This window comes from Neospora caninum, chromosome VIII (assembly GCF_000208865.1).
Source record: "Neospora caninum Liverpool complete genome, chromosome VIII".
Classification (NCBI taxonomy): Eukaryota; Apicomplexa; class Conoidasida; order Eucoccidiorida; family Sarcocystidae; genus Neospora; species Neospora caninum.
The window spans coordinates 4,288,066-4,356,248 of record NC_018395.1 but is presented as its reverse complement, the minus strand read 5'-3'; the positions used below and the strand labels follow the sequence as shown (position 1 = coordinate 4,356,248).

General features: G+C 56.0%; 7 protein-coding genes across 7 annotated transcripts; 4 read left to right on the top strand and 3 right to left on the bottom strand.

Annotated features, from left to right (window-relative positions):
• Positions 1 to 1,392: 1,392 nt before the first annotated feature.
• On the top strand, positions 1,393 to 12,054 carry NCLIV_035520 (conserved hypothetical protein; the record flags this gene model as incomplete). Its single annotated transcript, XM_003883754.1, has 1 exon — positions 1,393 to 12,054. One exon carries the CDS (start codon positions 1,393 to 1,395, stop codon positions 12,052 to 12,054), a length of 10,662 nt encoding a protein of 3,553 aa, XP_003883803.1.
• Positions 12,055 to 16,099: 4,045 nt separating this feature from the next.
• On the top strand, positions 16,100 to 24,318 carry NCLIV_035510 (conserved hypothetical protein; the record flags this gene model as incomplete). Its single annotated transcript, XM_003883753.1, has 12 exons — positions 16,100 to 16,592; positions 16,994 to 17,319; positions 17,540 to 17,621; positions 17,817 to 18,061; positions 18,712 to 18,814; positions 19,014 to 19,189; positions 19,485 to 19,880; positions 20,695 to 21,012; positions 21,536 to 21,601; positions 22,267 to 22,308; positions 23,407 to 23,470; positions 24,002 to 24,318. The coding sequence occupies 12 exons, from the start codon at positions 16,100 to 16,102 to the stop codon at positions 24,316 to 24,318; spliced, it is 2,628 nt and encodes an 875-aa protein (XP_003883802.1).
• A 1,941-nt stretch (positions 24,319 to 26,259) lies between these two features.
• Positions 26,260 to 29,755, bottom strand: NCLIV_035500 (conserved hypothetical protein; the record flags this gene model as incomplete). Its single annotated transcript, XM_003883752.1, has 3 exons — positions 26,260 to 27,343; positions 27,716 to 28,600; positions 29,721 to 29,755. 3 exons carry the CDS (start codon positions 29,753 to 29,755, stop codon positions 26,260 to 26,262), a joined length of 2,004 nt encoding a protein of 667 aa, XP_003883801.1.
• Positions 29,756 to 31,264: 1,509 nt separating this feature from the next.
• Positions 31,265 to 33,316, top strand: NCLIV_035490 (putative porphobilinogen deaminase; the record flags this gene model as incomplete). The annotated part of the gene is made up of 1 exon (XM_003883751.1): positions 31,265 to 33,316. One exon carries the CDS (start codon positions 31,265 to 31,267, stop codon positions 33,314 to 33,316), a length of 2,052 nt encoding a protein of 683 aa, XP_003883800.1.
• Positions 33,317 to 34,508: 1,192 nt separating this feature from the next.
• On the bottom strand, positions 34,509 to 42,770 carry NCLIV_035480 (conserved hypothetical protein; the record flags this gene model as incomplete). Its single annotated transcript, XM_003883750.1, has 11 exons — positions 34,509 to 34,625; positions 35,005 to 35,688; positions 36,043 to 36,129; positions 36,547 to 37,173; positions 38,068 to 38,131; positions 38,822 to 38,915; positions 39,312 to 40,847; positions 41,312 to 41,425; positions 41,809 to 41,845; positions 42,276 to 42,334; positions 42,734 to 42,770. 11 exons carry the CDS (start codon positions 42,768 to 42,770, stop codon positions 34,509 to 34,511), a joined length of 3,456 nt encoding a protein of 1,151 aa, XP_003883799.1.
• A 5,499-nt stretch (positions 42,771 to 48,269) lies between these two features.
• NCLIV_035470 (conserved hypothetical protein) lies at positions 48,270 to 54,042 on the top strand (the record flags this gene model as incomplete). Its single annotated transcript, XM_003883749.1, has 10 exons — positions 48,270 to 48,431; positions 49,064 to 49,223; positions 49,635 to 49,852; positions 50,614 to 50,832; positions 51,249 to 51,409; positions 51,848 to 51,983; positions 52,249 to 52,329; positions 52,440 to 52,538; positions 53,173 to 53,247; positions 53,839 to 54,042. The coding sequence occupies 10 exons, from the start codon at positions 48,270 to 48,272 to the stop codon at positions 54,040 to 54,042; spliced, it is 1,515 nt and encodes a 504-aa protein (XP_003883798.1).
• Positions 54,043 to 56,048: 2,006 nt separating this feature from the next.
• On the bottom strand, positions 56,049 to 64,243 carry NCLIV_035460 (Alpha/beta hydrolase, related; the record flags this gene model as incomplete). Its single annotated transcript, XM_003883748.1, has 12 exons — positions 56,049 to 56,795; positions 57,102 to 57,808; positions 58,120 to 58,271; positions 58,741 to 58,951; positions 59,264 to 59,348; positions 59,911 to 60,018; positions 60,136 to 60,281; positions 60,726 to 60,821; positions 61,566 to 61,636; positions 62,641 to 62,704; positions 63,431 to 63,554; positions 64,226 to 64,243. The coding sequence occupies 12 exons, from the start codon at positions 64,241 to 64,243 to the stop codon at positions 56,049 to 56,051; spliced, it is 2,529 nt and encodes an 842-aa protein (XP_003883797.1).
• Between the last annotated feature and the right edge of the window lie 3,940 nt (positions 64,244 to 68,183).

Below are 68,183 nucleotides of genomic sequence, written 5' to 3'. Positions count from 1 at the left end.
CTCTAGATGTATTGATCTATATATACTGATACCTATATCTATATCTATACAGTTATAGATATAGATACAGAGAGATACATATAGAGATACAGATTGATAGATATATACAGAGATAAACATGCAGGTACAAAAGTAGGAGAGGGACAGTCAGCCGGTTGCTGGGGTGGGAAGGAACGCTTTCCAATGTTGATCGTCGTGAAACCAATCGGGTTTCAGATGGCAGATACTTGCCAGGGAAAAGGGGACGATAGGAAAAAAATCCTTCAGCGTAAACCTTTTGGGAGGACTGCTGAGGGGGACGGCATTCGTGGCAGATACGCGAGAGGCGCGAGAGCGTCTGGATTTTTGAAAAGATCTAGCACACAGCCAAGGTGGAAGCAAAAGGAAGTCAGAGGCACTCATGAAGCAAACCGTTTTCGGAGAAAACGAGAAACGGAGCTCTCCCACGTCTCCACACGCCGGCTGTTTCTTACATCTGTTTCCCCCCGTCCGTCGCTGCTTCTTTGGCTGATGCTGCTGACGGTGCATGCGAGCGTTGCTCGCTTCGCCGCTGCAAGTCTCCGTCGTTTTCCGTCAAATGGGGCAGGCTTGGCGAAAGTGGCAGGCGAACGCAAGGCTTCTGTTTGCTCGAAGCCTTTCTTCGAGCAAGCGCCCGATTTCTTCGTCGAAGAGCGTTTCGGGTGTATGTACACCGGTGCCGCCGCAGAGGTCGCCACGGTCTGTGGTCTTCTCACCCTCCACAGTGGCGAGACAACAAAGCGCCACATTTCCCTTTGGGCGAAATCAACGCCGCTTTCCGCTCGCCAGGAAGAACGCAAGGCAAGGGGAACAGGACGCTTTGTCCCTTCGGGTGTGCCTTTTTTCTGAATTTGTGAACGAACGCCGAGAGCGGGTTTCCCCGTCTCTGTCTCTTCCGGCGCTGTCTTCTCGCTGTGTGCTCGACCTGAAGGAATCTAAAAGTGCACGTCCGGGAAGGAGTTACCCCTTTGTTTCTTCTTCCCTCCTTTTCTTCGTCTGTTCTCCGCTCGCGGCCTTTTTCTCCACGGTTCAGTTCGCATAGAAGGTGTTCCTAGTGCTCATCCCTTGCTCCACCCCCCTGCTTGACTTCCCGAAGAAATCGCGCAGACGATGCCACCGACTGCCGCGCAGGCTTTCCACGCCTCGCCCGTCTGCTTCTTTCTCTTTTGAAGTTTCCCTGGTTTCCCTCGTGTCCATTAAACAGATGCCTGCGCAAAGTTCCTCTCTTCCCAAGGCGCGTGTTCTCGCGTTTGCAGCGTGAGGAGCGCCTTTCCCCCTGCGCACGGGAGGCGGGGAATCCGCTGGGAAGGCGATTTGGCGCGACCAAATCCTCTGTGAAGGCCGAACTTCTCTTTCACCCTTTCTTTACAACCCATGGAGGCAGACAGAGAGGAGGACATAGGGGCGTCGCGCCCTCACTCTTCTGCTCCCGCGGGCTGGCCAAACGCAAATGCTCGGCCTGCTTCTGCGCCTGCTTTTCTCTCTCCCGCGTTCCCTCCTTCGTCTCCCGTCTCGGGATGCCGAGAGGATGATGTCCATGTCGAGGGGACCGGAGAGGAAGAAATTCTTTTTTCCTTTCTCCAGCTGTGTGCCGAGTTGCCGGCGCTTCTCTCTCAGCTCGTCTCTCCCGCGAGAGGAGACTCCACGGAGACGGAGAGGATGGGAGCGACGTCGCCTGTCCATTCAGGTGTATGTCCGCCTGTGGCAACGCGGGATCCCTCGAAGGCGCAACGATCCTCGTTGCCCTTCCTCGACCACGCGAGTCACCTTCCACCTTCGTTCGCCTCTCCAAACTCGGTTCCCCCTCCGTCGCTGTCCTCATTCGTCACCCCTTCTCCGGCAATGTCTTGTTATTCTTCTGAAGAGCCTTTCTCCTCTTGTTCTCCCCGCCCGTTTTCGGGTTCGCCTCGGCTGTCTTCGCTGTTTCCTCCCTCTGCTTCGCGGCTTCCTCCTCGACTTCTCCAGTGGGCCGAAGCGGCCGTGGCTCTGGCGTGGCCGTGTCTCGACACCCCCGCGTTGCACGAAGCACTTTTGGAACTTTTCCTCGAGAGAGTAACGGAGGCGTTCCACTTGCATGCGCAGCGGTTTCTTTGGGCGTTTGCCGACCCCGACTCTCTCCACATGCACACATCTCGCCAGCTGTCTCTTCGCGCCTCGGCTGGGCTCACCGCTTCCGAAGTCACAGGGAGAAGCTGCGGCCATTCGTCGTCATTGGTGAGCGCCTCTGCTCCGACCTGCTGTCTTTGCTCTTGCTGTTCGCTTTCCTCTTCGGGTTCTCCTTTCACGTCTTGCTGTCCTCTCTCGGCCGCCTTCGCCTCTCCCGCGGGGCGTGGCCGCCGTTCGTCTTCCTTTTCTCCCTGTGGGCGCATGCAGGAAAAGGCCTGTGCCTCGGCGCAGAAAAGCGAGGATTTCTCTGGCGTGTCACGGCGCCAGCTTGCCCCGCAGGAGAAAGACGAGCCGGCCTCAGGTGAAAGAAGGCACGCGTTTTCCGAGAGCGAGAACCTCGCAGGGGGAACGGAGAACGGCTGCCGAGCGAGAACGAGCACAGCGGACGGAGAAGCTGTCGATGTCCTTGCTGTCCCCGGATGCGTTGCGATTGTGCCGCTGTCTTCCCTGTCCTCTCTCCTTCTTCACGGCTTCGCTACCTACGCGCTCATGCTCGACTACGCGCTGGAACTCGCCAGTCTGCTCTGGTGTTGCTGGCCCTCGCTGGCGTGTGCGGCCGCCGGAAGGAGGCAAGGCGGGCACGCGATGGATGAAAATGAGAATTTCCAGAAGCAGAGGCGGAAAGGAGACCCCTCCGAGACGAAACACAGCGAGAGGACTGGAAGGGGGCGGATAAATCAGCGGCGAAGAGGGAGACGTTTGCAAGAAGATCGCGCAGACGCGTGTAGAGCTGTAGCCGCCGGAGGGGAAAGCGAAGTGAAGCGCGCGCACGCGGCAGAAGACGAGGAGGAACGTGACCAGGCGCGATATGAGGTGTACATACACCGCATCAGAGAGGCGGCAAGTCTCGCAGCCGAGGCGCATCGTCCGCCGCTCGCCGCGACCTTCGTCGAAGCTTTCCAGTCTCTTTCCTTCACTCTTTTTTCGCGTCTGCGTCTCTATGGCGCTCTCGCGCCTCGCAACAAAACCTCTGAGGAAAAGGGCCAGGAACAGGATCATCGAAGACGCCCCGCGGATGGCGATGGCGCCGGCTCCTGTCAGGTTCTACCTCCGTTCCGACACGCGTGTACGGGTTGTGCTTTCGTTTCGCCGGGGGTTTCGGAGAGAAAGAACGGCGGGCTTTCTTCCGTCTCTTCCGCCGCTTTCTTGCAGGAGGAAGCAGTTTCGCAGTGTCTCGATTGCGAGACCACAAGCAGAGGAATCCACGAGTATTGTCGCCTCTTTGACCAGCTCCAGGCGCGGCGGGCGCTCGCCGCCCTGAGCTCCACCGCCTGGGGGGCGCGCACATCCCGAAGCCCCTTGGAGGCGCGACCGCGGTCGGAGGGCGCCCCATGCGGAGACACCGAGGAAGAGCCCTTCCTCGGAGCGGCGTCTCTTCATCTCCTGAGGCTCTACGATCCCCTTCAGGGCGCGATTCACTTCCCCTGCCAAGACGTCGACACAGGCGCAGCTTCGGAAGACAGCGACGAGGCCGAAACGGAAGAAGGACGAGCAGTGGAGACAGCCTTGCCTTTGCTCTACGCGGCGGTTACCGGCGCCGGGACATCCGCGCCTCTTGGCGCAGCCGCTCCGCGCGATTTCTCCGTTGATGGGACGCGAGGAGAGGGCCTGCCTGCAGACGAAACGAATGCATGCGGCGTGGTTTCTTCCCCTGACAAACACCCCACTGTGGGCGCGTCTGGCGGCTCTCTGGACGATCTCCTCCTTCCTCTGCTATCCTTCTCGAGTCGCACGTCCGAGCCGCTTCGTCTTCTCCTCCCGTTCCTCAACTTGCTACGAGGATCTTCTTCTTCCCAGTCTCCCCATTCGTCTTCCGTCGCTTCCACTTCGGTTTCTTGGTTTTCCTCAGCTTATTCGTCTTCGGCCCAGCGAGGGAGTCCCCAGAGTCGGGCTGCAGTGTACCTACGCCTGTTGGATGCCCTGAGCGAGGTGCGAGTCCAGCAGCTCTGCAAGAGTGCCCCGGGGCAGCCTTCAGTTCTGCTGATGCCTCAGTCGGCCGTCGCATCCGGATTTAGAGCTGTCCAGGGGGAGCAAGAAGACTGGGACAGAAGGTCAGTGAAGGAGGTGCACGAAGAAGCAGCAGGAACCGCAGCGCGCGAGAGACGGACAGGAAGGCGGGATGGCTTCGAGGGAGGACCGTGCGTCGCTGGGGCGAGCTTTCCAGAGGAAGTCGAGAGCCGGAAAGACAAATTTGGGGAGAAGGCGGACGCCCGCCGGTCTGATCGAGCGACTGGAGATGAATCGGAGAAGACGCGTGATACACTTCACACGTTGCCGGGGTGTTGTGTCGAAGGAAAAGCCTTCGGCACCTTTGTGGACGCAGCCGTCGAGGCTGTGGCGGGGACGGGGTGTATGTACACCACAGAGCAGGACGCGGCCACAGGCGGCCGAGCCGGCGAGCCGCCAGGAAAGCGGCAAACGTGTGTTTCGTGTTCGCGGTGTCTCTCTGACTCTGCGGGAGACGGAAAGGTAGAAGGCACTGCGAGAAACCATCGAGACTTGGTGGATATCTGTCACCCAGGAGGCCGCTCCGCAGGCTCTGCTCGGCGTCGAAGGAGCTCTGAGACACAGGCCCGAACAATCAAGAATTCGTTTCTCCCGTGTCTCGTGCACAACGCAGCCGAGCCTCAAGGTGCGCCACCCGTCTCTGTAGCTTCTTCGCCATCCGCGTCAGCATCTTCTCATTCGTTTTCCTCCTCGACCTCCCCCTCCACCCTTTCGAGTCCCGGCAGCATTTCTCTCCTGTGCGTGTACCTAGACGACAGCAGTGGATCTCCCGGTTCGTGTCCGAACAGCCTGTCTGCCGCCTCGCCCCCGCTCGCTTCTCCGCTTTTTCCCGATCGTCCACCTGCCCTGGCCGCTGCCCTGAGGTGTCTGCACACCTCGCCGTTTTTTCTCCCGTCGTTTGCGCATGCGCCGGACGCCGCAGCTCCGCCGTCGGAGCTTGGCGCCGGCCGCTTTGGGGCCTTCTTCAGTCTGTCCTTGTCGGCCGATTTCTTCTCTTTCCTTGGCCAGGAGTCTCTGTGGCGGGATGGGCTTTTTGCTGTGCTTCTTCGGCGGCTCCGCGAAGACTGCCTGTCTCTGGACGAGACGTCAGCTCCTGCGTTTGGCCAGCGCGCGAGCGAAGACGCTGACCTCTCTGGTCCTTCGCGAAGAAACCGGAAAAACCGGCTGGGCTTCCCTCTTGCCCAGTCACAGCCCGAAAGCCAGTTTCAGCCGCTTCTGCGTCTTCTCACCGAGCACTGCCACCCTTTCCTGCATCTCTGCTGGGGAGGCCTCGCCCCTTTTCTGCGTTCGTCTCCGCTCTCGTCAGACTCAAAAACAACCGCGCCCCAATTGGGACTCCTCTCGGCACGCGCCGACGCGTTTCCCGTTCTCTCTGGGCTTTCCGGAGCAGGCGTCGCGTCGCCCTTTCGCACTCAGTGTGTCTGCGGTGTATGTACACCTGCCGAGATCGCGGGGCGGCCGGCTCTCGACGTGGACGCGAGGCAGAAGCATCTGCGCGACTTGGACGTCGGTCTCTGCAGCCTGGGGGTGACGGCGCTTCTTCTTTTGCGCGAAAAGAGGCTCGCGGACTTGGCCACGTTCACACACCATTTCCCTGCCTCGCTTCCGCTCCTCGCCGACCTCCGCGCTGCTGACCTTCTCCTGCGCTGTCACAGCTACGTCGGCGCTGGTCCTGCGCTCGCCCTTGCCTCGTTTCTTGTTCCTCGGCGGAGAGCCACTACCTCAGGCCGCAGGCGGCAAGGACGTTCCGAGAGGACATGGGGCGGGAAAACCTGGATCGAAGGAGAAAAACGGCGGAGCCGCGAGGGTGGTCCTGGTTCTGGGGAGGCGGTGTCGGAGAACGAAGCTCAGACAGTCTTTGAGGTGCCTTTGACAGCCGACGCCGTGGGCTATGAGTTCCGGGATGTGGTGCGGAAGGACCTCGTTCCGCATTTTCTCGGTCTGCTGCATGCGCGGCAGAACCGCGTCCTCGAGCGGTCTCGCTGGGGGGCGTCTCTCGCCGCGCAGCTCAGCGCCGTGTTGGGCCGCTGTTCCCGAGTCGAGGAGCGACGCAAGGTCGAGCGTCTGTTTCGTTTCGATTTGGGCGCGAAGGAGCAGACACGCCGCAGAGAAGAAGGATTCCTTCTTCTGTCGCTCGGCACGCTCCTCGCCCAGCTCCTCCTCACTCTTCACTTTCTCCGCGTCTCCCCCCGCACCGCCCGGCGCGTTCTCACCCCCTTTCGTCGGTTCCTCCTCACAGGCCTCTCGCGCCGCGACCTGGAGACCCTCGCCTTCGCCCTCTTACCGGCTCTCCACGGCTTGGACCTTCTCCTCGCCGGGAAGAAAGAGCGAGAGAGAGACGGTGGGAAGAAAGGCGATCCGGCGGCGGCCGGCAACTCGCCGAGCGGGGAAGAGGAGACGGAAGAAACGAAGCCTGAAGGCGCGCTCGCGTCGCGGGACCACGGCGCCGAGGCCGTGGGAGAGGACGATGACCAGATTGCCGCGCAGGAAAGGAGGTGCGCCGTGGTCTGCCCGAGTCGCAAGCGCCACAACGGGCGGGGCATCCGACGCGGCCTGCCCCGCGGCTCTGCCGCGTCTGAGGCGTTTGTGCAAGCGCTCGCCAGCGACGCTCCCGGACCCGCGTGTCTCTGCGATCTGGTTGCATGCGCGAAAGAAAAGGCCGGCTTGGAGGACGAGGCAGCGGGCAGAGACGCAGGCCGCACAGACGGAGATCTCCACAATCAAGGCGCAGCCATGGACAGCGGCGGAGACAGCCTGCCAGTGGTCGTGCAGACGCGTTCGCGGCGCCGACGTCGAAGCGAAGCGAGAAAGTCGGGGGGAGTGTCCTCGGCGTGTGTGCGAAGGAGACAGGGTGAGAGCCTTCGCCGGACGTCGAGGCGAAACTGGCGAGGAGGATCGGGCCGCGAGTCTAGAGAATCAGACTCTGTCGGAGACGCGGCTGGAGGAGGCCACCGGGAATGGCTTGGGGAGATTGAGAGTGGACCGGAGAGGCTCGAAGCGCCCACACCTGCCTGTCCACAAATATCACTTGTCTCAGCTTCCACCCTCGGTGGGGCCCGCCGTCGCTGCTCGCCTTACGGGCGGGATCAAGACGCGGCTAGCTGTTGGAGTTACATGGTTTCTTTGAATTGGCTAGCTCGAAGTGGGCCGGAGGACTGCGAGGCGTCGATGGACTCGAGCGAGTCGGACGAAGACGAGCACGGTTCCTTCCTCGCAGAGCGAGGGCTTCTCGATGGTCCTGGAGCCTGTGCCTCGCCGCGCGCGTGTCAGGAGAATGAACGACGCGGAGAGAGGCTCCGGCCCGACCTCGGCGAGCGAGACGGAGACGAACTCGCGGCTATAGGGGCGCCGCCCGGGCGCCGCAGCTGGCCGTGGGGCGGCGGTGCGCGAGGCCGAAGACGGACGTTGATCGACTTTTACATTGAACTCGTTGGAGGACCTCTGCGCTTCGCCACGGTGTATAGACAGCGCCTGGCGCAGCGGCTCGCCGACGTGAATTTCTTCGCCCTAGTCAAGCAAGCAGAGCTCGTCAATGTCGAGGCTGCTCGTGCCAAGGCTCTCCCCCCTTTATCCGCCGACGCGCCTCTTCTCTCCGGTCTCCGCAGCAGGACGGCCAGGGAAGGGCGCGACGCGTGCACTGGAGAGGCGGCGGGCGAAGGGAGCGAATACGGATCGGGCGGGGTCACCGATTTCGGCGTCTCGACCGCGGCTGGATCTTCGCCGCCGATGGCATCTCTGTTGCGCCTGTACGCAGAGGCTCGGCAGCGGGAAGCCACGACTGCCACGGCGTCTTCGCTCGCGCCGGCGCTTCTGGATTCTCACTCTGTGCCGAGATTGCTCGAGTCTCTCGCCTCGCTCACGGACTATGTGGATCAGGCGGTTTCAGCCCACCGAGGGGACGGTACGTTCCTCTCGCTCTTTCCTTCGTTCGCCGCGACAGCGTCGGCCGAGGCGCGTGGAGACAGCGAGGACGCGCCCCCGAGCAGCCTTGAGGGCCGCGAGGAAGACGAAGCTTCTCGGAGTGCCGGCAGTCTCTCAAGCTGCCGCATCATGCTCAGTGACGCGCGAACGAATGTGCAGGCGTGCGTGCTTCTGGAAAGCAACAGACGACAGCTCCTGGAGCTTTTCGAAACAAAGAGAGAAGAGAGCCGGAAGAGCCTCTGGGGCGAGACCTCCACTCTCGCGCACCCGAGCGGCTCCAACGGAAAGAGCACGCGGCCGTCCGACGACGCAGGCGATATGGAGGCGGAATGGGACGAGGAGAAAGCGGAGGGAGGCGAGGGGACTCCGAGTCGCCGGCGAGCGCCTGGCCCGAGGTCTATGTACACCGGAGACCGCGAAGGCGGCGAGGAGCCCCGCCGCGGAAGCCAAGGCCCTCGGGGAGTTCGCCGCCTCCTGCGGCCCGCGCTGGTTTCGCCTGCATGCGACGACCTCGCTCAGACGCCTGTTCGGCTAGCGCCCGCGAAGGCCAGCCGTGGCAGACGCGCATGCAGTCGGCAGAGAAAGACGCGCGGAGACGAGCTGGCTCTCGGCGAAGCGTCGGGCGAGCGGCGACACGCGGAAGAGAGCGAGCGGAGTTTCGACGCTGGCGAGCCGCCGGCCGCGGGCGACGCGCCCGAGGGCCCTCGGCGCACGAGCAGCAGGAGCAGTTTCTGTTGGCCCGGAAGCCAGAGCGTTCGCCTGCAGATCCGAGACGAAGACGGCTTCGTGCCTTCTCCCAGTGATGCCGAGCTGCACGCACTCGCGCGCGAAGACGTGGCCGACCCAGAGAGTGTGTTTGACGGCCTCGCGTGCACACCGTCGCAGATGTCTGTGCGGCTGCCGTCGCAGCCGCAGCGGCGGCGCTCTGCCCGCGCGCAGACCTTCTTCGAAGACACAGACGAGGACGAGGGCGACGCCGCTCCCCTGTCGGCTGCGGGCCGCGCAGGCTCTGAGCGCCTGTCGCGCTCGCGGCTCTCGCCGCTGCGCTCTCCCTTGTCGGCGTCGTCCGCCTCGCCTACGCCGTCCAGGCCGCGACGCAGTTTGCGCGTGGCGCTGCGTCGCCGCACCACGGCGGGCTCCGCGGGATTCGGCGTCGGCCCCTTTTTTCCTCAGGCGCGGGACCGAGCAGGCGCAGAGACCGCCGGGGACTCCCCTGTGCAGAGGACGATTCTCGGCGACGGCGCGCGCCAGCACGGAGCGCCGGCGACTCTCGCGAGTGCGTTCGGAGCCTTCTCGCGATCGACGAGTTCTGTCGCCTCTCTCGCCGTGGGGACTGCTGCACGCGAGGTCGCGCCCGCGTCAGCGGGTGTCTCCTGCCCCGCGTCCGGACCCGGGTGGGCGTTTCTTAGAGAGGCCTCCCTCTCGCTTTGCCTCCCCTCCCTCACAGTGTGCCTCGCCGCACTCTTCTTCTGGCCCTCGCCAATGTCTCCCTGCGCGCCCGCGCCCGCCGCCGCGAACGGATTCCCGGGGGATGCGGGCGCATCCGCGACGGGTTGCTGGGGGGTCGCGACACGGCAGCAGCCAGTGCCTCAGAAGGGCGAAATGCAATGTCTGCCGCTCCTGCTTCGCGCGGCTGAGCGGGAGTGCACGCGGGCGTATCAAGCGAACTGCCACGGCCGCTGGGTCCCAGAGTTCTTCCACAGAGACTCGCTCGTGGAAATCGAACTTTCCCTATGTGGAAGCTGCTCGTACGCGGCTGCATGCACGTGCGAGAGCGAGTCCCGGGCGCGGCGCGCGTGGGTGTCTGTACACCAGGCTGCGATTCTGCTGCTCCTCGACGGCCAGGAGATGGAGAAGGACGGCGAGGACGCCGCAGCGACAGGTGCCGGAAACGGGACGTCCTCGGGTTCAGTGCGTTTCGGCGAGAACCAAGGTCGAGAGCTCCCCGCGCCAGGTTCCGCGGGCACATCCAGGCGCGACGCCGAGACCGACAAGGAAAACGGAGATGTTGCGAGTGGGAGCGAGAGGACGCGGTCTGTGCTTCGCCTGTCCGCGCAAGAGATCGCCGACAGTCTCAAGATCGAAGTCCGGCACCTGCGGAGACACCTGAAGATTCTTCTCGTCGGCGGCTGGGTCGCGCGTGCCCGACGGAGCGCGTTGCGGGGCGAGGTGCGCGACGAGAAGAGCTCCAGAGAGGCAGAAGAGAAGGCGGAAGGGGGCGAGGGTGGCAGGAGCGGTTGGACTGGCAGAGCGCGCGTCGGGCGCTGGGAATCGTGCGGAGAGTCGAGAGCCGAAGCGAGACAGAGGACGAAGATGGAGGCCGAGCGCGGAACTGGGGGGATGCGAGGAAGCGCCGGCGAGGAGCGACAAAAGCGAGGGAGGCGAGAGCGAGAAGAGAAAGACGACTGGGTGTATTTTCTCGCGCCCGAAGAGAGCCGGCCGCCTCAGCCGGGGAGTCCTGTCGGCGGGAAACGCGTGCCGGGGGCCTTCGGAGCGGAGGCAAGTGCGGGCGATGGGCACAGAGGCGACACAGGCGACGCAGCTGGAGACGCGAGAGAGAGAGGAAAGAGAGACGGCCGGATGCCAACAGGGCACACTTTTGGTTTGGTTTCCTCTTCGGAGCCGCGCGCGATTCCTCATCCCCTCTGGCGGACGGAGGTGACGAGCGGCCGCGAGGGAAGCCGCAGACACCCGAGCCGTGTCCCAGCGGGCGTGGGGGGAGCTGGCCCGTCTCGGGAGAGAGGCGCGCGATTCGAGGACGCGATGGGAGAAGCCGAGAAGAGGACGGGGCAAGGCGGGGCCGATTGCGCGGAAGCCGGGGAGATGGACGCAGACACGGAATGCGAAGGAGAGACGTTTTCTCGGCTGCACAGAGGCGCCCGTCTTCCGCTTTCAGGTTCTCGGTCTGAGACCCGCGCGAGGGCTCGCCGCTCCCCGTGTGCGTCTGAGGCTCGGCCTCGGTTGGCTTGGAGACATGCGGATGCGTTTTCACGCGAGACCGAGAGCGACCGGCCGTTCGCGTCTCTGCCGCCGTCGTCACCCCGCTCGGAGAGGGAGATCTTGGATGCGCGCCGGAGACCTCGGCGCGGCCGCGAGCGTCCGCTCCACGCTTCCGCGGCAGACTGGCCCAGGCAGGAGAGACGACGGCACTCCGACGGGGAAACGGAAGAGTATGCTACCGAGACCGAAGACAGTTTTCGATCGGGGGGGAACTGTTTGGAGGCGACGCCGTTCGCATGTGGCGAGGATCTGGACCTTTCCCATCCTCAGCCCCTGCCATTCTCGTCGCTCCCTTCTCAGAGGAGAAAGCGAGACAGGGGACACGCGGTCGAGTCCGAGGCCGTCGCGCTCTGGCCAGCCCGCGAAAAGGCGATGGGCCACCTCGCTGGCTTTCTGCACGACGCGGGCTCTGACGCGGGCGAAGGTGAGCGAAACCTCCATCTGCTGTCGGCCGACATGATTGAACCGAGGACGTCGACGATCGCAGATTTTACGGAGGGCGAAGAAGACGAGGAGCGTCTCCGGCGGCACGAGGACTCGCCCGACAAGCGTCAGTCGGTCTCGCAAGCTGCCGCGTTCGCCCTGGGGCGCGGACCGAACCAGGAGCTGCGCATGGGCATGGCAGCCTTGGCCTCAGGCGTACGTACACAGCGCGACGAGGCGGCCGAGCGCTTCATTCTGGAGATAATGCGGGAGCGGGCTTCGAACGTGTCCAACGTTCTCCACAAGGCCACGCCGTCCTTCGTTCTTCTGGCTCGCATGCAGCAGCGGGCGAAGCAGATGAATGAGAAGAAGGCCGAGGACGGACTCGAGGCGGCAGAGGGAGAAGGGACAACGCAGCTCAAGTCGTGGAAGCACGAAGAAATCCTCGAAATGTTGCAAGCCCTGGAGAGAGAAGGCCGAGTAAGGAAAGTCTGTGGGAACTGGGAACTCGTTGAATAGCAAAAAGAGGAGACCGTGAAAAGATGAAAAGAAACGGCGGGGGCCGCAGGGAGGGGACCAACGCCTCGCGAAGGCGAGAGGCGCAGCAAAGGAGTTGCAGAGACAGCAAAATGCAGCAAACGGCAAGGAGAGTTTTCGAGACGAACCCAGCCCCTGGGAGAATGGAGACCGGGCCAGGAAGAATGTGAACAGGCCAGCCTCTGTGTGTTGAAGGGGAGTGAAGGCGCTGTGCCCGTGCATGGGGAAACGCAGGAAACAGAGTGGATCTGCGGGAGTGCGGGGCTGTCCGTACGCTGGCTACAAGCTGCTGAGGCGTATTTTGGGCCGTAGCACTCAGGCGACCTGTGAGGGGTTTTGCAGCCTAATGGAGCAAGTGGACACCTTCCAGCGGTAGCTGGGGTCCGCTTTTGACTTCCTCTCCGCGGATGTATCCGAACGTGTTTCCGCTTGGCTTGGGCCTCCTCGAAGCAGCGATTTGAATCCCAGATCGATGTCGGTTGCACTTGGTCTCTACGTAAGTGTAAACGTCTTGTCCTTGTCACTATGAACTTGCCACTGCGCTTCCGGCAGCGCGGAAAAGGTCGAGGCGTCTTGTGCGCTGGGGTGTGTGCGAGTTAAATGCGTCAGCGCGTCAAACAGAAAAAGAACACATTTACCACGCTCCGCATGAGCTTCGCTCCTCTTCTCGGAGACTCTCTTGAAAATGCCTGAGGAGTTGCTGGTCAGTTCCTTCGACACCGGACGCAGCTGCACATTAGAACAGCCCGCCTCGCGGTGTACTGGCATGTCTACCAGGCCCTATAGGAGTACTGCCGCGTGGCCCCGTTTTGACTTCGAAAATGCAAGTTCCGCGCACGTAGTTGGGCACTGCTCTTAAGCAAGCGGTTGTTGTTTGAGTCTCCGAACCATGTGCTATCTGAAGACCGTTGAGTGCCGTCACGAACCGAACGCGAACCATTCCACTCGTAGCCAGCGCAAGCAGGAAGAAGCCGTCCGTAGACGCCAGCGCTCTAGCGGATTGATGCGTGCAGTGTGTGACCGCTATCCTAGCAGCTGCGTGTCTCCTTTCTCATCTGCTCTGGTCGACCTCGCGTGCATTAAACTGAATCCGAGAAAGCTGGCGTGAAGTTCCTGCCACAGGCGACAAAGCTGTCGCTCTGCGCAACAAACCGCATTGTCTGTTCGCTTGGTTTGGTGTTCTTTTGTCTCGACCGCTCCCTGCTTCGAAGGGGCCGTGCAAAAACTCACGACACCTTTCGGCTAAAACACGAACCTGTTCAGTCGGAGCCTTGAGACCCAAGTTGGATTCCGAGAAGGACGTGGTAGTGAAATGTAAGCTTCCGCTCAAGAACGCTTTGAAGACCGTATCGAACGGATTCGTAAAGCGCCGTGCAGTTTGTCGCCCACACGGTGAAGGCCGTCTGATCGGAAACGAGTGTTGCCAGATACAGCCCAGACTGTGAAAAAGTAGATGCCTCCTGAAGCATCATTCCACTTTACAGCTGAGGGCCTTCTGCCCTTTCGCACAATCTATGTGTAGCTCGCCACTCTGTCGTGGACGTTGGTTTTCCTACGTGAACACCCGGAGGCGAGTGTGAGGCGCGCTCTTCTAAACAGGCACTGCGCTGTCGCCAAAGTGTCCCACTGCGTTGGCACGTTCCGGACTCTCCAGTGGGTGCTTTCGCGGTTCTATTCGCATGCAGATACATTTAGACGAAAGAAACGTGCTCATGGACCGCGTTGGAAGCCCTGGTCATGCACTGAGCAACCACTCTGCATATACGGGCATCGACACAACGGCCCTCGGCGATCCTGTTATCATGCCTTTTTTCGCCTTGCCGCTGTGCTGCTTCTCCCTCTGCCGGTAATTATGTGTACCTGCCTTCGCCATACCGGTATAGGAACCATGGATCGCGCCTCTGTCGGTAAGCTGTAGGAGTGCGTTCTAGCTTGTGCGGGCAGCAGTATGCGGACGAGTGACGGCGTGAAGCGCGCCGCATCTGGGCAAAGGCACAGTCGGCTCAAAAAGGCGACGGCGCCGCTCTTCAAGCAAGTCCTTCTTTGACCACGAGGGAGCGGCCTTTCAGAACCTGTTCGCGGATTCATTGGCGACAAGAAAAATCGACTCTTTCCTCTCTGACACACTGGTTCACTTTTCCGGAACTCCAGCTGTACATACACCTCAGCCTGCACTGGCGGCAAGCGCCTGCTGCGGCGGCTCTCTGCGCTCTACCACTTTTCTCGGTCTGGAGACTGCGTTTTCGCGCGCCGTGTTCCGCTTGACCCGCCGGGCGCGGCGCCCCGGTTCTCTTGTCTTGCAGCTTTCTCCCGCTTTTTTGAAGTCTCGGCGTTCCGTGCACACCTGCCGATTTCTCGTCGAGTGCGAAGGAGAGAGCCGAGCAGCCAGCATTTTTGCTGCTGAAGGTGTGTCAGGAAGTGTGTCGACGCTTTATATCTGCCACTCGCGGAGGAACTCATCAGGCACGGTCAGTTTCCCACGGCTCGGTGCTCGTCCTTGTCTCCTTTGGTACCTCATGAGTGACAGGAAGAAGCGGTTTCACGGCTTCGGGCGTTTGCCTTTTCCCATTCACTTCCCAAACAGATGTGTAATCACACCAGAAAGCGTGTGTGCTCCCTTGTGCGTTCCGGAAAATGCAAGTTCGCGTCGGCGTCGCGCCATGCCGAGGATCGAGGATGCGCGCGCCGGAACGTTAACGGCCGTTCGTCCAGCGCCTTAAATTGACTCCCTTTCTCCTTTTTTGGGTGCTGTTCTGCGCAACCGGGAAAGACAGATTTCGGAGGTTTCTTTCGAGGGCCTCGACGGGCTCATCTATGCAAAAACACTGAAAGTCCCCTAGCCTCCGATCTCTCCCCGGCGACACCAAAGGAGAGACACAGTGGAAAGAACAGACTGTTCCCAAGCGTTTTTTGTTTGCAAAGATAGCAAGTCACACACACAGCGGGTTTGTGCCTAGGAAGTTCAGGTGTCCGTCGTCGCTCTCATCGCTGCCTCCCCGCGAGGCCTCGCGGTTTCAACGCCGCAGAGGCCGTCGAGCTCTTCCGCGGCGCGTCCTTCCTACCCCGCCTTGCGCTTTCTCCTCTGTCTCGTATATACAACTCGCGTCTCGTACAACTCGTCCCGTTTCTGTTCCTGCCTTCATCGCCAAGTGACTCCGGTGCGAGTTCATACACGTGCCGAATCGGTCCTGGAACAAGCAGCAGCGGAGGTCTTCAAAAAGTCCAGGCAGTCTCTCCTCCACACCCCAGACCAGCTGCTGGATTTTTCGTCTCTTGTTTTCCCGTTCCCACTAGGCTTCCTTCCTGAGATAAAAGTTTCACGTCGGCAGCAGCAGCATCTTTTTGCTCGCGGCTTCCCTTCGACTTCGTCCGTGGCTCTCCCCTGTTGGTTCGGCAACCAGACTGAGGCAGAGTCCCGCAGCAGCCTCTGCCGTACATTTTATCTCCGCACTCCGGCTATTTTCTCTGCCCGTTCCTCACGCGTTTTCCCCCATTGCAGGAGTTCGGGAGCGCACGTGATCCAATTGAATCTCTTCCTTCCAAAGCTCCGGTGTCCATCTGCGACTCGGGCACCAGAGTGCCTCGCTTTTTGCGCGCCCCAGCCTTAGAAGAGATTCGCCGTCTTTCTCGGGTCTTCGTCTTCCCGTGTACCTCCGTCTTCCCTTTTCTCTTTGCACGCATGTTCGTTCTCAGCGCGCGCCGGAAACTCTCCCCGGGTGTCTACCGCCCCGATCCAAGAGCACTTTTCCCGCCTTGCTCCACCGCTTTATCCATTTCAAATCCGCCTACTCTTTGACGCGTCTCCAGCGGAGTCCACCTCTTCATCTGTTACTTTTCCCCTCGGCGCTTCCTTCCTCTTCGTCTCCAGCTTGTTCCTTCCGCGCCGTGTTCTGCCCCACCGGACCTCGATTTCGTTCCGAGCTCCTCGGGTGTCTCTTCACACGCTTCCCCGCTTTCTCCCCACTTCCGTCTGCTTCCATTTCCCCTCCCATCTCACTTGTCCCCTCTCTCTCCCCGAAAACGCACGATGGGACAAGCCTGCACGCGTCAGCAGGTTCTGGGCCCCAGTCGCCGGGGGGATGTGGCGGAGGCTGCCGCCTCACCCGAAACCGACTCTGTCTGCGACGCGACACAAGGCGCTTCGCCCGGCGCACGGCAGGGCCAAGCACGCAGCCAGTCGGGCCCTTGTCGGGCGTCAGAGCGAGAGGAGGCGAGGAGGTTTGCTTCGTCTCCAGGCGGCGCACCTTCCCGCCTCCTCGAGGGCGAAAAGTGCATGTACACCCGGAAGAAGTGGAAGCCGGCGAGTCCCTCCCTCGTGTACTGCCTCATCAACAACCTGGCAGACCGTCACTTGGCTGTCGTGTTCGACTGTCGAGAGCGAGAGAAATACGAAGCGAATCACCTCCACTACGCAGTCTGCCCGTGGCGAAACGCTCAGGACGTCGCTGCTGTTCTCGAATACTTTGAAAAACACGGAGCGCCGCTCGTCGCCAACGCCGATATCCTAAAGAAGCCAAAAGGTCGCATACACACAAGGCCCACACAGAAGAGTGGCCGAATCACAAACTGTTCACGCTCAAGTGACACACGCACCTACACGTTTACCTCCTCCCATACACATTTATGCCGTACACCGGGCTTCTTGGCATCTGCCTGTGTTTACCTCGTTTGGCCGCTTTCCGTTGCAAGCTCGACACGCGTGCGGAGGGGGTGACATGCGTCGCGCCTCGCGTATCGGTGGGCTTTCCATGCACCATTTTCTCATGTGCGGCCCGTATCTCTCCCTTTCGTTCGCTCGCAACCTCTCTGCCAATATATATATATATATATATATATATTTATATATACTGGCATCCACCTCCACCAATACGTAGGGTTTTGATGCCATTTTGTTGGCATTTCGGGTTTGGTTTTTCTGTAGGTTTGTCGCCTCCGGCGTCCAAGTCGGCAGCGGCAAATCCCGCAGCGCGTAGTCCGCGGTTTGTTTTTCCGGCGTTTCTCTCGCGGACCCAGACACTCACGAGCTCGGCGAACGGCGCGGCAGCGGAGAAGCGCCAGGCGGGGAAAGGCGCCGGAGACAAGACGCCGCCGTCTCCGCTGGTTTTCACTCCGGAGGGAGGCGCCTCGGAGTCGACTGCGCCGTCGCTGGTTGTCGTGGGGATGACTTCGGGTCAGCTGGATCGCGAAGAAGCACGAAAGGCAGAGGAAGCGAACGAGGCGAGAAGCGGCGGAGACGCCCAAACCGAGGTGCGGGAGAGCAGAGAAAGTTACAATCCTCGTCAGCCGCCCCTCGGTTCCCCCGCCCGAGGAAGGAGTCTCACCAGAGAGGCAAAAGATCGCAACGCTCACGTGCAGTTGAGAATGTGACGTGCCGCCCTTGGAAGGGGCGTGGCTGTTTAGGCGGGCGGAGAACTTGTCATTTAAGGTGTCGACGCCTGTCCTTGTATTTCCCATGCGGTGCATGCAGATGGGAGGAGAGAAGAGCGCTGCAACCCCCGAGGAGACGATCGAAGAAGGCCACAAGCTTGAGGCCGAGACGCTGAAGCCAGGTAATGTTTCTTCCTGTCAATTGTGAGGGCGTTGCTCGTCACTTCACTCTCTTCAACAACCGCCGGACTCGTCGCTGTGCCCCTCTGCCCCGTTCTTTTCGCGTCTCCGTGTGCGGGCGTCTTAATTCGAGTGTTCTCTCATCGACTCTCTTGATCCTCTTGTGTTCTTCGCTCTCCGCCGACTGTCTTTCCCAGATCGGGCGACTGTGGCGGCTGCAGCGATGAAGAGAGCCCGCTCCGCGCGTTCAGCGACGCTCCAGGAGGGGCCGGGAACTCTCGTTCCCGCGTCGCAGTTCCCTCAGCAGACTGACGAGGAAGACGAGCAGAAGGCGGAAGAAGAGACAGAGCCTCGCGCCGCCGAGGCGACTCCCGAGGGGGACGAGCCTAGGAGACTTGTCGCCCTCAAAGCCTGGCTCAGAACCGTTTGCAAATTCCGAACGGTCGGGCCCAAGTCAACGATACTCAAAAGCATGCAGCCAATGGCGGACGATTCGAGTTCTCGGGGTTGTGGAAATCCACATCAGTAGTTACACCTTCATAGAGATACATCCACACGCGTGCAAAACCATACAGATTTTGCTGGATGTATAAAGGCACATGTAGATGCCTTTTTATGAGCATTTACAGGTAGATACAGATAAGGATAGGTGCTACGTGACATGGAAATATGGATAGATGTAGATAGATAAATACATTTATGAAACGTGTACACAGAGAGAGACAGATAGGTTGTTCTAGACCTATTTTGTTGCCCGTGCATGTACACGTGAATATATTTGTATGCAGGAGCACTGGCATACATATGGGCTGAGACAGACGGAGATGAGGGATCGTGGGTTTGCGTCCTAACCACCAGGCCATAACAGGCAAACCTACGAGCGCGAGGTTCTGCTTTTTTTAGGCGCATGCGCTATCTGCATGAGGCTGACCGGGAACCTCGTCCTGCTCTTTTTCTCCGTCGCATCCTGTTTCAGATTCTTGTCGTTCGTCTCTGCGTGACCGTGGCTGTGTCGCCGTCCGCACCTGCTATCGCTTTTTCTCTCCTTCGGCTGTACTGGATCTCATGTCTGATGCCTTCTTCCTGGTTCAGGTGATCATGTACGGCGAAGGAGACGACGACGCTCTCCTTCTGATGTTCCTCAACTCTCTCCTCGACAGCGGCGCACGCTTCAAAGCCGCTATTGTTCTGGCCGGTAATGCATCTCTCGTTCCGTCTCTCCGTTTCCTTTTCGTCAGAGCTTCTCCACCTGTCCTTCACTCTATTCCTTTTCCCGCTTTCCATCTCCAGAATTATTTGCTCTTTTCGTCTTGCCGCGTCCCACAAATGCATTCACAGAACGTGACAGGCCTTGCTTCACCGTCTTCTCTTTCTCTTTGTCTGGCCGTTTGCAGGCGGCATTTCCTCGCTCGGCAGTCGCTACAGCCCGCTGCTGATCACCTCCGACCTTCTTCTCCCTGGTCCTGTCGAGTTGATTCCTCCTTTTCAATCTGTCCCGAGTCCGTCGCCTCTCTCGCAACATGCTGGCGCTGCTTCGGCCTGTCGCCGGACGGCCTCGAACCTCCAGGAGGTACGTCGATGCGAAATGTGCGCTCTTCCGAGCTTCGCAAATTCTTCCCTCCTCTCCCGCTGTGACTGTCTCTCCGCGGCAGCTGCGTCTCAACGTTTTCTTTCCCCGGTTCCTTGACTCTCTTCCGCGACGTGCTCGCGTCTCCTCGCTCTCACCGCGATCCCGTGCACTCGCCTTTCTGCGCGCCTTCCCCAGTCTCCTTCTCTTAGGATTCCCTGGGTCGGATGCGCAGCTCGCCTCCTCTGGCCGCGTAACCCTGTATTCAAAGTTTTTCTCTTGTCGCTTTTCTTTTCAGTTCCAAGACATCGCAGCCCGGGGCAGTGTCAAGCGCCTCCCGAGCACGCGGCGCGTGCTGGGGCGCACAAAAACCGTGGAGACTGCGGCGGCGTTCTCGGTGTTCGTTGCATGCACGCCCTCATTAATCCATGAAAACGAGGAAATCCTCAGACACTTTGGCATCAAAATGGTGATCAACCTGACGCCAACGGCCTGCCCTCTGCCTGTCGCTCCTATCCCCCAAGCTGCGCCGGCGTCCTCGCCGTCGCGCGTTCGCCGTCTCCTCTCTGCATCTCCCAAACTCCTCGGCGGATTCGAAGTGCACAACATGCCTTTCACAGACGTCGCCTCTTTCCCGTTTGAGGATGCTGCCGCCCTCCTCAGGCACGCGAAAGAAAGCAACGTCGCCGTTCTGGTAAGGCGGCTACCCCGGCCTCGAGAGTCGTTCCAAAAATGTCGTAGGACTGCGTCATGCATTTGTACGTATCCACAGAGACGTGCATACGCAGAAGTATGTTGGGAGAGTGTGTAATACTTTCGTGAGGCGCTGCGCTCGGCGCGCAACGCGTGGAACGTACCCCGTTGAGGTAAAAACCTTGATTTGTGGGTTTTCGTTCAGGTGTACGACTACAGGGGAGAGAACACCGTCGCTCCTGGAATCGTCGCCTGGTTCCTCATCGACGAGGGGCATGGCGTCATTCAGACTCTGAACCACATTCGACTGCGCTTTCCGCTGGCAGAGGCAAGTCTTTCCGCCTAATCGCTTTTTCACGCATGCACCATTTCCTCGTTCCGTGAAGGGTTCCGCGTCTCTCTTTTTCCCTTCTTCTTTCTGACGGGGCTGTCCAGCAATGGCCGCCAACAGACGTATCCATTTGTATCGATATAGATATCTATGTCGGTAGAGATATTGCTCGTCCGATTTCGGTTCGTGTCTGTCCATCGTCTCGCGCATCGCTCCCTAAGTATCGGATGTGTCCTCCCGCGATCTGCCTGTCATTATGGTCATCGGCAATTTCGCTGCCAAGAGCTGCATTTCTCTCTCCTCTGGTTTAAAAAAGTCCCTCTCGCGGTTCGTTCTCCCCGTCGTCCTCTCTGGACTCTAACGGCAGCCGACGACACCGCAGCTCTGTTGAAGGCGGTCCCTCTCAGACGCTCTTGCGCTGTGTTTATTTTCCCCGCGTGCATGCATCCTGGAGAGTGTCTCTGTCTCGTCCGTGCGCGCGCAGATGAATCCGGCGCTCGTTTCCGAGCTGCATCGCCACGCGGAGACTCTCGCCAAAGTTCCCTCTTCAGGGGCATCTTCTGCCTCGCAGCCTGCAGCAGCCGCCTCAGCGAGGAAGGCGAAGAACTTTGCTTTCCATGTCCTCCCGTTCGGGCCTTCCAGGAAGGGTGACGCTCCAGGAGACGAAGGGACTCCAGAGACGAAAGAGCGGGAGACGGAACAAGAGAAACACGAAGCGAAAGAAGCGCCCACTCCCACGCAATCCTTCGGAAACGGACCCGCGAATCAGACCACACCCGAGGCGCCTTCGCCGCATCCGCCGGTACGCCCAGCGGCGTCTCTGGTAAGCCACAATGACGCAACACACGCGCGCTTTCACCTGTCAGAATATGCACGCGGAGATTGCTCATCATGCCGAAGAACGGGCGTACAAGGCAGTGTGAAATGGGAGCTGAAATCTGTAAAAGGTGGCATGAGAAAGGCGAGAAAATGAGGAAGAATGCCTCAGGCGGATGTGTGCTGCAGCGCGAGGGAAGCACAGCCCGCCAACCCACTCGAGAGAACTAACGCGCGGTTTTGTGATTCGTGTACATACGGGAACGCGTTTTGAACGCGCAGTTGCACATCCGCCTACGACTGGGAAGAGGCGCAGATCCTTTTCCTACGTTAGCAAACAACACGCACACAAGATGAGGCCTTCTCCAGTCCGGTGCGTGGCGTCCCCCCTGTCGCTTCGCAAGGGGCGGTCATATATATAAATATATATGGATTAAATGTGTGCAGACACACTTTTACATTTTTGCATGAGGGAGCATTTTCTCCTTGTTTGCTCGTCCTTCTCGCAGCACACCCTAGGATCTCTGTACACCGACGCGTCGCCCGTTAGCCCGTTGCCTGTGCTTCGAGAACAGGTGAGGGAAGGAGCGCGCGTCCGTGTCGCCTTCCTCGTCGCATGCCGCCTCGCGTTTTCCGCGAAGCTTTGACATATCGGCTAGGCTGGCGGTCAGCCCCGAAGCGTGCACGCAAAGCGTCACTTATAAATACACCTATATACTTAGGCAGATCTGCATTTGGAAACATGATTCGACGAAAAGGCCTCAATTTAAGGAGGGATTTCCGTACGTGCACAGGCAAGAGGAGAAAAGAAACGCGAGAGGTCAGACGACGTGGCAACACACGGAAAAACAGCGCGTCGTCCCATTCCGTGTGTGCTGCGCTAGACAGAACTGCTGCGCCGGCCGATAGGGTTTCCGAATAACACGAAAGAAGATACCCTAGAGTTAGATACACTGAGTTACACATACATATATAGAGATATAGATATATATGTTTGTGTGCGTTTCTATGTTTGAATGCGTTTGGACGCCTGCGTGTATCTGTGACTCTGTGTGATTTTTGAAAGTATGCATCGTCGTCAGTGTGTGCGTACGACCGCCCCTGCATGGGATGGGGATTCGCATTCCCTCCGTACGTCGTGGCAGTCTGACGCGGGTTCGTTCCGCCTTCGGCAGCCGCGTCACAGTCGCACGTTTTTTCTATTGTGCTTTCCGGCTGTGTCTGATCGTTGTTTTCGCAGCCGCAGGAAGAGCTGACTTCTCACGCACCCCTCGAGGAGACGGTAGGCAGAGGAAGGGCAAATTCAGACAGAGCAGGCATGCTGAAAACCGGAGTTTGCGCGTCTCCCTCTCACGCGCGTTTTCCTCGACGCGTCGTTAAAATCCTCAAATGCGAAAGTGAAAGAAACGCCTGAATCGGTGGAAGACTCGCGCACGTTTGGCTGCTTCTCCATGTAGTCGAATACACGCTGTGGCGTGCTGCCTCTCCCGTACTCTCTTTCTCTCTTTTTCGCTCTCTTTCTCTCTCCTCTCTCTTCTGTCTCTTTCTCTCTCTCTTTGCTTCGCCTGAGCAGATACACTCGGCAAAAGTCAGAAACGCCTCAATCGTTCAGAAGCAATCATGCGTAGGTGTTACTCTCTACTTTCATGCATTGCTATATACAGACACTCAATTTTACAATCGTATCTATCTCCGCTCATATACATATATATATATATATATATATATATATGTTAGGGTGGAGACGACGGCTCTCTGCATGCGTTTCTCTGTGTTTTTCGATCCGCCTTTTTCTTCCTCCTGCGGCGACAGGTTAGCTGCGCGTTGGCGTCCTGGCGTGAGACGGTGTCGGCAGAAGAGGCGGAGCGCAGCATCGCGACTTTGAGAAAAATCCTCTCAAACATTCTTCAGCATCCCACAGACGAGAAATTCCGGCGGCTCAAACTGGTCAGCTTTGTCACTGCAAACGCTGCGCCGGCCAATGCTCCTGCAAGCTGGAAGGGCTGAGAAAAAGACGATTCGAGGTCTCAGATGGAATCACGCGGTTGGTCTTGGTTCCCTCTTCTCGTTTCCCGCGTGTTAGAATTAAACATGTTCTCGTAGACACACTGGTATACGCAGAATGGAAATAGCTATCGCCATGAATCTATACGCATCTATACATCTATGCGTATATATATATATATATATATATATATATATATGCATATATATAAGAAGCGACACGGTTATTGAGAGTGTGCAGCTGGCTGCATGTAGATCTTTTCAGCGATCTGCTTACGACAGAGAGAGAAAGTGTTGGGGCGCCGCCCTGGAATCCGCATGTGCTGTCTGACACGCTCAGCCGTCTTGTTTGCGATATCCTTTGCGACTTCCGCAGACGAACAAACGCTTTCACGAGTCGGTGGGCTCTCACCCCGAGCTGGTGAAGATTCTCCTCCTGGGTAGGCCTCAGAAGAGACGGCAACGACACACAAAAGCGACAGAATAGAGACACAAAGGAGACAGATCTTTTGCCGCTTCTAAAGTCTGCGCCATCGTGCACGGTGCACGTCTCCACCCTCGCACTTTCGTTGTCCACGCAAACGCTCGGGAGACCCAACCGCAAGCATGCGGGTGTCCATGAGTAGATATATCTAGGCAGCTACAGGTAGGGAGATATAAGAATTATGGATGCGTTTGTGTTTTCGAATGGTTCCAATTCCATGCTTGCGACCTGGGATGCTGAATCGCTGCTCGCCTCTCATACGCTAGCGACTCGTGCCTCGGTCTCGTGTCCCGTGGCACATCTACGTCACATGCACGTAAGCATGCATATATGTATGTCTAAATACATGTATATCGCTAAATACATCTATTTCGCGAAATGCATATATCTGTCTGTATACGTGCGGGATTGTTTGGTTTTTTGAAATCGTACGTTTCCTTCCCGCTATGTGGTACGCGTTTTCCATCTTTGTTTTCGCTTGTTTCAGCCGGCTTTGTTCTACATCCTGGCGAGGCAGTCGAGTTTCCCTCTGACGCGCCGCTGCATAAGTTGTCGGATCTTCTCGCACTGCTTCCGCCCGCGAGTTTGAACACGGCTTTCGGCGGGACCGGTCGTGAACAGGATTCTTCGCTTCTCTCAACAGGAAATCTCTCGACTTCTGTTCGCTCTCTCGCTCCCTCGTCCGCGCTCCAGACGCCGGAGGTCGGGCGAGACACGGGTTCTTCCCTCTCCTCTGTCCCGCATGCAGTCGCGTCTCCCGCAGGCCGCGCCGCGTCCACAGGCGCGACTGACGCGCAGACCTAAGCGAGGGGGAAGGCGTCTCAGGCTCGTCGGCCAGCTGAGTCTCCGAGGAGGATCGGTCGGGGAAAGTTCTCGAGAAGAGCCTCCGAGGAGTTGCAAGGAACACTGAGACCGACACGCAAAGAGCGGACAGACGCGAGCGCGTGGGCGCGACCGCTGAGCGGGAGGAAGAGCAGGAAACGGGAACAGAGACCAGGAAAAGCAAACGCGGAAGAGGCGGTTCCTCAGTGAGAGATTTTGGACGAGGCGGACAGGGATCATGGGTTCTTGGGGACGATTGCAACCGCATGCAGTGCGCCTTCTCCGCCCAGCTTCCGTACCGACCAGTTGACGAGGACCTCGATGCGAATGAGAGCTGAAACGACAGTTCAAAATCATTCAGACGACGAAACGGAGGGAGAGAAATATGGACAGCGCCCTAGGGGTCTGTGTATGTTGAAATGTGGAGATGCATCGGAGGGGAGTGGGGAGGACGGCAGCTAACATGGAGAGAGCCGACGCGCCTCAGACTGAATGCGCGCCGAGTGTACGAACCATGTCTGAAAGAGCGAGACGCGTCTCGGGATCCACGTCCCCTCTTCTTCTCTCCATTTAGCATGGGCGCGTTTGAGCAGGTGCATGCGGTTACCGTCGCACACCAGTGTCCCTAATCTACAACTGGATCTACAGTTCCATATATATACATATATATATATATTCATATATATACATAAATTTATATATATATATATATATATATATATACATATATACATATATACATATATATATGTAGATACGTATGCCTGTCTCTGTGCATACAAACGTCTAGGTGTTCACACAGCTCTCTCGGGTGTATCTCGATATGCATGCGTCGACGTGAAAGGGACTCGCCGTGCGAGGTGCTCGCTGCATTTGCCTGTGTGGAGATCAAAGGGCGTCTTCTTCGAACGAAAAAACCCAAAAGACTTGGCGGCGCGACTACATGTCCCGAGCGGCTGCGCGCGCGTGGCCGAGGCGCAAACTGCGCATTTCCCACAAACCATGCCTCAACATACAGCGAACCCGCGTGAGTGTACCCGTCCTCGGAGGACGATTCGTGGGTTTCCCTCGCTGTACACTGCGACGAGCCTCTCTGCGAGGAGACAAAAAAACGGCGACAAAGTCGAATGCGAAGGAAAACAAAGATCGCTCAGGCGTGGCGGAGTCTGAGATATTTGTCTCCTGGGAAGGGTTCGAAGGGGGAAACGCGCCGCGCGCGAGCGTGCGAGAATTGACAAAGATCCCAGAAAAGAGGGAAGAGAAGTATCGCGCAACACAGAGGAAAACCACGCACCACAAAAAATAGAGAAAGGACCACACAAGAGACAGATCGGAGGCAACCGCGCAGTCGCTGAGAAGCGAGAGGGATGCATACATCGCACGAGCCGTTTGAGAAGGAAAACAACGTCTTTCACTCCAGTCGACTCGAGAAAAACTTAGCAGAGCATGACGGTCTCAGGTGCGGCGACTCGCGACACTGGAAGCAAACGGCGTAAACGTAAGAGGAGTCGGGTCTTTTGCGCAAGTCGAAATGGCGACGTAGAGCAAAAAACGGACCGATGTGATCAGCCATGTGCACACATAAAACAGATATCCCAGGACGGCGCCAATGACTGCATGCCTCTCGGCAAGAGAGACAGGATATCCCGGCACTTTGGAAAACCGAAACAAGGTTTTCTAGATGAACTCTAGCTCGACACACTTCTTCCTACATCAGTGTTCTTCCCACATGCGCCCCTTACAAAGGTTTCCACATAGAAAGAAAAATAGACGCATGCACGTGCATGCATATATATATATATATATATATATATATATATATACATCGATGGGGTTGTACCACTCGGCGTGAGGCCTGGGAAGGCAATGAGCGACGTGTTTGCGCGGGCAAAGAGTAGTTGGAGAGTAGCCAAGCGGGACGGTTCATTTCTTTCTCTCGGTTGCCCATTTGTAGACAGGGGGTTCACCGGCGTGGCCTTCGCGAACGAGTTTTCTTCTGCCTTTTCCTGCAAGGTCAGACTTCAGCTGGAGTTTCGCGGCGAGCTTCGTGAGACGACGCGCATGTTGCGTGTCCTGCGCGAGGCCCTCTAACCAGTTGCGAGGCTGCAGGCTAGCGTTGCCTTTCCGCGTCTTCCGTCCTGGAGTCGGCGCACTGCCTGTCTCCTCGTCAGACCCGACAGAGTCGGAACCTTCATCCGAGAAGCCGTCGAAACCTTCCGAGGAACCCGAGTCACTTTCCTCGTCGCGCTTCGCTCCGCCTCGTTGACGCCGCAGCCAGCGACAGGGAGTCTCTCCGTCCTCGTCACTCTCGACTTTGTCAGTCTCTTCTTCGCTTTCGGCATTGTCTCCACCTTCGTTTTCGTCACCTTCTTCACTTTCGTCTTCACCTTCGCCGCTTCCGCCTTCGCCTTCTCCGCTTTGGTCGTCACCTTCCTCGTCTTCCACATCGTCAGAGTCGTCTGCGTCTTCCAGAGAGACGGACTGGCCTTTGTGGGGGTCAGCCTGTCCAGCGAGGACCGCGGCATGCGTGAGAGTTTTTTCGATTCGTTTTCGCAGGGTTTGGCGCTTGAGATCGACGAGTTTCTGGTCGTATCTGAGCGCTTCTTCCTCGCGCCTCCTGCGGCCTTTCCGCCGCTCCTGGACCTTCTCCTGGCCTTTCCGGGAGACGAGCTGAGCGCTTGCCTTCGAGAACGCAGCTTGCTCCGGCGTCAAGAGAAATGTTTGCCCGGCGCTCTTCCCTTTCAGCTTGTCGACTCCGCCGCCGACCTGCTTCGCCTTGAGCATGCGGAACGAAAACTCCTCCTCGTTTCGCGTGCGCGCCTTCTCGGCCAGATGCGCAATCAGTCGCTGCTGGGTCTTGTACCGACGCGAACGGACCTTCCAGTCCTGCTTCTTCTCCAGGAAAGGATACTTGTGACTCCGGCGGGCGTCCTGCGTACGCTCCCGGTAGGCTCGCCGCTGAATCAAATTCTTCGAGTTCGACATCGTGAGAAAGCCAAGACGTACGCTGGTCAGAAAAGAAAAGGAAACGGATGCACTGCCTCAACCAAACGAGACGAAACGATTAAGAGACGACGAAGAGAGAGAGAGGAAAGGAGCGCGAACAGAAGGCAAAAAAGGGCGAAACGAGGGCGAAAAGAGGGCGAGGGGACCACGAAAGGATGCCAGACACTATGGATTCGAGGAGGGGCGATTTGCAACTGCAGCTGGAAGAGGGGGATTTCGCTTGAAGTGGAGACAACTTTAAACCCAAATGAATGGTTAGGAGTTTGTCGCTTTCTAGCTAGCGGACTGTATCCTCGTCATCGTCCTAGCCTTTCTCTCCTCTCGTTCTCTTCGTCGGTCCTCGCGCTGGCGTTGGAGGTACTTGCGAGGCGACCACCTGGTCACTTCGATTAAAATGAATTTTACGGGCAACTCGTCTGCCGCGAGTTCGGTTCCTGCCTCTGTTCGAACTCCGATTTCTCTTTGTTCTAAAACGCCGCCTCCCACCTCTTGGCCTTGGCCCTCTGCACTCCTCACACGCTTCGCGCCTTCTTCGCTTCCAACACCTTCTTCTTCTCCACGCTCTCGCCGGCGACTGTGGGCTTCGCCGGGGGTCTCGGCAGCTCCTTGTCCTGCCTGCGTTCCCAAAACGGCGCCTCGCTTCCTCCGTTGGGTTTCGGCGTTTTCGCCGGCGGATTCACGGTCCTCAACGCACGAAGAGAAGGCGCAGTTAGGCGGTGAAGGTTCCGCACGACGCTCTGCGCCTTCTCCACTGCCGGATGCAGCAGCCGATGAGGAAGCGAGAGACGGGGCCGACGCCTCGAAGCCGGGGGGAGAAGAAGATAACGACAAGCAGGAGGGATCAGTACACGAAGGTGGGACCCACGAGGAAGGCGGCGTCTCTCTCTCGTGTGTCAGGAGAACGCCCCGATGAGGGTGGAGACTCTCGGCGTTTTTGCCTCGCTCGAGTGCGCAAGCCTCCTCGCTGGTCGGCAAAATCGCTGAGAGAGTCTGCCCTGGTGCGCAGACACCCGCTTGCCGGAAAGCTCCACCAGAGAGCGTGGGAAGAGCCAGAAGAAGTCGCTTCGACACAGACGCGCAGAGGCGAGTCGCGGCTACAATCTCTCTCCACGTTGGCGAAGGGAACTCAAAAGAAGACAAGTCGACTGCCGACGAGCTGGAAGACAGTGAGGAGGCAGAGGAGAAAGCGGAGGACGAAGAGGCTGAGCAATCGGCTGAAACGTGAGGCTGTTCAAGGGGGAGGAGAAGAACTCCAAATCTGCGAAACAGACGCATCCAGAGAAGAACAACAAATGAAGCATTCCGAGATCCACACAGATATCGACCAGCAATTACCCCAACGTATATATATATATATATAAATAAATATATAACTATATATATATATATAAATATACGATGCTCAGACTTGCGCAGATACGCCCCTCTCTGTGCATATACAGAGGTTTGCGTGTTGGACCTCTTATTCGACATGAATTTTTTCGAACAGGCGAAGAGCCTGAACTCGGATATTTCTGTCCTGACTCTCCCTATCTGGGAGCGTCCCGGAGGAGCCCTGAGAGGCAGGCAACTCGCGTCAGTGCGGAGGAGAAAGCGCGCATCTTCGTCGTTTTCCCTTCTTCATTTTTCCCGTCTGCATGTTTGCGCCTGTGCGCCGTACTGTGCATGCGCGTAGTCGGAGGCTCGGGAGTAGAGGAGAAAGTCGACACCGAATTTTAGGCCGCAGCGAACCAACCAGTCTGCCTTCTCGAGGCGGCCTTGAAGCGTCTCTCTGAGGCGAGCTGGAGAGAAGAGGTGAGACGGAAGCGCGCGCAGAGAGGAAGAAGCTTCAGAGGAAGACGCAGGCGGAGAGAATGAGGCTGAAGGGGAGGAAGGCGTAGCAGCATCCATGGAGAAGGGGGACTCCCCAGAGTACGTGGGGTTGCTCTCCACCCGCGGTGCGCAGCGGCGCAAATACGGCAAGCACGAAAGGAAGCCTACAGAGATACAAGAAGGCGCCTCGGAAGGTCCAGAGTCAGTTTGAGACAGAGCGCAAGAGGAACATCCGTCAAGTTGAAACTAAACACACGTATGTGGGTTTCCTTCTGAATGGATGTGGATGTGTACGTGTATGTCGCGAGAGAGGTCCTAGAGAAACAGAGATGCCTGGAGAGGCAAACGAGAGAAGGCAGCGGCGAGAGTCCTGTACTTTCCAGTGGCAGTCGGACTGACGGAGCTCGAGACGGGGCATGAGAGAGACAGAAGTTCTTTCGGATGACAGAAAAGGAGGCGCCTCTCTCAGTGGGGGTCGAGATGACTGCAGACGTTTCTTTGAAACTGTCCCGCTTGATCACACGGAAAACGAGTCGAGGGAAAAACACTCGCGGCAGTCTTCTTACGCGTGCTGGAAGCAGAACCAGCATGCGGAGGGCATCGACCTGCTGCGGAGAGCGGGGGCGCCGTGGAGAAGGAAACGCCGTGAAATGAGTGAATGGACAAAGAAATGAAGGAAGGGAACGTTCCGAGAAGGAAACTGAAGAAGGGAAACAGACACGCGGAGAAACCTGCCGCACGCGCGCCGCTGATTTGACACTGTTCGCGGAGCCCGAAAAGCAGGCTGCATGCGCGATCGCTGGAGGGGCTCGAAGGCGAAGCGCTTCTTGTCGTACAAGACGAGGGATTTACAGTTCGTTGCATGCCGCGTGTTGCAGAGATTTTTGGACTTGGAAACAACGAAACACCCCCCGGTTTCTCCCGGGGCTCTTGAAGTGTACGTACACTGGAGCCGGCGGGTGTTTTGAGGGGCGGCTGCTGGCTTCCGGCGCGCAAGACACTCATGGCAATCGGTGGCATTCTGTCGATTCTCTGTTCCTTCGCTTTCTTTGTCTTCTTTCTTCGATTCAATCCTTCTTTTGCTTCGCGGCCGATAGTTTCCTTTCTGTCGAAACGCCGCGCGAATCCCCAGCCAACCCCGCGGCCTCGGTCTTGCGCGTGTGCGTCATGAAGACCCACGAGCGAAAGTGGATCTGGACGGCCGCGTAAAACCCCCTGGAATTTCGTTTCAGCATCAACTGCGGAGACTCGCACATGCGCAGCATCCCCTTGGTTTTCGCCTTTCTGTCTTCCCCTCTTTTCCATTTCCTGGCCAGGACTGTGTCTATGCGCGACAGACCGTGCCCCGCCCACGAGGAAATTCGCACACCATCAAAGTCTTTTGCACTCTTCTTTGCGTTACTGTCACAAAACACAACGTTTTCCAATTCACCTCGCGTCGGAGCGCCGCCTTTCCACTTACAGCTGTTCCTCCTGCCTTTCCCCTGTGCATCTTCCTCAACAAGGTCGTGCCGCTTGGCTGCGAAGACCCCGAGAGGAAGCAACGCGCTCCCTCTTTGCGCCTCGTGCTCTCCTTTCCTCACCATCCTTCCTCGACCAGCGAAAACACATCATGGAAGAAGGAAGATATCTTGCCGCGGGTGCGCGATACAGCTCCAGGAAAAGTTCCATGGACTAAAAAGCTGTTGGAGACGCCACCGGCCGTATGCACGACCTTCAAGGGATCAGAGGGATACAGTTGTTCATTCCCGTCTCCTATTCATATCTTCTGCGGTATTGTGTGTCCTTCCCTCTGTATCGTCTGGGTGGTTCTCTTTGTCCTCTCATTCTACATTCGCCGCTTTGTCCTGCTCTTCTCTTTCTTCCCGGTCTTCCTCTTCACTTCGTTCTTCCTCACTTTCACGCTTCTCGTGCACGCTTCTCATGCACGCTTCTCTTCAGTCCATTCTTTTCTGTTGTTACTTCCTCACCTTCAGCGATGCGGGGATCTGTTCACTTCCGCCTGTCTCCTGTCTTTTCTTTTTCTCTTTTGTTCGTCTGAAGCGCCAGCGTCCCGGCCCTGTCTCTTTCCGCCACGTTCGCCTTTTCTAGCGTCTGTCCTGTTTCCACCATGGCGGATCCGAGGGCGCGACGAGCTTCATGGGGGGCGAAGGGGAGGTCATGTGCCGCATTTCGTCGGTGTCTTTTTCTCGTTTTCCTTCTATTCCTCGCTCTCGGCGACGACGCGGCAGAGAGACGATCCGCCCCATGCTTTGCACAGGCTCTCGTCTCGTTCTCACGTCCGTCCTCGACGAGGTCTTCTCCTTCGTTGTCTCCTCTTTCCTCGTCTTCGCCTTTCTCCCTTTCCGGTTCTGTCGCCTCATCATCAAAGGCATCTCCTTGTCTCTCGTCGCAGTCTCTCTTTACATCGAATCTCCATCCGCCGCCCATCCACGTGGAGTTCTCGCGGGTGTCTCCCTCTCTCGCTTTCGTGTCTCTCGGCGTCCCGCGAAAGCGGTTGCAAACGACTCGTCTCTTCTCACGGTCCTCTGGGAACTCCACCTTGCGTGTCGGCTCTCGAGCGTCCCCTCTCGCCCTCGCTCAGGCCCGAGAATTCGTCTACCGCCTCGCTCTCAAGTTCCCCCAGTCCTTTCCACGCGCACACGAAATCATCCAAACATCCCTCGCCACTTCGTCGGATTCCTTATCTCCTTCTTCTCCTTCCTCCTCTTCTTCTCCTTCCTCTTCTTCTCCTTCTTCCTCTCCTTCTCCTTCTTCTCCTTCATCTTCTCTGTCCGCTTTTCTGACTTCGCGCTTGCATCTCGACTCTCAGCTGGAGTACGGGGAGTTGTGCATTGTGCCGCTTCAGACGACAGGCGACTCCGCTTTGCATCTTCCCCTCGCCCAGCTCGGGGGGAAGGGACTCTTCACGAAGGAGCTGGACGTGGCATTGCTTGCAGGCCAAGTCGACGTCGTCGTGCATTCGATGAAAGACGTGCCCACAGAGCTTCCGCCGGGGACGGAGATCGGCGCCTTCCTCCCTCGCGAGGACCCGCGAGACGCGTTCATCTACGCGCGTCAAGAGCCCCGCCCGTCCCAGGAAGACGCTGACCGCGAGGCAGGCGAGCCGGCCGCCTCGCGGGGCGCAGCTTCGGCCTCAGCTGCAGCCTCTGGAGACTCGGGCGTCTCCCTACTTCGGTACCTCCCAGCCGCGCTCTTTCCTTCCCTGAGACACTGCGAAGGCAACGCGCCACATGACACAGGAGAAAAAGGAGACAAAGAAAGAGGAGAAAATGGAGAAACCAGAGAGGCCGGCGAATGCGGGGTGGAGAAGGAACACTTCGGCGATGCGGGGAAACCCATATTCGGCACCTGTTCGCTCCGGCGCCAGGCTCTCCTGCACGCCCTCTTGCCGCCCGGGAGCTTCCACCTCATGGGGCTGCGCGGAAACGTGCAGACGCGCATGCGGCGTATCGAGGAAGGCAAGCTCGACGCCACTCTCCTCGCTGCCGCCGGACTCAAGCGGCTCTGCCTGCTTCCTTCTCTCCTCTCGCCTTCGCGTGATTCGGGTCCTCTGGCGTCGCCTCTCGGCTGCGTCTCAACGCATGCGCGCGGACGCGCATGCGTCGAGGCCGTGCTGTTGCCCGCCGAGGTCTTTGTGCCGGCGGTGTGTCAGGGCGTCGTCGGCGTCCAGTGTCGATCCGCGGACACGCGCATTCTCTCGCTTCTTCACAGCTTAAATTCGCTTTCCTCTCGAGGCCAGGCCAGGTGCGAACGGGCGTTTCTCCGGGCCCTCGACGGCAGCTGCCGAACGCCGATCGCTGGTATTGCGCAGTGGCGAGGCGTTACGGACCGTCGGCAGGAGACCACACAGCCCGAGAGAAAAACTCCAGATGAGCGCACAGATCGCCGAGACGTGAAGGGCGGCGAAGAAGGCTGGGGAGGCCATCCAGACTGTTTTACGGAGAAGGCGGAACTGCGATTTTGCGGGGTTCTCGCGACACCCGACGGAAAGCACTTGTTCCGCCACGAGCGAGCCGTCCAGGGTGTACGTACACCCGAGGAGGCCGAAGAGCTCGGCCACGCAGTTGCGGAAGAAATCAAGAAAGCAGCAGGAGCTCCACGGCTCGCAGAGATCAAGCAGGAGGTCACCGAGGGCTGGAAGCATTTGAAGACATTTTGAGCGAGGGCCGTGACAAGCCAGGTGCTCGATTTCCTCGCAAAACACGCATGTCTGCTGCTGCCTTTTTCCAAGCTGTTCTCCGAGCGCAACGATACCCGCGCAGATGCCCCCCTTCGCTGACTGCAAGACAATTACGCATACATCCATCTGTATGTGCCTTTCTCCTTATTTATTTATATATATATATATATATATATATATATGGCGACATCGTCAGCATCTCGATATTACCGTCTGTAGGCACTCCTTTTTTTTCCACTCCCATCGTTCTTCCCCGGTCGTGCGCCGTTGCACCGACGTTCCCCTTTCCAGGCCAATTGTCTTCTTTCCTTGTTTCCTGTCTTGTCTCATACGGCTTTTCTACTATGTTCTCTCCGTTGTTCTTCGTCAACTCGACCAACAGAGCGTTTCATTTTTTCCTGCTGTTTCTCACCGAGGCGGGCACATCTCTTTTCGTGCCCAGTTCTCTCGGGTGGCTCTCTCTGCTCTCTTCTGGGCGTTGCCTCTCACTTCATTCTTTGTCTCTATCTCCTGATCCCCCTCTCTATCTCCCTCTCTATCTCTTTCTCCCTCTCCATCTCTTTATCCCTCCATCACTTTCTACCTCGCAGAGTCCGCTGTCTAATCTCATAATCCTCTCCGTTTCTTTCTCTCTGCCTTTCTCTCTCTTTCTCTCTGCATGTGCTTCGCCTGATGTGCGTCTTTCTGGCTCTTTTCCGTCTCTTCTTTCTCAAATCCCGCACAATCAATCTCGCGAAAGACGCGCATGTTTGGTTCATTCAGACGCCACCGTAAACGTTCAAAAGAGATCTATCTTTCGCACGTTCCTTCTGAAACGCCTTCGGGCACAGCGGGCCGCAGGCGCGACGCCCAAAACAGGCAGACACAGCAACGAAAAGCTAAGCACATTGCCGGAGCGTTTCACGTTTAATGGCCAAACAACATCCACAGACTCGTTTCCCAGGTGTGAGGCGCAAAAAAACGCGTCACAGCTCTGAGCCGTCGTCTTATCTTTCTTCACCTTTTCGAGAGTCTTCGTCCTCCGCGCCGGCGTCGTCGCCCCTGTCTCCCAGAGAACGGCGAGAGACAAAAAGGAAAAGAAGAGCGAACTCGCAGCCACTTCACCTTCCTCTGTTTGCTAAGGAAACGGAGCGAGATTAACCAGTCTTCTCCTTTTCGTTCCGCTCGCCTCTCATCTTGCCTCGCCTGTTCGAGCCTCCCGCGACGCCCGCTGGAACATGCCGAGGAAAGTCGCCCTCTCAGATTCCCGTGCGTGCGCGCGTTGGCGGTGAAGCGTCTTGAGCAGAATCTGATAGAATGCAAAAAAGAAAAATTGAGAAGAATGACTACGTCTCCGGGCGAACACGAAATGCAGAAGCTGTCGGCGACACCTGGAGTCTTCAAACAAAGACGTCCCTGGATGAGAAGAAACTCGCAACGTGTGGAGAAAGCGAGGAGACGAAAGATCGATCGAGAGACGAGAGAAAAGGGACGAAGGCCGACGCAGGTCACAGAAAAAAGGTGCGTATCGCGCTTTGCCTGCCTCCCTCCCCCCAAATTTCCACATCTGTTCCTTGCTGTCTTTTCTTCTCTGTTTCCTTCGGCGTCTGGCCCGTCTCTCTCCGCGTTTCTCTCGTTTCGTTCTCTCGCTTCTTCGGTTTCCTCCCAGACTCTCCTTTCTTTCCTACCTGTATAGCAGAATCCTCCGGCTCGATCGTCGCCGCCGCCTTCGCCGCCTTAATCGCCTCGTCGGTCTCTCCGCCGTCACTCAAAGCTTTGGCCTTCCGATAGAGCGCGACACACCGGGCATGTTGAAAAATCTCCTTCTCCTTCTTCTCCTCTTTCTTCCCTTCCTTCAGCTCTTCCTCTGTCTTCGCCTTCTGGCCCTTCCCCGCCTCTCCCTGTTCTTTTTCCACCAACTCGAGGAGCAACAGGGACACCGTCGCGTGCCGGACAGCCGCTCGCCACAGATTTTGCCGCAGGCAACAGAGAGTCCAGTTGTTGAGAACGCTCGTCGCGAGGCGCGTGACTTCCGCCAGGCTCAGCTCGCCTTCTGTTTCTCCTCCGACGCCTGCATGCGCGTCGAGTCTCTCGGGCAGCGCGGACCTCCCCGCGGCAGACTGCGACTGCCTCGCGTGCGCTTCTCGCCCACCCCTCGGTTTCTGCGGCACGAAACTCGCGGAAGAACCTCCAGTTCCCAGGAGAGAAGGAGCGGAAGATGAAGAGATAGCTGAGACAGTGGAAGCAGTGGAGGATCCCTGTGATGTGGCGAGAAGCGGCTGCAGCCGCGTCGCCTCTTCGAAGGCCGGAAGGAATCGGCACACGTCGAAGGCCCGAGCGTACCGATCGGACGCAGCAGCCAACCATCCACGCTGCAGGAAAGAGGCAAAGAAAGCGATTAAGAATCAGAAAAAACAACACAAAAAGAAGGATGCGACAACGCGGAACGGCAGCCGAGACATGATTGCTGGAGAGACACTCGGGAAGAGACTCCGCAGACGGTCTGAACACGGTAGAGGCCTTTTCGGTCTTCGAGACGCAAAAAAGGAAATAGACGAAATGCCTCAACTGCAATCCACCATACACGTATATATATCATCGGCACCCCGTGGGTATATAGTATACAAAATGTATATACACGTATATGGACTTATATATATATATATATATATATATATATATATAATGGATAGAGAGAACTGAGGAAAGATAATGAGCTGGATTACCTTGAGGAGGAGATTGCCTTCTTGTCTGAATCGTTCCACCAACTGGATTTTCTCGTCAGGCGTTCCTCGAGCCCACAAGTCTTTACTCTGACGCAGCGAATCGCAAGCGCATGCAGAATAGCGCCAGAGTTGATGAGACGCGCGGCAAAGGAAAAACGCGTCAGGGAAGGGAGCGCAGATCAATCGGATAGACGGGATGAAGCCTTTCACGGCGGGCTGGCGAGCGGAGACGGGAGGACTCGCGAAAAACGTGGGCGAGGCAAGAGGGTAGAAAAGATCCCACGAGACACCCGAGTCGTTTTTTTCTCGCACGCTGTCGAAGAAAAGAGGCGTCTTCCTTTTGGAGCGAGAAATGCAAAGGGTAGATTCACAGACCTGAACTATGTAGGAATGAAACGGAACAAAGTACATTACAGAAGAGTGGATTTTCTCAGGGAGAAAGAGGGTTGGACTGAACAAAAAAGAAGCTGAGAGCAGACGTCTTCAGAGAAAGTTGTTGCTTACCCGATCGAGAATGGACGCCATCCAAATTGTCACGACAACTCGGCTGTCTTCGCTCTCTTCTCTCGTCGACTCTGTCTCCTGGCTCTGTCTCCTTTCTTCTCTGACTGCTTCGTCTAACATTTTCTTGATCGCTTCTTCCCCTTGCCATTCGACTCGCCTGACTGCGTCTCCGCTGCTATCTCTGCTCCCATCTGCCTCCTCGCGTCTCTGTTCCCCGTCCCTTGGATCTGCTTCTTTCTCTCTTTCTCTCTCTCCTTCATTCTCTCTTTCTCCCTCTCCTTCATTCTCTCTTTCTCTCTCTCCTTCATTCTCTCTTTCTCTCTCTCCTTCATTCTCTCTTTCTCTGGCTGTGTTTTCGCGGCCTTCTCGCCCTCCCCACTCCACTTCCTTCTGCCGCACACAGCGGACGACGGCTTCCAGAGTGCCCTCATCGACGTTCGCGCGAACGAGTTTCTCAGCGGAGCTCGCTGCGCATGCAAGACTCCCCCCCAGTCCTCTTAAAACGCCACCGGAGAGAGACAACGAGGAAGAAGACGAGGAAGAGGGAGCCGCAGAAGACGAAGCGCCCGCGGAATGACGAGACGCCCGGCGCGTAGCAGGCGGCGGATCGATGCGCCACAATCCCCCCTGAAGCGCATCGTCAGAGACAGCGAAACGAAAGGACAGGTCGGCGCGAGAAAAAAGGAGAGAGGTGCTCTATGGCGAGAAGCCACAACCGCAAAACCACAAAAACAGGGCTACACAAGGTGCTGTATAGACATCGCAACAGCCGCTGGAAAGGCGGAGAGAATCGCGGCGACAAAAGGAACGGGAAGAAAAGAAGAAGCGAGACGCGCAGGCATCAATGTCCCCTCGGCGTGGCCTCCCTCTCTGTACATCTCCCTTTTGTTGACCGCAGTTTGTCTCCCACGTTCTTGCCTTGTGGGGTCGCAGCAATCTATGCACCCCACTGCGGATTCTCGTTTTCCGCGAAAAGTGTCGGAAAGCGAAGTTCAGATCTGGCGAGCAAACAGCTCACAGGCAACGTACCCATGCGGAAGCCGGGAAGCTCTGTTCCCCAGCTGCAGGCGAAAACGACGAAACGGCACAAGACGGCGCGTGTGGTGCCGCGGAAGCTCTCGGCAACGAAGGCGGCGTGAGGCTGTACGGCAGCGTCTGGACGGCGTGAGAGAAGAGCGGAAGAGAAAGTTCAAACCGTCCCACATCCCCCAACTTGAGACACTTCACTGCTTCCTGAAGCCACGGTGGCACACTCCAATCTCCGAGTGTGAATAACAGCCAAGTCCCCTCATCTCTCTCTCCATCGTCTCCCTCTCCCTCATCACTCTCTCCATTGTCTCTCTCTCTCTCATCTCTCTCTGCTCTGTCTTTGGATTCTCCGGAATTCTGGCGCGTCGGCATTTCCTCTCGGCTGCTGTGTTGCTGCTTCAGCGCATCGGACGAACGACAGAGAGAGAGGGGACACTTGAGAGGGCGTGCGCGAGAGAGCGAAAGAAGAGAAAGAGAGAGAAAGACAATTACAGTCGATCCTTCCTCAGGTCTCCAGTTGACCGGCACGGTCGGCGCTCTTCCTGCGTCTCTCTGTCTGCAAGGTGCACAAAAGAAAGAGCAAAACAGAGAGTGAGGTGGAGCGTGCATTCGACGAAAGACACCGAGAAGAAGAGAACGGGACAGTGCGAGGCACGGCGCGCGACCGGACGAAAACGACAGGAAAGGAAAGGATGGTGAGCAACCAGAGAAACTGGGCTTGCATGGGAAATAGAGAGGCTTTCTTCACGGAGAAGGAGGGCGAGATCGCCAGAGAAAGGCTGAAGCAGAAGGAAGGCGAAGGCCTGCGAATAACCGCAGAGTGTTACCAAAACACACGCAATCTCTCTACAGTGCACATGTGTGCCTACACTAATACTGGATGGAGACGTAGGTAGGCAACTGCAGCTTGATAGGCTTCGATGTGTACGTGGACAAACGGATAGTCTTATATTCGCGTAGAGACACAACGGCGAAAATATCTGGAGAGGGCGAACGTCGTCGCCCATGGACGAGAGAGGTGTGGAGGGGGGAATGACACGAAAACCGAGATCTCCTCAGGCCGACGGAAACCGCCTCGCTGCATGGAAAAGTAGGGATGTCGTGATGGCTCGCTGCAGCCGCCTCGCGTGTTTTCATGTCCCTCTTTGGAGCCTCAACTGGCGGCTTTGAACGCGCGTCGAAAAGTGAAACAAGCAGGGAGAAAAAAGGAAACACACATGGGAGCGGAACACTTTCGGCGCCTTACCCTTCCCCGACAAGAACCCTCTGGCGGTCCTCTGCGTGGCCAGTCAGCAGCGTAAAGGAAAACCTGCCGAGACTCTCCGAAGCGTCCACGGGGGCTGAGAAGACAACGAAAACAAACAACACAGATCGCAAATGCCCACAGGCATAGATATGCATTTGTATATGTTTGTATCGGCGTTTCGTTCTCGAAGAGCGTGTAAATAGAAAAAAGATTCGGCAAGCACTGGGGAAACAGCAGGACGTGGCTAGACACACCACACGCAGAGCCTTCAAAATCGATGAGAGAGAACCGAGACATCCACACACAGTCTCCTCCCGCTCGCCATCTCGCTAAAAAGAGGCCGTGCGATGCGCAGGCGAACCGATTTTTAGAGAGACAAAACGTTGATTGTTTTCGGAGTTTTCAACTCAGAAAACCGCCTCGCGCGCCACGGAACCGCGGAGAGCCCAAACGGCAAAAACGGACGTCTTTTCGCGTCTCCCCTGCTTACAGGGGACACAGATCGTGGCGCGTGGGCGCCAGTTGGTGAGCTTGATGTAGACGTGCAGAGCTTCGCTGCATCTTTCCGGGTTCGGGTCTCCAGCGCGTACACACCAGCAGGCCTGCGTCGGCATGCAGCAGCACTTGCTTTCCGTCGCCGCGCTTCCTTCGCTCTCCTCGCTTCCGCCTTCTCCGACGGGAGCGCGACGCCTGTCCGCGAGCGGCAGGCCGCAGCATGAACAGGTCCAGCTAGCTAGAGCCGATGCATGCAGCGTCTCGAGTTGCACGTGCTCGCCCTCCAGCGTCAAGAGCGTCTCCTCGCCTTGCTTCATGTGCCGCAACGCCGTCTGGAGACCTCTAATCGGCACGTCGGCCATGGCAACCTCTTGGCACCGAACCGTCCCTCCTTGTTCATCTTCCGGGTTTTCTGTGGTGGCGAGTGCAGGAGACGCAGGCGATGGTCTTCCGTCTTCTCCTGAAACGCGTCTCTCGACTTTGCAGCACGAAACACCGGGGGACGGCTCGTGGCCGCAGCCTCCCTGTTGGGCACCTTCAGGGCTGCATCCTGGGGTGTGAACGCTCCCGAAACGCTCTGTCTGTGTCTCAGCCACACGAGACGCGACACTCTGCGCAGTGCATGCCACTCGTTGTCGGTCTTCCGAGTTCACTGTCTCCTCTATCCCTTCTCTGTTCTGCTCGTCCTCTCGACCGACGTGTTGTCGCTGCGACGCTGCCGGGGTTCTGTGCTCTGCCGAGTCGTCGCGGCCTTTCTCGGCGTCTCCTGCAGGCGAGTCGCGCTCTTTGGTCCCGCGCAGAAGCTGCTTGAGTTGCAGTTCTCGGCAAAACGCGTCTTTGCAAAGGACCGCGAGGGAAACGGAAACGAGGTCGTTTCGCCCCGGCGATCGCCATCCTGTCCCCGGCCGCAGCACGCGCATTCGGACGCCGCCGTCCTCGGTGAGCCTCCTTATCGGTTGAATGGCGAGAAGCTGAAGAACGACGCTGCTGCGCGCTTCTCCCTCGGCATTTGCCTCGCCGTGGTGTCTCTCCTTTTCGCGCCTCCCTTCCTGGGAAGACGACGCAGGACAGGACGAGGCAGAAGAGAGGGACGGCAGCGGGGAACGAGACAGCGACGAGGCCCCAACTGCATGCGCTGCGGGAGAGGAAGAGGGGACATATGCTCCAGAAGGTCTGGGCGACGCAGGCGGCAGGCGTGCGCCCTGGGGAGATTCGACACTTCCGAGAGACAGGCCAGGAGAGCTCCCGCTCTCTTTCCGTGGTCCCTTCTCTTCCTTGTTGTTTTTTTCCCGAAGCGCGCGGAGAGTCCGGCGCTTGCTGGCGAGCTCGCTCTTCCGAAATGCAGCGTACGAGGACGGGGGGAAAGCGGAGGCGACAGAAGACGCGGAGGCTTCAGCGCGGGCCGCCAGCGCAGCTGGAGAATAAAGATAGTTTTGCGCAGCTCGCAGATGCGCCGCAGGCCCGCTGACGATCGCCACTTCGCCGGGGCACATGCGCCGCGCCGCCAGACTCAGGAGTTGCGGGAAGGACGCTGTACGTACACCAGCGACGGCACACGAGCTCCACGTGGCTAGCCGAGAGAAGCAAAGCAAGAACGACAGAGGTGAGGTCCGGAGGAGAGGCGGGAGAAGCGAGGAGGTGAGAACAAGAAGAGAGAGGAGAGAAGTCGAAAAGAAGTCTAGAAAGAACAAGGACAAAGGCACGATGTCCGTGGGAGGGAAGATGCAGAGAACACACACAACGGCGAAAAGCGGAAGAGTCGTGCCAAAGGGAAGGCGTGAGTGCAGAGCGCAAAAGAGAGAAGCATAGAATGGGGCGAAGAGAAATGAGGACGGGGCAGGTACGCAAGGTTTACTTTGGCATTGTTTCGCGACGTCTCGTTGCGACATGCACCACCGTCTGTTCAGGAACTTGGAATTCTCGTCTCTTTTACTTTCCGCGGATGTGGATCTACGTCTCTCTTTTTCTTCGCACTGTGACAGTCCCGCGTCTCACCGGATTGGCCCAGCGTCGTCCACTGAGGCTGTGCGCCGTCGAGGAGCTGCAGGAGCTCGGCGGTCTTCTCAGGTGTCCCTACAACCGGGGTGGACGCCAGCGGGAGCCAACGGACTGGGGCAGAAAACGGCGGCACGAAGGAAGAAGGTTAGATCAAAAAAGATGAGGGAAATCAAAAACGGAACAGAAAGAGAAAGCGCAGCTGCCAGTGTCGAGGAAGGCAAAACGGTGAGGCGCGCAGGCAACGTTAGAGATGGAGAGGGACGAAGGCAGAACCACAAAGTTCGGCGGAGGCCGCCCAAACGAGAAGGGAGAAGAGCGAGGTGAATCAGAGGAGGAGGCAGGGAGTAGGGAAGAAGCCGCACAGGACACAGAACAGGGAACAGGAGGAACGGAAGTGCTGCGATCTCTGCTGACAGAAGAAAACACAAGACGAGCGTTCTCCCGGAGTGAAGGAGTCCGAGAAGGGTGAAGGTTGCCTGTCTTCAACTACGTACCGCAGATCTCATCTCCATAGCCTGCATGCAAATGCCCCTGACAAGGAGAGAAAAGAGGGAAACGGTTCCGCTAGTTCAGAGCGCCGATGGAACGCTGAGACGCCAGGCTCCGGAGGGGCAAAGAAGGCGAGGGAAAAAGTGGAGAGAAGCAACTGCGAAGTGAGAAGAAGAGAGGCTATAGAGGAGGCGGGAAAGCGGAGCGACGGAGAAAGACCGATTGACGCACAAAAGCAGGATTCGAAAGGGAAGAACCCCGAGGCCAAGAGGAGCGGGAGACACAGCAGATTCAGATAGAAGGGGGGAAGGAAAAGAAAAGGCAAACGACGACGGAACGCGAAAGAGAAGAAGTGGACAAAGGAAGGAAAGCGACGCAGGAGATGAGAAAACGCGACAAATGAACGGAGAAAGCGACTTGCCTGCCCGAGAGAAACAAGCGTTTTGGTCACACTGCCATCGGGAGAGACTACTGCCACATCGCCAGCCTGAGGGCACGGAGGCTCGTCGTCGCTATTGAAGTTCAGCTCCGCTGCAAGAAGACAAGCAGAAAAAGAAGGGAGAGGAAAATGCAAGCAACCTGAAGAGGGGGGAGGGCCGGGCCAGCGAACGGGGACAGAGAAGGGCAGTGGAGAAGGCTCGCAGGGGCTGAAGCGAGCTTGTGGCGGGTGACCACGAGGGAATGGAACCTTCGGGGTGCAGGACGGTTTAGAAAAAGAGAGGGTGAAGAGAGGAGAGGGACGAAGCACGAAAAACGGGGTGGGGTAGTCAGAAGAAGGGCGGGAAATCTGTTACTTCGATAGCCAGGAGAAACACAAAAAGGCGAGACAGGCGTGCAGATAAACGTTGCAACGTTACAGCGTGGAACAGAAACGAGACATAAAGGAGTCCAGGGGGTGGGTGGGGAAGCGAAATCGCTCATTTCACTCACGTGGGAGGTCCGATCCGGACTCGAAGTCGCTCTCCATGGCGATTTTTTTTGTTCAGGGAAAGGAAGGCTCGTCAAAGCTTCTGTCCTATTGCCTTCCTCTTGTTTTGTGTTTTCCCTGCTCTTCCTGATTCGGCGTTCGTTTGAAATACTGAGTCTTCAAGGCGCTTTGGTCCTGCACGGAAACGGCGAAGCAGCGGAACGGACTGTAGACCATCGAGCAAATGAACGGGAGAAGAGTCTGGAGAAGGAAGGAGAAATATTGCAAAGAAACCGCTGGTCAGCGTCAGTCAGATTTTCTCCCTGTAGTGCTCCGACGGCTCCACCGTCAGTCCTTTAGTCAGTGTAGTGGTTCTGCCTCTCTTCTTTACCGCCGCGACCGGCTTATCGCAAGCGCACATCTCAGGTGTACGTACACTTCGCAAGCGGTCGATCAGCAGCGCGATCACCACGCTGTTCACACAGAGTTCCGAGGCGGAACGAAGGATTTCGTTGCAGCGTTTCGAACCTCGGCTGCAAAGGCAACGGATCCTCTCTCTCTCTCGGTCATGGAGAGAGAGTAGCTTGTAGCTTCGCGACAAAGACAGGCCCGAGCCAGATCCTCCGCGTCGGACCGTCTCAGAGACCGAAAACGCTAAAAGGCAATGTGTCAAGCGATCATAATGAGCGTTTCCGCTTCAGGAAAGCCGTCCAAGAAGCCGTCGAGGCGGAGAGGAGATCGAGAGTCGCTATTCCCGCGGTTCTCCGTGCGAAATCTCACCCTCCTCTCTGTGCGCTGGACAACAACACAGAAAACGTTCGCATGAAAAACGTGGGAGGGCCGTTCGCAGAGTCCGAGGGAAAAGCGTGTGTGCAAAGAAATAAAACGACGGCTTGAAGACAGGTCGTGTGAGAACCAAAAAAACCAGAATCAAATGGACGCCCGCCTTGAGCTCGAAACAGGATCCTCGTTGGGGTTCGACACGGACTGGGCACGGCTTTCGGGCGGGGTAACTTTGCGTGAAAGAAAAGACGAAGACAACGGCAAACCCTCTGGTCCCGCCGATCGTTTCTTCGTGTTTTGAGTGACCGTGTGTTCCTCTTTTTGTTGACTTGAGAGACCACGCTCACAACTTTCAGAAAGGCTCTTGCCCCTGGCGTCGCGGTGACTCTCGAGGGGCGATACGCAGAGAGCGGACCCGAACCGCCGAGCTCGCGTGTACAGGGGGAGCGCAGGTAACAGGAGATGAATCCGTGTGCTGTTTCAGCGACGCTCACGGATAAGAACGGTCAAGGGAAGAACTTTTTATGACTCGTGGCGTTTTTTGCCAGAAAATTCGCTGACTCCGGCGTCACACCTCCCCTCCTCACTTCGACATATAGTACGTAGAGTGTCAGATGTGCGGGACGTGGAACAAGTTTTCTACTCAACAGAGCTCACGGAAGTGCGTTTGCGCTCTCCGGTGTAGAATATCCTCCCAGAGAGAAATCCCGAATCACTGGGCGGTGCATATGTCGGTTACCAGGAGGCAAAACTGGCTGTGTGTTCGCCAGGATCGAAGCTACGGTGGCCGGAGTCCGTAAGGCCACGCACATCTAATGAGGAGTGTATGCGGTCTCCAAGAATTCACGCTGACAACGTCTATATGAGCATCGCGACACACGTTCTGTATGCATTGTGTAGAGGCGTTGCATCGTTTGTTCTAGGGGGATGGCCGATCGAAACAATTCGGCACTGTGTAAAGGCTGCGAATACCAGAAGCGGGTCTGCTGAGGAAAAAGGGGGGCGGGGTGCCTGTGGCGGGTATCCTCCTCTGTTTGCTTAGACTTTGCCGTAACACAATCAAGGGTTCAGACAGCTATCACATTTTCTTCAGAGGATGTAAATACGAGTGGACACGCGAAGCAAATGAACAGAAAAAAAGCAGGTGGAGGCTCGCGCTCTGTGACTAGGCCGATCTGTACAAGCAGGTAGCAAAACGTTGCATTTCTCGTCGGACGCTGTGGAGCTGTTGCCTCCAAAACGCCTTTTCCCACAGCGCCTGCGTCACGTGGATGTCATCATGCTCACGAGGCATACACAAGGTCTAGAGAACCTATGAGAGGTAGCCACCAACGAAATTCACGAAACGAGCCGCTCCCCCCCCCCCCCCTACACATGCAAGCAACCCTTCCCTGAGGTCTGTCCAAAAAGCAAATAGCTAGTGTGCCTTTTACAGGGCGAGAGGCCTACCCAAGCAAATGCTGTGGTCCAGAACGCTCAAACGCAAATCAGGTGAACAAACACACTAGGGTACCGACTATGGCTCCATTCACGGGAAACTAACAACCTCGTTATTTATGCTTTCCGTACCACAAAACCCAGCCGGCGAACGCCCAGAGCACTCCTAGGTGTCTCGTCATCGACACGAGTGCCTCAAAATTTTCAGTTCTGGAACGGAGCAGAAACGGAAACGCCGAGGCAGAGGCAAGTGAAATGGCACGTGGATCCGGTAAACAAACGCAACCAAAATATACCCGAGGAGTGCAGCTCGTAGTTTACTCCGCAGAAAGAGCTTATGAGTAATCCTGTCTCAGAGTTTATCAGTCCGAGTACGATGGATATGAACCTGCTAGCCTCTGAGTCAGGCGAACGACAAACGAGAGCGGTTTCAACAGGCAAACTTGACAGATCGAGGCAGAAGCACCACCAGGGGAAACAAGCACGAGAAACCACCATCCGAGTCGCTGTGTGAATGCGACAGCGTCCTAAACCCTAGCACGGATTCTCAGCCTGCTCATAACGAGGAAAGGGAGGAGGGTGAGAAGCGAGTGTCTCGCAGTCCAAGACGGAGGGAGACACAGAGTTGAGTTCGCACTCTACTGTAACAGCAGCCAGCAGGATTTTGTCAGGGGAGAGACACCGGCGCTGACTAGCTGAGACGGTTTGACCGGAGAAGAGGTTTACGCTGCGGGCCGCTGCGGCCTGTTGCTTCCGACGGTTCGCTGCTTGGCTTACCGTGCACAAGTGCAGGTGTTCGTGCGATAGGTCGAGGTAGCGAGGTTCCATCGCGTAACGGTCGGTCTCCCTACCCGAGACAAAGGAGAAAAATCAGTATGAATCATGACCGGGAGAAGCATTTTCCCTTCCCGCCGTAGTATGATCTTAAAGTACCAGAAGCCATGTGATCTATACAGTATAACGGGACATTAGACCGAGCCTGCGATAGATAAATATATCTTGGATGATTGTATATTACGGCTAAATGTCAATCAAACATGCGAATTTTAGGTTTCCGTGAAATCTATTTGGAAGAAGAAGCTTGATAGTACTACCGTAAGTACATAATATACAGTCCCAGGAATAGCGGGTAGACTATAGGAGAGTCTAAACCTTGCCTACAGAGACAACCGATGCGTAGAAAGCCGAAGTCCATGTTTTCTTGTGTCGGACGAACAGGGTGCGCGTGCACAAGCCGAGTGGGAGTCGAGTTTCAGGGGACTAAATAACGTTTTTCAACGCGTGAGAACAACCTGCGGGTTCGGACAGGGTGTGTCGACCGGTGGCCTCGTTTGGCAGCGTGTGTGCAGAATGAGGAAGACGGCCGACAGATGGCATGGGGAGCTCTTCTTTGTCACGCTCCGAAGTTTGAACTTGATGGACGAAAAAAGGGGGACCACGGTGACGCTGTGAATGGACGGTTCTTCAGATCTCCCAGTCTGACGTAACGACACATCAGGCATCCAGGCGCGAGTGCGGCCCAAATGAACTGACTGGGGGTTCGTTCTTCTATTGTCAGGCATAAGAAAAGTCGGCAAAGCAGCACAAGTCGACAAATCTTCAGAAGTCAATAAGAAAAATAAATACGCATAACGGCCCAGCAAGGAAACCGAACAGGCTGGTCGCAGCGAACCCGGCTGTGTTACATTCTGTGCACCGGCGATTACAGGGGAACGTGACTATCGCTGAACAACTGGAAACAACGATGTCTGAAAACCGATCTCCCATCATGGCTTTTCTCCGTCTGGTTAAGCTGATAGAGAAAGGAAAGGCGAGTTCGCGTTCTCCCCTTGTCTTTTTGTCGAAGCGAACCGGCTGGTCCCCCCCTACCCTCCGTCGCCTTGTTTTCGTGGGCAGCTAGTTTCGAATGTGTATGGCCGGCACTGACGAAACAGAACCTGCTTTTCGCTCCACAGAAACGCCAGTGAGAGCAGAAAGCATTCACAACAATAGATCACACCCGGCCAAATTTGAGCGGGATGGCTCTGGTGTCTCCGTAGATTCTTCCGCTCCGAAAGTGTGTAGTTGAGGTGTACAGACGCCTGCTTGCTCCCGTTTCAGCGGCCATTCGCCCATTTTTGGCAGTTCTCTCATTTCTTCCCTCCGGAGGAACGCTTTCTCGAACGCTTGCCAGTCTCGCCTCCTAGCATGTGAGACCCAGGGCGACTAGCCTCCCCCCTCTCGCGGGTTTTGACGACCGGGCAGAGAGGTCCTAGAACTCGGGAAATACGACAGACATCTCTTGTCGATGTTTTATGCGTTTCTACCTTTGCGTTGCCCCTTTCGCTTGGTTTTCACTTTCCTTCCCTTTTTTCCCGTGGTGCCTTCTCGTAGTTTCCTCACTGCCTTCCCGCGGGCGTACGAGCGCCGGGTAGCTGCGCTGTCTCGCGTGACTCTTTGCGACTCCCGAACAAGGCATGTGCAGAACCCGCCGTGCACAGACTGCCTTCTTTTCGTCGCTTTTTGTCTTCTCGATATTTCAAAGCTGCCGACTGCCTCGCGAACGGCCTTGCCTTTCCCTGCTTTTCTGGAGCCTTTTCGAGGGGAAGATTCTCTTTGTCGGTTCGTGTCTGTATCGTGTGCTGCTCTGAGTGTCCTTCGCTCGGTTCTTTCCTCCCTGCGCACTGCAAACCACAACCGGCTGCTGCATGCTCTGGTCGATCGAAGAAACCTGGAAAGCAAAGACTCATCCTCGTTGTCATCTTGCCCGTTTCTTCTTCTTCACCCGGATCCCCTCCGTCTGATAGAGACATCACACTGTCTTGCTTTCTTCACGTCGCGTTCTCTCCTCTTTCCTCGCTCTCGTCACCCCCAGTCTGCCTCACGGCTGTGCTATACGGACGGTTCCTTGTCCTCTTCATCCGACACTCGCAATCGTGACTCTTCGTCTCGTCTATTTGTGCCACTGTCTCGCCTTTTCTCTCCCTTCTTCTCTGTCCTCTTTCCAGTTCGCGCATACACTTTCTTTCTTCCTTTGTAGCTGGTAATGCTTCCGCGTCTTCATCTGTCCCGCTTGTTCCTCTCACGCGTCTTCTTTCTGTATCTTTCGCGCGCCTGTGTCTCCCGGGTTCTCTTTCTTCTTCGTCCTTGCCTTCCTCTCTGTCTTTCTCTAGCCTACTCCCTATCCAGCCCTGTTCAGGATTTCGCGACTCAAATCGCTCTTTCGGGAAGGGGACTTGTTTCTCCTTTTTCAGTTCGCGCTCGCACTGTTGTCTCGCCTCTCTCTCTCTCTCATTACAGGCGGTCGCTCTATACGCGCTGACAACCGCGTTCTTTCCTTTCCTCTTCAACGATAAAAAGATGGAGAAGCCTGTGGTCTTGCGCCTACGCACCAAAGAAGGTCACAGTCGCATCGAAGTGTCGCCGACGGCCTCTCTCGCGCAAGTCCACGAACGCGTTGCCCGACAGCTTCAGGTTTCTCAAGACAAACTCGAGATCTTCCTGGACCAGCGCTACCGAGAGGTAAGAAGGGGTGACGCTGCGAAAGGCACGGCAATCGAAAAGCGAAAGGAAAAGGATGAAAAGGAGGTCTGGGGAGGACCGACGGCGGCCACGAGTCAGTGCGTGAGAAGGGGAGAACAGGCGAGGACAGCTCGAGAGGAAGGTGGGAAAGAGACGGCAAACGCGACACAGAAGAGAAGACAGAGAGACACAGAAGGGGGATTGTGGTGACACGTGTGGTCCAACAAAGACGGTGTATACGGAGAGGAAACACACGCAGCTGATAAAGACTAAAAAAGCAAACAACTGGGAAACGGAACTCGTAAACTCGAGGAAGAAGTATAGGCAATCACATATATATATATATATATATATATATTTGTGCAAAATGCGAATAATAGAGCTGGAGATGTAGACGAGGTGCCCTCCTTGTCTCATGAGACGATATTCTAGCCGCGTTTTTTTCCTCGTTCCGTCCCTCCTTAGACTCCGACTCTGTTGGTGCTCCAGCGGCGTGCCTGTGAGTGGTGCCGGAAATCGAGGATCTTCATCAGCAGAGAGACCGCTGCCTCGTGTCTGTTCCTTTGCTTCTCGTTCTCGCTCGTCAACACCTCATGCACTGCGACTCGCCCCAATGGAGATTTTTTCTTCAGCGTTTGCCCGCGAACCCTGAGGTGACCGTTGCGCGGGCCGCGTTGCCGAACGGCGCGATGCTGTTTGTGAAATCGGAGGTTTCGGCGACGATCGCGACCAAGGCCTTGCAGCAGCCAGCGCACATGACGACTGCCGATCTGCCTCCCGAGAAGAAAGAAGGTGAGCAGGAAGGCGGACTGCGTGGGGGGGGGGGGGTGAGGGGGGAGGATGGAGGGAAGCGTGGAAGGTGAAAAGAACGTAGAAGAGATCGACAGAGAGAGAAGAGTCACGCGGGGACAGAGCGCAGCGGCAAGAGTCGCGGAAGAAAATGGTCTCACGAGAAAAAGAAAAAGAGTGCTGATATAAAGCGAAGGCGAAGCGGAAGAAGACGAATCAGAAGAATGAAGGGAAAAAGGAGAAACACACGATAGACGAGAGAAGAGAGGCATTCGGGCCGCCTGAGACGACAGACACGGACGGTGCAAAGAGAGAGAAACTACAAAACCTTCGACACAAAAAAGAGACGCGCTGTGCGAAAAAGTGGGTGTTCTCTACTTGGAGAGATTCTCAACGGTTTTGTGCTGCGTTCAGTCGCAAAAAATGCTTCTTCCCCCTCTTCTTCATCGTCTTCGGCGCCTCGCGGCGGCCAGGCGAGCTCGAGCAGCGCGGCTTCGGGAGACAGCGGCGTGGCAGGAGTGAACTTCAAATCCTTCGACGCGTTTCTTCGCGAGCGAAAATTCGCAGTCAACGACTTGCCTGGATGCACCTCATATAAGCCGAGACTCCTGGAGGCCGGGCGGATGAACAGAGTGGGTACCCAGGGTACCCAGGGTTCAGAGAGGAAATGCCCGAGGGAAGGCTGTTCTTGGATTCGCCGCCGGATTTGACACTCCAGAGAGGAACGGCCACGAAGAGCGAAGAACGCGCCGTTCTTGAATGCCGGGAATCTCGCCAACATCAACACACAGGAAAATGAACACCACTCTAATGATGTCTATATCTCTGTGTCTATATATCGATCTATGCTGTATCTGTATCTGTATTGCTGTCAGTCTGTATCTATAGGTCGATCTATGTGTACGCATCTATCAAATCTCTGTAACTCTCTCTATTTACGGACCTTTTCATATCTGTGTTCGTCAGTCTGTCTCAATGTATATAGGGGTATATGCGCATCTCCCTGGTTCCACATGCACAAGTCCATAGACAACATATATATCTATATATATATATATATGTGTGTGTATATATAATTGCATGTGCTTGCGGAAACGTGTAAGCTGTTTGGTTTGGAAGAGGTGCGCCTGTTTTGGTGGTGTGTTGGGGCGGACGCCAGCTGGTCTGTGTGTTCGTTCTCAATTTGTCTTTGTCGGCTCTCTGCGCTTGTCTTCCCAAGAAGAATGTGTAGTTCTCACGGGGCGCAGAGAGGCCGTTTCGACGCTCGCCTGTGCCGGTCTGTGTCCTTTGCTGTGCCAACGTTCATCAGCGTTGAGACCGGTCTTTCTGAGTCGACCTTGACAAACTCCTTTAGTCCTCGAACCACACCCTGTGTGTCTGTGCCGGCGTGCAGATTCCCGCGACGGTGACGCTGAAGCACCAGGTGTACAGACACGTGGACCACCTGGAGATGATGAATGTGGAGGAAGTGAAGAATTTCGTTCAGTTCTGGCAACAAGATTTGCAGATGCTCCAGCAGAGATTCGGCTACATGTTCGGTTACTACGTCGAAGACCCCCACTACCCCGACGGCATTCGCGCCGTTTGCGAGGCGATCTACGAACCTCCGCAGGTAGAGGCGAACGTGTCGCGGGGGCTGCGGACGCGAGGAAAAGCACGAACGGGGTGAAATGTGCAGAGACACAAAGACAGACAGACAGACAGACAAAAGCTGGAGGACGGGAGAGCTCGAGAGATGCGAACTTGGTAGAGACACCAGAGTAACAGGGAATGGGAAGCGCGAGAAAGAGCAAACGAGAGAAGGGAAAGAATAGGAAGAAGTGACAGAATTGAATAGAAATAAGAATCGAGAGAAAGTGATAGAAAGAGCAAGCACGAGGAGGGGAAAGTAAGAAAACGCGAGAGAAGGAGCGATACGGGACTCCACTGAGGCTTGCAAAGGCGCTTAGTTTCTTCGGCGAAATACCGTTCTCGTTTGGATGGGGATGCGCGCGCGAGAGGTGCGAATTGTCTCTGTTTACGTTTCAGGAAAACACTTTGACGTCCACGAATGTGAAGAAGGACGACGAGGAAGTGAAGATGGCAGAGAAAATCGCAGAGCGTTTGGGACTGGAGCCGATCGGGTGTATCTTCACGCATGCGCCGAGGGAAGAATTGCTCACGTCTCATGAGGTCGTGGATCTCGCCAAGTATGTCTGTGCGGAGCGGAAAACGCATAGCCTCAAACACTATCGCAGCGTCTGCCAATTTCGTCCAGGGCTCGTAGCGTGGCCATCTCATTTTTCTCCTGGGCAAAGACGTCTCTAGCCCTACAAGTGCTATTGCTAGAACTCAATCTTTTTGTCCATCTTTCCACTGCTTCCCACCACACCGCCTCAGACCTCTCCACGTCGAAACATCCATCTCTCAGTGTCGACATAATATACGTGTATATGTATATGTTTCTTTAGAAATGTCTGTTTTCCGTGACTCTCGCCCGGTGTGCAGACAGCTGGAAATGCATGCAACTGCGAGGCCTGCATAAAACGCGTGTGGAGCCGCGCCTCAGTCGCCGAGGTCGACGGCCTTTCTTGCAGAGGCCTTTGTTCCTCTGGAAATGCTCGCGTTTTCGTTTCCGTGCGTGCCAGAACGCAACTAGCGCGTCAGTTCTCCACGCACTTCACCGGCTACCCGATGAGCAAATACGTGTGCTGCACGGTGTCTCTCGACAAGTCGACGCGAGACGGCGAGGCGGTTCCGAACGCCTTCATGGTTTCCGACCTGGTGAGAGAAGGCGAGGCCCAGCCTCTGGAATTGACATGAAAGGAAATTGCCGCAGCATGCAGGGGACAAAGAAAGTGAGAGAGAAGGCGAAAGAGAGACAGAGAAGGCGAAAGAGAGAGAGGAGAGATGAAGAGAAGATGAGAGAGAACGGTGGGGAACGAGGAAAGAGGAGGGAGGATAGGGAGGTATCCCCCTCCCCAAGGGAAAGGACGACACGTGAAAAGGAAGAGACGCTGGAAAGCCTTTTTGTCCTTTGTCTCCACAGGGCGTCGCTCTCGTTCGAGATGGTGTCATTTGCGACAAGCAGCCAGACAACACGCACATTCAGCTGCGCTCGCCAGAGAAGGTAAGAATTCGCCGTGTTCGCGAGGCGCAAGTGTGTGCGGTTTCGACGCTTCTCTGCATGCAGAGAGGCGCCTCAGAGTCTCTCCGTTCTCGTGTCGCTTTTCTCTGCAGGGAGAGCTTTTGCCGCAGGTTCTCGAATCGGGCAGAGAAACGACGCGCTTCGACGCCAGCTGGTTCATTGTCCGTGTCAACGAGTCTGCTCCCAGGAAGGTAAACAACTGACCACGAAGATCATAGCTAGGCCATGTATCGTTACTATCACATTATCAGTGGATATTGTCTGTGTACAAATGATCCTCGGGCCAGAACTGTATATAACTCAAATCGAATATAAACAGAGACATATAGTACCTAGGATACTGAGTACGACTCCAGTTATGAGATACGGACAGCCGCGGTCTTGATGATTGCTGTACACCGCCACCCCACTGGACTGCCTAAGCCAGCTAAAAGTGAGGAGCGAGGAGAGAAAGAGAGGAAGAGAAAGAGAGGAAGACAGAGAGCGAATGAGAGAGAGAGAAAGAGCGAGAGACATACAGAGAGGGCGAGACAGTTGCAGAAAGAGGGGAAGCAGGAGAAGGTGAAAGGAACGAAGGGGAGAAGAGAAGGCGAAGATAGTGACGCACAACCGTCTCGGCAAGGAGGAAGATTTGTCTGAGCACCCTTTTTTATGTGGTGAAACGCCGTGGGGGAGGCGCGTGGGGCGGGAGACGTGGCTGTCGAATTGCCAGCATGTAGGTCGCGCGAGACTCGAGTCGGCGCCATCTGAAGACGAGTCAGACTTCCCTTCGTCATTGACTGTCATTTGGTTCGACGTTTGCTCTCTCCTTCGTCGATCTCCCAGGTTCGGTCCTTCTTCTGCTCCAGCACATTCCCTCGAGCGAACCGCCTCGTCCATCAGACCCCGAAAGACATCACTGTAGGTTTTATCTTTTCTTTGCTTTCTTTTTTCTCTGTTTCCACTGCATTCCTTTTTTCTTTTTGCCTTCTTGTTTCCTTGTTTCCGTTGCTTTCACTGATTCTTCGCGTTCCGTGTTTTCTTTGCGTTCTCATTGTGTCGAGTTCTTCCTGTGGTCCTTTCACTGGACCACTTTCTGTGTTTTCTTGTTCTCTTCTTTGTTTCTGTTTTCTTCGCCTTGGCTCTTTCTCGTTTTTCTGCGCTGCTGACCCCCCGAGGAACGCGTCTGATTGTCTCTCGCTGTCTTCGCTTCGCAGAGATCGCGTTCCTCTCTTTTCTTCGAATGCGCTCTCGCCTCCTGGCCTCTCTCCTTCCGCCTGACTCTCTCTTCGCTTTCTTCTTCGCGCCACGCGCGCGCGACGCTGTCTCCTGTTCGCGCACGTGCGTTCCACTCCGTTCCGTTTCCCTCTTTGGAGTCAGATTTCGCGGGAAAGAACGCTCCTTTTGTCCTGTTTGCCCTTCCGCGGTTTCGTTGCTCGTCACGCTCGACTAGGCGTCTCTGTAGTCATGTGTTCCCCCGTTTACGGCCTCGCTTTTCCATTTTTGTTGCAGGATCACCTGACGCGAGGTGCGGCGTGTGCTGGATCGGGCCCGCAGGCAAAGAAGGAGAACTGGCGGCGATTTGCAGATTTCCATCTTCTTCTCTACGTCGCAAAACTCTTTGACCTCGACACCGCCTTCAGCATTTGCGACTGCGTTCGAAGTCGCCAGCCTGTCGACGAGGGCTTAGAAGATACACTCAAATCTTTCGGCTAAAACACCTCTCAACCAAATAGTAAAAAGTGCATTTATCTATCTATCTATATATATATATATATATATATCTGCAGATGCGATGTATGCATATATACATATACGTATAGGAAAGACAGTAGCCGTCTTTTTATACAGAAAAAATTATAGATACGGTTATGAGTGTACATATATAGTTCCACTTTTAGGTGCACATACGTGTATATATATATATATATATATATGTATATATGTATATATTCATATATGCATGTATATACTATACGATTGGTGATCTGCAGTAAACTGAAAGGGGAAAGCATCTGTAGGTTGTGGGGCGAAGAGGAAGTTGCTTATATGTGGGGACTGGATTGTTTTGGGTTTCTTGTCGGGGTACCCGCGTCACCGTAGCATCCTCAGAGATCTCGACTTTGGAATCATGGAATGCAACACTGCGAGAGAGGATAAACATGGATGAAACCGGAAAGGGTTATTGAGAAATGGATTCGACTTGCTGGGAATCCGAGACGTTTTCCCCCGTGTCAGATTCGCAGAAAGGATAAATTCGAACAGGGAAACGCACTTTGTTCTTCTGCATGGGGGCCTTCTAAACTCCCGTCAAAGAGATACAGTTTGAGATTCCGCATTGACAGAGTATGCATGCATCGCTTTACATACATAACATATATATATATATATATATATGTATATATGCGCATGTATATGCATGAGTTTCTGTGTATGTCTGTATATCTTTTTATTGATGTCTCGCGTTCTCTGTGTCGAATTTAGGTGTATTAACGTGTTTGCACATCAGATGCGTTACGGTAATCATCACTCCTTAGAGGTTAGTGAAAGGCGTAGCCGAGGGGGAACAAGGCGAAGGGAGACTGTGCCTCGGCTTTTTCTGGACGAGCTGAGCTTTCCGTTTTCCTTCCCGTGGAGCATTTTTTCAATTGATTCGCGCTGCTTACCGCGTTCGCGCACAGATCAGGGAACGTTTACTGCCATGGAAACGTGGCAGTTACCGTACTTGGTGACTGCTGAGCCTAATGTCGCCTACAAGGCACTGTACGCACGCATTTGCGTCTCCATGGTAGTACACGCATGAGGACACAGTTGACTGCAAGGAGATTGAAAACGAAAGGCGAAAGTGTAAAAGAGCCGCAACGTTCTGCCGAGACTCTGTCTCCCGTGGATGTCTCTCCGCTGCGGGAGCATTGACTTCGAGGCTGCGTTTGAGACCACGCGGTCTGTAGATTTCTCTGCATTTCCAACACATGCATTTTCACACTTCTCTCAAGAGAGCGGAGGGGAGGAGAAAGAGAGAAGTACCCAGTGTAGCGACAGCAAATGTGTGCGGAAACCAACGGAGAAAATCACAGAAACGAGGGAAAGAATGAACGCAGCCCTCGGACCTTGGAATAGGAAAACGCCCCAAAGTTACAGTTACGGAGACAGAAAGGGAAGGAAAGAAGGAAAGGGAGACAGAGAGAGGAGGAAAGGGAGACAGAGAGACCGCGAAAGGAGGAAAGAGAGGGAGACGGCGGAAGAACGAGGGACTGTGTCTCGCGAAGCGAGAGGGGGGAGACAGCCGAGAAGCCGTCGAGCAGAAAGCCGGAATGGCAGAACCGTAGCGGGGGAAAAGGCGCCAAGAAGAGGAGAGTGTGTGGTTTTTGTCCAGGAGACTGAGACAGCAGTTCCTGGTGGCGCCAGCGAAACCGCCGACTCGCGGCAAAGAGTGCCGTCTGTGCGAGGGATGTCGCGCGAGATAAAGCGTATAATTACAAGAGTGCGATTTTTGCTTGATGTTTGTTTTTGCGGAAGTCGGAAAAACAAACGGACCAAAGTCGGAGATGATGTGCACTGAAACGACGAGACGGGGTCCGCCTGCTGCGCGACCCCCTTCCCTCTCTTTCTCACCCTGTCTCTTTTCCCCCGACACCGAGAGCGGGGAGCGACCGAGAAAAGAAACCTCGACGCGCGCCCGCGCCGTCCCCGTTCCGTGAAGGCTCAGCATTCTGTATTTCTCACTCCGCCGCGTCTGCATTTTTGTCTCTTCCCTTCTTCTTCGAGAATGAGAAGGAGAAGACGGGGCGCGAAAACGACGACCGGGAGAGCGACGCGCGCGATCGGCCTCGAGCCTCCGGCGCCCGGTCTGCGGTCTGCGAGAGTGGGTCCAAGGCGCCGGCGCCTGAGGGCGAAGAGACACTTTCGGGCCAACCAGAAGATCCCGGCAGGGCCAGAGGTGGCCGAGGCGATCCCGAGGGCGACACAGCTTGGTCGCTTTGTCGGAACACTTGCGAGGCACCAGGCGAACGAGAGAGACGTCGATTGTCCGAGAGTCTGTCTTCTTCGATCCCGCCACGGTCCCACATTCCGCCACACAGATCACTCGCCTGCTCGCGCGCGTCTCCGCCTTCGTTTCCCTTCTCTCTCAGCTGCTCGGCGTCTTCGAGAAGCGCGCAGAGACGTTCCTTTCGCTTCATCCCTTGTGTCTGAGAGGCATTCCGAGGCGGCACACTTGTCCACGGCTGGCCGCCCTCGTCTTCCAGCTTTCCCTCAGGCATCTCCAAGGCCTTGCCTTGTTGCGCCTCCGTCCGACCTTGCAGCTCCAGACGGTCGGTATCCGGCGCCTCGTTCACGTGAGGAAGCGACTGACTGCTGCTGATCGACCGCGCAGGCCCGTCGGCCTCAGCCGAGTTCTGGCGACTCTTCTGAGACGAAAGGTACTCCTCCAGAGACAAAGCGACGGCACGCTGAACAATCTCGTCCTCCTGCGAAAAAACACAAATATCTTCCAGTGCAAATCATCTACGCATACGTGTACACACCTATATATATATATATATATATATATATATATATAGAGAGAGAGAGACAGAGGTAGATAAAAATGTAAAGACAGTATGTCAATTGATAGCTCGTTTCCACGGCAAATGAAGACGAGGCACACAAAACCCTGACGTAGATACACGACTGCCACCGGGGGAGGGACGTGATTCGCCACGGGATCTTTGCCGAGCGTTCAGGCGAAACCGCATGTGTGCTGTCTGTGGAGGGACCGCTTCGTTCGGACTTACGTCATCAAGATAGCCCTCGGACGCGAGGAATTGCAGCCCGCCGGAATTGCCAGGGACGAATCCCCACGCGGCCTCAGGGCGTCGCATGTCATACAAGTTGTGGCAGGCGGCGCCGAGCGACTTGTCTCCGCTGACGTCGTCTGTCAACAGTTCTCGAAAGTCGTCTGTGTTGTACTCCCTCAGCGCCCCGTCGGGCTCCGACTCGCTTCGTCTCTCTCTGGCGCCTCTCTCTGTCACGCCTCGAGTCCCCTGTCCCTCGCCCTCGAAGCCAAGGTTGAGCAAAGACGCTTTGCGACTCGCCCCGTCCTCGGCAGCACGCGGCGTCTGTTCTTCCTCGTTGTTACGCCTGCGGAACGCATTCGCAACCCTGAGAGCGCCGCTTCTCGCGGGTTTTCCCTCCTTTCTCTGCTTGCCTTCAGCTGGCTGGGAGCCGCCCGAATGCGCCCGCCACAGACTCCTCGGGAATCCAAAGAGCGACGAAGATCTCACTGCTTGAGGCGACGTCGACGAGGAAGCTGAAGAGGCGCAAGACGAAGAGGACGAAGAGGACGAGGGACGAGCAGAGGCAGAAGATTCGTCAGTGCGCTGTCGAGAGTCGCCGCGGAGATTGTGAACAGACGCCGTAGACGTCTGACGTGAACGGAGACGAATGGAGCGTAGGGAAGACGGCGAGGACGCAGTCGAACCCGGCAGGAGCGGCAGCTCGCCTGAAGGCCCAGAGACACCACGCGACAGCGAAGCGACTTGAGAAAAAAGACTGAAGCAGTCTAGCACAGAATCAAGAAGGAAAGGCCAAGACGGGTGAAGGTATACACAGAAAAGGGGGGAAGAAAGAGGAGAAGAAAGGGGGGTAAGGAAGGCGAAGAAGGGGGGGGAGAAGAACGAGGAGTCGGGGGGGAAGAGGACGACGAAAAAAAGAATCTTATTCCTGGATGTTTTGTCACCGCAGTGCGTGCCTGCAGGCTCTTTGCGCGAGCAGAGGTTTTCCGTCAGTTTTGTCGAAAAGTTGGAACCTCACCAAAGTCGAGGGAGGCGTCGCGTTGGTCTGCCTCGCCAGGCGCCGACCGAGTCTGAAGCAAACAGCAGATTGTTTTGCATGCAACGTGGGCCACGGGAATTCGCGAAAACGAGGAAGATTCACGTCTGCCGATAAGACTCGAGGAAACAGAACTGCGCATATCCAGCAGAGAACCAAAGGCGACGCCGCGCCGCCACACGCACAAAAGTGTGGAGATAAAAGAGCCAGGCAGAACGGCGAGATTGACGCGACTCGACGAACTTCGCGAAGACAAAAAGAAGAGACAAGGCGGCGAAAGAAGACTCTGACCAGATGTAGGTAGCGAAAAAATTCAGGCACACAGAAGCGCATTCACAATCACACAGAAACACGAGGCGCATCACGAGGTGTCTAAATGAGAGGGGCGAGAGAAGAAACGTTTCCGTTTCTACGCCACTCAGCAAAGGCCGTACTTCGTGGCCGCATGCGTCGCCGCCATTGAGGGAACCGTTTCCCGCCGAATGGAGAGTGGATTGTCTTCCGCACGCGTCGCCGTTGTGTCGATGTCTCTCTTTCCGTTGGTCTTCCCTTTGTCTCACAAAGTTATTGGGAAAGAGCGAGGAACCAGTCAGCGACGCGTACTTTTGGTCCGCGCGTTGGCCGGCACGAAGCGCCTGCACGGTTAAACACGTGTGGAAAAAAATCGCAGCGGAGTCGTTCAAAAACCGCGGCCGGACGCTGTTGTGATCGCCGTCCACGTGCAGAATGTTTCGGTCTCCTGCGTACTTGGCGTACAAGTCTTCGCCGTGGGATGGCAAAATGAAGGTGTCGTCTTTTGCCACAATGAACAAGGCTGCGCGCACCAGAGAGACAGAGATAACGGGGCGCGAAAAGTTGGCGAAGGCGCCGAGCGGTCGCCGAGTGTGCCTTTTGAGGTTACGGGTTTGGACAGAGGCGAGGGGTACACGTGCGAAGCGCTAGGGAGAGAGAGAGAGAGAGTGGAACGACAGACTGACCTGCTCGAGCCCTCCCGTTGCTCCCATCTCCATTTTTAGGTCTAGGGGTCTACGTCCCCCACGCAATGAGATACGCGAGGATTTAAATACGTCGCCTTGGAGAACGAAATGTGATGAGAGCATCGAGGGGATGATCCGTGAGGCCTTACCGGGGATAAAGGTGTGCTCGACATGATCGATTGGGGCTAAGTTGTTGATGTCGAAGGACGCCTTGTTGATGATCGTTGTTCTCACCTGCGTCCCACAGAAGCGTGGAAAGTCCTTTTTTCGCGCGGCCAACAGGCTCAGACAGATAGATAGAGACACTGGTCCCGCGCGGAGACCCAGCGGGAAAGCAGACGAGAGAGACACCGAGAGCGGCAACACAGCACGCAAAAGAACGCAAACGAACCCATGCAGCGGGCTCAAAGGCACGGAGAGAGAAAGGAAGAGAGAGACATAAAGGAAGAGGAAGAGAGGGATATATCGGAAGAGGAGGAGAGATAAAAAAAGAGAGAGAAGGGAAGAGAAAGACAGAAGGAAAGAGAAAAGGAAAAGGAGAGAAAGAGAAAAGGAAAGAGACAAGGAAAAGGAGAGAAAGAGAAAAGGAAAGAGAGAAGGAAAGAGAGAAGGAAAGAGAGAAAGGGAGACAGAAAGAAAAACAAGGAGACCCCGGCAGCAACGCACAGAGAAACAGGGCGCGCGGGGGCCGAGCGCGGATGTGACGATCGGCCCATCGACGGAGACGCGCATGGGGAACGGGGATTGGAAGAAGTAAAACGTCCAAGAGACAGATAAACGACAGGCTCTTCCGTACCATGGCGAGGAGTGAGTTGAGAACCAATCGCGGCAGCTTCCAGGCAACCACAACGCCCGCGAGTTCCTCAGCCAGGCGTCTGAGGGAAGAGAAGGGAGAATCGAGGACCTACAGAAACGGAAAAAGAAGGGCAAAACGCACGCCGGGCACAGACTGAGAAACGGACGGAGGTGGCTGCAAAAGCGAGAAGCAATTTGTGAGAAAGCAAGCAAAACCGACTCTCACCATGCCGCCGATCGACGGGTCGCGATCTGCATGCAGCAGCGCCGTGACAGCCCCCATCGATCTGCCCCAAAGCCCAATCGTGGAGACTCGGCCCGTGGATCTGAGGTGTTCGACGACAACGTCCAAATCCTCTCGTTCCCACCACCCTGCAAAGAGAAAAGTGGACAAAACAAGTCAGTGAAAATGTGTCTCCGCGTGTCTCCCTCGAGGTGAGTCTTCTCCACCTGTGCAAACCCCGACGCGCTCCGCTTTCTTCTTAAGGTCAGTTTGCATGCATCATCGGGTTAAAAAGAGCTAGACCTTGCGCACGCTTCTCTCGAGAGCTGTAGAAAGTTGATTTCAGACAGACCCACGCACCCTTGATGGGGCTAGACGACTAGGCATGTACATACACACGAGATATCTCCTGGTGACCTCGCACGTCTCTACATAGATCTTCGGCCCCCACCTGCCTCCCGGTTTGATGCACTGTGTGGTGGATCTGCGCTTTTGAAGACGCCTTTGCATTTTCTCTCTTGTTTTCAAGCGTTTTGTGAGGTGTCCACTCCTCCCGCTGTGCGCTTGCGCGTGTCGACGCGCAGGCCGCTCACCGAGAGAGACGTAGTTCCCTTCAGACTTGCCGCTCCCCGAGAAGTCGAAGGCGAAGACTGTTATATCTTGCGGCAGCAGGATAGGGAGCGTCCCCACTGAACACGAAGAGACAGAAACCGCGTGAGCAAAGGAAGAATAAGGGGACGAACACGGGGAAGAACACGAGAAAGAGAAAGAGGAAGAAGAAGAGACCGAACAAGAGGAACGGAAAGGGGAAGACAAAGAGAAAGAAGAAGCAGAAGAGAAAGAACAGGAGAAAGGACAAGAGAACGAAGAAGAGAACGAACAAGAGGAAGAAGAAGAGAAAGAGGAAGAATAAGAAAATGAACAGGAGGAAGGGAAGGACAAACAAGAAAAGAAAGAACCAGAAGAGAAAGAACAAGAGAAAGGGAAAGAGGAAGAACAAGAGGAAGAGGGAGACGAAGAGGAAGAACAAGAGAAGGAAACAATCCGAAAACGAATGCGCACGAAGGCAGAAATGGGAGCGAGAAACTGAGGGTCAAGAATAACCTCAAACGAGAAAAAGAGAGTGGAAGAGAGGGCGCAGCAATCAACACAGAGAGAACAAACCAACGGAGAAGACGAAAGACAAAAAGATCGAGAAAAAGGCCGAGACAAAGAAGAGAAGAGACACAGAGGCGGACACGGGAGAAGAGGGGATGCCATGTGCGGACATTTGCAGTCGGTGCGCAAGAAGAGAAAAAGGTATGACGGTCCGAATTCGAGGGAAACTTGGGGTGTCCATGGCTGCCATCTGAAACGCATACACGACTTTTCGTATTCCGAGGAGACGAAACGGAAAGGTTTCTGTCTTGTCGCGAAAAGCTCCGGAACCTTACATGCCTCAACTCGCGAGGAGCAGTTCCCATGCAGATACACCACACATGGCAACTTCTCCTGTGGCCGGAACCTAGAAGAGAAAGGACAACAATCACAAGCGCGAGTCAAATGTAGGTTCCCATCAAACACACGGGAACGCAGGAAGAAAGGTGCCTACCCATGGATCAACATCGTTCCCTCTATTTCCATGAATCCACCTGTGCAGACTTACCTAAATATGCATGTGTATACCTATATGTGCGTATCTGCACACATGCATGTATATGCTTATCTGTCTTCGTATCTATACCCGTATCGTTCTGTGTCTATCTCCCGCAGGTGATGCATTGCTATTCCTCTCTCTCTGGGTCGATCTCAAGACGCATGCAAACGGCTGCTTCAGAAACGATCAGCATAGGGCGCCTCCGCACACGGCGTCTATGGCAGAGATTTGCGCAGAGTGGCTAGGACACGTTGAAAAAAGATCATTTCCAGTGTCTTGAAAATCGCCGGAAAAGCGCGTTCGCTACCCCGCTCCCCTCCGGAAGTTCGCAAGGCACGCCTGCGATTTCGCATGGACTAGCTGGAGACAGAGGAGGGACGCAAAGAAAAACGCCCACGGAATGGAACAGAATTTTTTCACGCGGTCCTCGACAGTGTCACTTGAGCTAGAAACGATCGGTGGCTGTGCATTTCGATCTCGCATCGAAGAGGCTGTCTCTCGGCTTCGAAGACGCCACGCACTCGCCATTCTTTAAACACACACTCACTGGCGACGCCGCGAGGACGAAGAACGGCACGGAGCGAACTTCTTCACCTCAGCAACATCCGAAGAGTCTTAGGCAGCGAAGGCGAAAGGCGAGTGTGGAATTTCCGGAGAGCGAGAGAGGCAGAGAGGGGCGAGACAAGACAAAAAGACTTTGGCACAACGAAAGGCTGGGGCATCCGCCGCGTTCGGCGACGCACGCGTATAGGAGACGGCTGCAGCAGGGGGTTGTATGCAGAAAGGAGACACCCGAGGCGACGGCGGGGAGCCATACGAAACGGCGTGTGTCTCATTTCTGGAACTTGGTTTTCCACGAGAGCTCAGCTTACGGATCTGTAGGTTCGTAGTGGCTGCATTGCAGGCGCTGGTTTCGTCGATTCACCAGTTCCAAATCTGAGGGAGACAGAGACAAGAGAATCCATCGCAGTTGTGCAGCGGCAAAAGAGAGAGCGGAAAGCCTCCAACGAAGACAAAGTGAAGGAACACACACACACAGCGATACACATATAGGAAACGACAACTGCGAGTTTTTAAAGGCGACACAGGAAAGAAGATGTGGAAGGAGGAATCATCCAAAAAACGACAGAGCTCGGGTGTCTAGATTCTTCATCTTCAGCCTCGCTCAAAACGGTAACGCGGATTCTTCCCGCGTCGTCGAGAGTCCAGAAGAAGCGAAAAGACGGGAAAACAACATGTGAAAGGGAGAACCGAGGAAAGGGGAAAGCACTCTCCGAGGATATGATGAACCTGTTTCGTAAAACCTGGTACTATCTCACAGGAACCCAAGGCAGGGAGTGAAGAGCCAGCAGGCGAGAAGCTCGGGAAAAACGTCCGGACCACTAGAGAGAGAGGGAAAGAACGCGTGAGAGGACGGAAGAGATACCCCAGAGAAAGGGAAAGCGAGAGGAATCAAATCAGAGAAAAGAAGAGGACGGTAAACAGGGCACTACCGCGGCACAGAAAGACAGAAGGACCAGGAAGAGACACACACACACACACACCACAGGTATTCACGGTGAGCGCCATAGAAAGATGCCCAGCCCTTTCTTGCGTGTCTGTAGCCAGCGCAGGTTTCTCTCGCCGTCGAACTTTTCCTGTCCAGAAACGCTCGGATCGCACCAGTGCGTTTGAAGACTTTGCGGCCGAGAGGGAAGACGGGAGGTCCGAGGTCTGTGTCTGTGTAGCTGTCATCTCGAGGCGGGCGGATGATGAAGTTCACTAACTCTCCGTACTGCTCCGTCACCTGCAGATTGCACGCATGCAGGGAAGGCGGAAGGCGAGAGGAGGAAACATGAGATGGTGAGGGAGAACAGGAACAAAATGGGATGCGCACGTGAAAGGTGCACATCGAGGTAGGAACAGAGAAGGCACATCCGGAGCACGAGAGAAAGAGAGAGGGAAAGAAGGAAGAGATACCTCAGAGAAAGCGAAGAGACAAGAATCAAATCAGAGAAAGGGAAAGAGACAGGAATCAAATCAGAGAAAGCGAAGAGACAGGAATCAAATCAGAGAAAGGGAAAGAGACAGGAATCAAATCAGAGAAAGCGAAGAGACAGGAATCAAATCAGAGAAAGGGAAAGAGACAGGAATCAAATCAGAGAAAGCGAAGAGACAGGAATCAAATCAGAGAAAGGGAAAGAGACAGGAATCAAATCAGAGAAAGGGAAGAGACAAGAATCAAATCAGAGAGAGGGAAAGAGACAGGAATCAAATCAGAGAGAGGGAAAGAGACAGGAATCAAATCAGAGAAAGACGAGGAAGATAGACAGAGTATCCCATAGTGTTTCCCTCTTTTTTTGTCGCTAGCGCAGACCCTCTGTCCCGCCTCCTTTTCTTGTCTGTGTCCGGCCTGCTTCTGCCTCCCCAACGTTTTCGCGTTCTCTTCTTGTTCGTGACCCCTCTGGCGAAACGTACTCTGGAGAAGAGCGCCATCCTGAGAGCAGAGACGAAGTGAGACGGGAAGAACCCTCGGATCGAATCCTAGACAGGGCGCCTGGCCGGAATCGCGAGTGTCTTGGCTCTGGGGTTCTTGCCTTTTCGTTCGACAGGAAGATTTTCGTCACGTTTCGAGTCCCTTTCAGCTTCCAACGCATCGACGCCACAAACGGACTCTGTGTCGTCGCGCTGGCAACAGGAAAGGCACAAAGGCACACCGGGCCGAGAACGACGTCGTCCCTGGAAAGGAAGGAAGGCGCACGAGAGATCTCGCCGAGGGCAGTCCGTCCTCCCGTATTCTACGAAACGTTGAGATGGGAAAGGCAAGAGAGGAGAGAATCGAAGAACGGCGATTCAGCGGAGGAGAGCGCGTGTTTCCCGGGTGTACGTCCACCCTGAGGAAAACCGCACAAAGCCTTCTCGCTGGACGGGGCGAGCCAAGACACTGCCGCATGCGTTCCGGACTCGTCGCTTTCTGCGAAGACGCTGCCGTTACATCCGAGTTTCTTCACTTTGCTCCTCAACTCTTCCTCGTGACAGAAGACCCCTCTGAGAGACTTGAGGCAGAGGAAGCCTGCCTCGCGCGCCAAGAGGCCGTTCCCCGTAGGTGTGACCGCCGGCGAGCACTAGCCAAGAACTGTTTGCGGAAACGGAAAAAAGCGAAACGCAGCGACCAGGAACTCACATACACCCGCTGAGGGTCATCAGATGCGGCGTTTCGCGCTGGAAAATGCACATGTTGCCTCGCAAGGTCAAAACGTTCGCGCGTCTGGACGTCCGTTCTCTCTCGCAGTTTCTTGTGCGCTGGAAAACGTTTCACAGTCAAAAACGGCCGCATGCATCGAGCGGTACCGTCACCGGAACTAAGTTTCCGTCGACTGGGAGGAGCGAAACAGACAGTGCACTCTCTGGCGTGGGTCTCGTCGCGTAAAAACGAAAAAAGACATTTCTCCGGCGCGCGAGAGCGAACCGCGAGAAAGTCGCTAGGTGCGCCGCCACAGATGAGAAAGCTGGAAACGAAAAATGCAGCGCAAAACACGGGGCGTAGAAACTGGAGATGCGCGGAAAGAAAACCCGCGGGAATAAGGTTTCCAGTGTAGCGCCGCGCCTCGCTGGAAAAGGAAGTTTCCCGAAGCATCGACGTTCGCTCCTCACTTTTCAGGAAAGTGTCGAGCTCCCTTTTCTCAGATTCGCGCGCCAGTGTGTGTCGCGCGGGAGTTTCCACGCGGAGAAAGAGCCTCGCGTGTCGGCGGGGAAAAGCGCGCAAGCCCGGGAAAAAAGACAAGCAGAGGCGCAGAAAAGGCTGTAAAAAGTGCGGAGGACGAGGCACAAAAAACTCGGCCGGACGCTCAGAGTCGCCGAGATTCTCTGGCGAGAAAACGCGGAACTTTGAGAGAGCCCGGGAACGTCGAGCGCGCCGCAAGCAGCAGCAGCGCTGCGTTTTTCCCAGGCTGCGCTCACTTGTACCGAAAGGTTTTCTCGAAAGGGTTTTCTGTTGAAATCGCCTATTTCTGTTGGATGGTTCACTTTCCTGATGGCCTCGTCCACACCCGGTTGCCCACGGAAAAGCGCCTCTCAGTCCAATCCCGAGTCCACCGGGGTTATCGTCCGTGAAAATCTCGCGGCAGGGGGTAGCTAGGGAAGGCACCGCTCTCGAATCTCTGTGCTTTCCTTTCTTTGTCTTCAGCGCCTTCCGGACCGGCCGAAGGCTGTTTCCCACGCCGTCTGCCTCAGTTGCTTCGCTGGTCGTACCTGCGCGTTTCCTCTGCAAAGGCCACGGTCACCTTCCCTTCTGCCGGTCGCCCGTGGGTCATTTGGCGCTCGGGACAAAATCCGTTTAAGACCGAACTGAACAGCCTAACGAAGAACGCACCTTCCTCGCGGGGCCACGGCACTCGCCTTCTCCCCGTGACGCAACAGCGATTGAGACACACACTTGGACAAGCCTCGCTGCGGAGCTGTGGAGAACAGTATAGGTGTGAACGTAGCGTAACGGCTGCGGAAAGGAGACGCACAGAATCCTTCCACATGCAGCTGTACGCTCGCCAGGTTCGCCTGGCACCTGTTTACTACTGGATGAACGCTTTTTACGCCTGGTATGCATGAATAATACTCGGCTCTTCTATAGTTTAACCGCTTTTCTTCACCAGCACAAAGTTGGTCAAGCGGAAAATCTCGCAGTTAACGGACAGAGAGGCCCTCATTCTCCTTCGACAGACAAGAAGGCGTGAAGATTTAGACAGGCCATTTACGGGGCAGAGATCCGGGAAGTGTTTAGAGAAGAGACCAAAGGAATGCGCGTACTGCTGCACTAACTCCTGACCATGAACGACGCTGAATGATGAAGGGGATTCAACACCAGCAAAGGAACCCTAGAGTCACACAAAGAATGGAGGAAACAGAAAAAAGAGAATCCAACTGTCTAACTCTTGTTGCTTGCGTCGCTGACTCACCAAGACCTAATGGATTGAGGCCAGAAGTGTGCAGAGCTCCCAGTCGCCAGTGGATGCCCGCCCCTCAGGCTCGGCCACGCTCCAGTCGTGGAAAGCGGAAATCCAGTATCTATCACGAAATTAACCAGGCGATCACAGCGCGATCGAGTTGCCTGTGCATAATGTAGATGGTCGACGCATGCAAAAAATGAATACATACATATATATATTTCGGCACTCTTCTGCACTGGTCTCCTCGAACATAGGGGGGCTACGTACCTACCAGCGCAAGGTTTAGTAGTTGCGTACATGAATAAACATAAACGTGTATCCATCTGCGTATATAGTCATCTGCGGGGAGAGGCGTGTGGGTCGATATTAGCTGTGTTTGTAGCAAGAGTTTAGGCGATGACAGGAAGGCGCCTGACCACCTGAACAGCGCAATAGAAGTGGACTCCAGTCGGCGGTGGATAAAGGTAGAACAAGTGGAAACAGTGCTTGTTGGCACGGCAGCAAAACCAGGAGGGTCCCGGTGCATGCAAGAACGCCGAGCCCCATTGTCTGACGAAAAAAAAGACAGGAGAGCTCTGATAACTGCTCGCAGCAGTCTCTCTCCAAAAACGGGACGTTCCCCAAGCAGGCCTTGTGCTGACGATCTGATGGTGTCAATGGCGTCTGTCGGGGGGCGGTCTTCTCCTCAAAAAGGCGCGCGCCCTTGTAATCCACGTACGCGAGCATTTTCCTTTCTGTGATCTTCCCTCTGGCTTCTATGCGGAGGCACATCCACCCCTACGCGTGCGTCAGACCGCGCCATCAGTGACAGTGTTCTCGCCGCTGACGGGAAAATGGTTTGCGTGTTCCACTGTTCCTGTTCCTCCGTGAGGAAGCGCCGCAAGCAAGGAAGACACCACCGAAAGCGGTGCAAGCCGATGTCCACCTTCGTTTCTAAAAAGGGCTTCTTTAATTTTTGACGCTTCCCTCTGTACTCGAACATAGATACCCATATGTATTGATATATCGGTGCCATATGTGTACACGTGCATATGTATATATTCGCAGTGACGTTGAAACTAAATATACACACAGCTATGTATATATATGAGTGTTGTCGTGAGTGCATGTATCGTATAGGCTCTCTCTTTACATATATACATATATATATATATATGGTGACACGCCAACATAGCCACGCGCGCCTAATTAGCGCGAAACTGCTCTCAGAATGACGCCAGCCTGATCAACAGAGCCTTTCTCAGAGCGTAATTCCTTGGTATCCGCGTTGCCCGACTGCACTCCTGAACACGAGTTGCTTCTGCCGCCTTTCGTCTGTTCCTTGTCTATCGGCATCCTGATACGTGATAGAAGAAAACCAATAGCGGAAGAAGATGATGAGATTTGTTTTTTCCACGTGGTCCGACCCGTTGACACCGGCTGTGTCTCCGCGTCTCCACTCCGCCGCGGTCTCCGTGTTTTTTTTGGGGCTGCATGCGATCGTCTTTTCCGCG